Source organism: Salvia splendens, chromosome 1 (assembly GCF_004379255.2).
Source record: "Salvia splendens isolate huo1 chromosome 1, SspV2, whole genome shotgun sequence".
NCBI lineage: Eukaryota > Viridiplantae > Streptophyta > Magnoliopsida > Lamiales > Lamiaceae > Salvia > Salvia splendens.
Window position 1 is genome coordinate 3,989,485 of NC_056032.1, and position 69,638 is coordinate 4,059,122.

The window sequence follows — 69,638 nt, forward strand, 5'->3', positions numbered from 1 at the left end:
CGTTGGGGACGGCCACGCCGTGGCTTGGACCGGCTTCATTATCGTCGTTGGCCCAATCCGTCAGTTGTACACCTTCATCTTCGACAATCATGTTGTGCATGATAATACATGCGTACATTATATCAGCAATGCAGTCGACGTGCCACAAACGCGTTGGACCCCTAACCGCCGCCCATCGAGCCTGGAGCACACCAAATGCGCGCTCCACGTCCTTGCGCGCGGACTCCTGCAGTGCCGCAAAGTAGGCCTTCTTCTCATCTCCTGGGCATCGGATCGTCTTCACAAAGACAGGCCACCTAGGGTATATCCCATCCGCCAAGTAGTAGCCCATATCATGTCGGTTGCCGTTGGCGACAAAACTGATGGCCGGACCGACGCCCTGGCACTGCTCGTTGAATAGGGGCGACGAGTTGAGGACGTTTAGGTCGTTGTTTGAACCGGCTATCCCAAAATACGCATGCCAAATCCACAGTCGGTAATCAGCTACGGCCTCGAGGATCATCGTGGGATTCTTTCCCTTGTAGCCGGTCGTGTAGAACCCCTTCCAGGCAGCGGGACAGTTCCTCCACTCCCAATGCATACAATCTATGCTGCCTAACATTCCCGGGAACACATGCTGCTCCCCATGCATCCTCAGCAGATCCCGTCAATCTTCGCGGGTAGGCTTTCGGAGATACTGATCACCGAATACTTCAATCACGGCTTGACAGAAATACTTCAAACATTCCAGGGAAGTCGTCTCACCGATGTGGAGGTACTCGTCCCACATGTCTGCCGCGCCTCCGTAAGCCAACTGCCAGATTGCCGCAGTGCACTTTTGAATTGGTGTGTGGCCGGGTTTGCCAGCAGCATCGTGCCTGAAGCGGAAATACAGATATCGCTGCTCCAAGGCGTTAACAATACGCATAAACATGGCTCTGCTCATCCTAAAACGTCGCTTGAAAATGTTGGCGTTGAACCGCGGCTCCTCTGCGAAGTAGTCTTCGTATAGGCGCTGATGTGCAGCTACGTGATCACGATCAATCGCTTGTCGGCGATGGACAACTGGCCGAGGTCGAGGTACCGCCGGCTGCAAGGCTCTTTGCATCCATTGGTCTATCCCGCGGTTGGTATATGCCTCAAACGCTTCGGCCATTCGACGTTCGTACTCCTCAGCGTCCCCCCACTACCTCCACTACCATCTCCCGCGTTACTTATTTCTCGGTGTTGATCTTGTATAGAAATTAAGATAGAAAGAGTACTCGTTAATACAAGTGGTGCGAATGAAAATGAAGTGCAAATCGCGTATATATACTGTCTCGAAAATAAAAAAAAAAAAAACCGCTGGGCGATGCGCTGGGTGATCCCGACGCTGCAATGGCGCCGAGCGGATCGCCCAGTGCATCGCCCAGCGCCCGTCGACCGCCTAGCGCTAGGCGATTTTTAATTCTGAAAAACCGCTCGGCGGTTTTCGGAAGCTGCAATGGTTCGCCTAGCGACCGCCTAGCGCCGGCGCTCGGCTAGGCGGTGCGCTAGGCGCCATTGTGGATAGCCTTACTGCACTTCACTTGTAGACAGTAGTATTATTTTATTAAATAAAGTTTTTTATAGCTTTAAAGTAGGTACGCATTAATTTCGAATTTCGCTAATTAGCTTTTAGGAATTTAATGGCGAAATCTATGGCTAAGAGATAGATTGATTAATGCGTTTAATCGCAATAACGTTATTTATCATTTTGAATCGGCAATTTCTTGGTATTATGCTATGATTGAATTTGAATGTGAAAAGTAATACACTTGAAATTCAGCCGACGATATTATTTGGAAAGGATTTCCAGATTTCTACTTTAAGTAACTGAGCTTATTGCACCAAATCCCTAATTGAAAAGTAAATCCTCTGTTTGCTACTGCAGGAGTTACACTTAGCTTCATCATTGCAGGAGCATCTTGTGTTCTGAATGCTCTCTGTTATGCTGAACTAGCTTCTCGTTTGCCCGCGGTTGTTGGGGGAGCATACATGTACGCTTACTCGGCTTTCAACGAGCTCACAGCTTTTTTAGTGTTTACTCAGCTGATGCTCGACTATCATATTGGTGCTGCTAGCATAGCGCGTAGCTTAGCTGGCTATTGGGTTTCTGTATTGGAGCTCATTCCCTTTCTCAACGATAACATTCCAAGTTGGGCTGGGCATGGCGACACATTTCTTCATTTATTCTCGATTAACATCTTTGCTCCAATCATTCTAGGCCTCCTCACGGTAGTGCTGTGTCGGGGTGTAGGAGAGTCTTCCATATTGAACTCAATCATGACCGTGACAAAGGTTACCCATCCAGCATTCTTTCTCTTCTCCTAAACTTCTTCAACTTATGTTTCTGGCAAACTTTCATACATTTGGTGAGTACAATGTTTGATAGAACACGAAATCTTGTGCAGGTACTCATTGTTATCTTTGTCATAATTGTTGGATCCTTTAAGGTTGACGATGCGAATTGGTCTCCCTTTGCACCAAATGGTGCCAAGTCAATATTGACAGGAGCAACTGTGGTCTTCTTTGCATATGTAGGATTTGATGCAGTTGCTAATTCTGCGGAAGAATCCAAGAGACCACAGGTATGCGGAATGAACATACGCCTTCACATTTCACCACTGTATAAGTGTGAATGTTAAACTGATACGTAGTGTCCCGGAACTTGATCTTTCAGAGGGATTTACCATTAGGCATCATTGGCAGCCTCATGATCTGTGTCGGGTTGTATATCGCTGTTTGCTTAGTGATTACTGGAATGGTTCCGTACGAACATCTAGGAGAAGAAGCACCTTTGGCTAATGCTTTCACCTCCAAGGGCTTGAAGTATGTCTCAGTCCTAATTAGCTGCGGTGCGATTGCTGGACTTACAACAACACTCTTAGTTGGGCTCTACGTTCAGGTATATCTTGTCTGAAGTTATGTTTCAATCGGTAATTTTTCTGGTCTTGCAGTTCCTAAGTGATTCGCGTTCTGCCAGTCTCGGTTATATCTCGGACTTGGAAGAGACGGTTTACTACCAGCTATATTTGCCAAAGTCCACCCGATGCGACAAACTCCAGTTCATTCACAAGTTTGGGTTGGTCTTATTGCTAGCATTTTGGCAGGTTTTCTTAATGTTCATGTGCTCTCACACGTTCTCTCAGTTGGATCCTTGGTAAGTAGTAGTAGAAACTTATTGCTGTTTTATCCAGAATCGGAAGACCTATAATCGGGTGAATTGTTTGTCACAGACAGGGTATTCAGTTGTTTCAGCATGTGTGGTTACCCTACGCTGGAAGGACAATAAGATATCTAACTCGGATTCTACTAAGCATATTTCTAATAGGGCGGAAGGCATCTTTTGCCTCATTGCAATTGCCTGTTGCGGTTGTGCTACTGGCATCCTCTTCCGATTTGGTGCTTCATTTGTTTACCTCATAATAGCTTCTGTGATCGCAGTGTCTGCTGGTGCAACTCTCTACCTACGACAAGTAAGCTATGACACACCGGGACTTGTACATTGGTCACGAATAATCTCTTCATCCTTATACCAGTTCACTTTTCACACTACATGTTGCTTCTTCTGGCAGGCTTATACTGATCCACCGGGTTTTTCTTGTCCCGGAGTTCCAATACTTCCGTCAATCAGCATTTTCATCAATATCTTTTTATTCGCTCAGGTATTTCAGAAACATGAAATCACAGTAGTGAATGAATTTGGAGAAACATTTGAATTTGTAATTGGTTTTGCAGCTCCACTATGAAGCCTGGGTGAGATTTGTTGTCCTCAACATTGTTTCACTCAGCGTTTATGCATTTTACGGCCAGTTTCACGCCAAACCTGTAACTGTAAGTCCAACTATGTATATAAATGAATACAAGAGCATAAAACACTTTCACCTACCTCACTTTTTACTAATATTCCAAAATACTTTCTCCACTGTAAAACCACCATTGCTGGCCTGCTTCTGCTGTATTTTCGTTTTGACGTCGACATGTTTACTCTTAGGGTTCTGCTGGTGAAGTTTAGATTCGTAACTAATGACTGGGCCTTTTCAGCGATCACGGTATCGATTCCATTATATGTAACTCTTTTCTCATTGTTGTTGTATGCATTATTGTAATTGTTGTATTCTCGAGTCCATCTCCATCAGTTACACACTTATGAATCAAAATAATATATCGTCCCAACGATCTTGTAAATTGTAAATTTGATTTTGAGCACGGCATGCATTTATACTTGTGTACATAAATGATATTATTTATGATATTATTTATGATATTATTTAAAGAAATTAAGCACACTTATGTAAGCACCTTATGTGAGTTTGTTATGGTATTTATGATATTATTTAAAGAAATTAAGCACTAAACATAATTAAAAATTGTAGTATTGTGAATTGTGCACGCACCTTAGCGGTGAAATTAGTGGCGGAGCTAGCATTTTGATAATGAGGGCTTAGCAATTCTATATCAAATGAATTAATTCTACAACTGAATTACTTACTAGCTAATGAATTGCTGAGTCTTTCTCCTCAAGAACAAACAACATCAGAATAAAAGCCAATCGTCCTCCTCGTGCAATCTTGGATGCTTAGCAATTCTATATCAAAAACTTCATACTGCTTGGAGCTGAAAAAAGTGGAAGGTCCAACCTGCAAGAACACAGTGTGGCTATATGAAAAAAAACAAAAACAAAAAACAAAAACACAGTTTATACTTAATCAAAGTGAGACTTACTGGTGGACCTAGCTCTGGAGGGATGATTATCCTCCGTTTCCCTCCCGGCTTCATGTCTTTGATTCCTTCCTCGAATCCTGTCACCAAACTTTAGTTTCTCTCTCTCTCTGATAAAACCTTATATTATGAAGCTCAGCTCAGCTCAGCTCAACTACCTGGGATTAATCCATTAGTACCAAGTCGAACTTTGGCAGGAGAGCCTTGCAAGTACGTGCTGTCTATACGTCTCCCCGACTCATTATAGCCAACATAGTGAAACGTCACCTGCCATGGAGAACAACCTTGAGATAGCACCAATCAATCAACTACTACTTGAACAAAAGCAATCCAAAGTGGTAAAGAAAGTAAAGCGAAACCAAACCTGCTGGCCATCCTTAGGGCAATCACCTTGACCGGGTGCAATATCCCACAACACGAGACCTGAGTCACGCGTAACATAGTAGTCCGGTGCCACTACTCTAACCTGGAAACCTGAAGCATGAAGATGAGTTTAATACATGGAAAGGCAGAAATGTGGTGTGAAAAGAAGAAAGAAACCTTCTCTGAGAAAACTCGGGAAGTCATCAGGCACATTATTCTCCCTCTGAATCCGCTTGTTCTGCTCAAGCAGGCGCCTCTCATCGAACGGGGTCTGCTTCTTCGTCTTTCCGGAGGATGGCAATGCTGCCGACATGGCACCTGATCCAGCAAGGAAAGTGAAGAAGAGCCTCCTCCCCATTTTTTCCTGGTCTCTACCATGTAAAGGTTCTCACATAAGCTAGCAACAAGTAAATCCCAAATGGAAAACAGAGACATTTATACATACATTTGGCAGGCACAAGATGGTGCTCTGTTTTGAGGCCAAGAGGATCCATGGGATTGATAGATTACAAGAGTATTACCTGCCACAACATAATCACTTCAATACAACAACAAGAACAGGGCAATCATGTGTGTCATATTAATGTCCAATTAATAATTTCTAGAGAGAGAGAGAGGAGAGTGGGAGACTTACAAGGAAAATAATTAGGAGTGGAGGGCAATGAGGAAGAGACGAAAGTCATAGCCTTGATCTTATCCTTGATTTGTTGTGCCCAAAAATCTCAAGGTTTTTTCTCCAGCAACAATGGCCGGCTATGGCTGCTCTCCATCTTTATCTTCTCTCTCATTCTGTTATAGATATACTTCCACGATTTTTACTTTTCAACTAAAATCGCTAGAAAAACAAAACGATTTTTGCGTGGTTGCGTTTTTAAATTGCAGTTAGGTAGATATTTTTATAGGATCAAATTGCAGAAAAAAAAATAGTAATGATTTTTTTTTTCATTCTGATCAGTTCCGTAATTAAAAATATTAGCTGTAAAATAATTTTAACCCTTTTTTTCAATTTTAATTTTTATAATAGGTAAACTGCTAAAAAATCATGAATTTTGGTCGGTCCTACAATTTTTAAGATCAGATGTAGACAATATGAATTTTAAACATTTTGTACTTCACGGGCAATCTCGTTCTCACTGGATTTGCAGATGTCACCATTAAATATAATTTCACCCAAATTAGACATGTGAAAAAATAGAAAAAAATGTTTAAATTGATGATTTTTTATTTACCAAATTAGATCCCAAGGGAAAATTAAGTAAAAGGTTAAAGTTCATGATTTTATGGTCGATTTTTAAATTTGCAGGGACAAACCACAATTTGATCCAAAAAAAAATTCAGTAATTTTCCATTTCTATAATTAGAGTGTTTCATTGGGATGTTAATATGTCATAGCATGAGCCTCATTCATTGTAATCAAAATATTATCTTGGGTTCGTTTGATATACTACTCCATATTAAATTCATCGTATTGCAATGTTACTTGTTCACAAACTTAATATTTCCTTCCACGTTACACCCTCAAATTACGTTAAGCAAGTGAATTTGGTCGTTATTTGTTGTCCAAACACAATTAGCATAAATACTGCTTTGAAAACCCAAAGGCTTATACATATATATATAAATATTTTTGTAGTTGCTCAACTCCAAGTTACATGACAAAATAAAAACACCACAACCTCTGTGACTCTACACTTACCAAATCCGGTAACTCTTCTTCGGCAACTGTACTCATACATAGATCCCTCTCACCACCATCAGCAAAAAACCAACCCCATCTTTATTCCCTAACCTCTCACCCTCCATCAATAAACATGTATGTCCACCCCCACACTCCTCCTTGACCCTGTCTGGCAACGAACCCACAGGTACGACAGCCTCGATATAGCTGCTTGGCTCACAAACTGCACCTTGCAAGCAAGGTTTATTTCACTCATCATCTTCTCGCCCGCTTCCCCTGATTCATGGTTTTCTTCGTATCCATCAAGGTCTGATTCAGTGATCAACACCAATGAGTTGTCGTCAAACTCTTCCGCATCGGCTCTCTCAGTCTCAGGTAAGCTCAAAGTGGTTATTGGAGCATTTACCACACGACTCTCGGCCCCGGATTTTTTCAACCCATGGTAATAATCTTCCACACCCTGTGTTTTGCCAAGGAAAAGATAAAATGCTACATCACTTCCGATTGATTAATGTAAGTATTAAAATTAACGGAACACTTGTCGCGCATCATACAATTAATCATACCTGCCGCTGGGAGGAGGCCAACAAGACCCTTGGCCGGATGGATCTCACATACTCGAATGCAGCTCCTGGTGTCATTTCCTTGTGTTTAACCTGTTATTGAAGGTTAGATTTTGAAAGAACACAAAATCTATAAAACAAAACTGGATTTTGTAATCATGTGAAAATTCTTGGATTAGGTAACATACAAGGTAACAGAGAACAATTGTAGTGCTGCGTCCTCGGCCAGCCTTACAGTGAACATATGTAGTTTTTCCACAAAGTGCATTGGCTGAAACGGACACACGTGTATATGTGAGAGTGTGGCACAATCTAGTCGATAGTAGGAACATAAAATTAGGGTATGAAAAATGTGTTATGTGACTAACACAACTTACCATGGATAAATTCTACAGCTTGGCATATATCCCTTTGCGAGGGAGCAAAAAGGTAATCTCTTGTGGGAATCAGCAAGTGGTCAATGCCGTGATCCTTCAAAGAGAAGATGAAACACATTATTCAACATAAACAACAGCTGATGAGAAAACAACCAACTTGGATCACATGATAACATTTTATCTAATACTCCAAATTTGATACTTTAACAAGATTAGACTTCCCACTTTCATTCAAGTTCAAATCAATGGCGTCATATTATAAATATTCTCTTGTCTTTCAAAGCTTCTTCTCCAGCATGTCAGCCAAATTGGATTTAATAGCTAAATCCTTACCAAGCTGGACATGAGGTGAAAATATACTATGTTTGTGATGCGGTTGAACTTGCCTAGTTTAAAAAATTTGAGAAAAAATGTAAATTATTGGTTAAGTGAGAGTAAAACAATCTTACATGATATAGTGAACAGGGAACTAAAGTCTCATATGATTCATTTAAAGTAACAACCCCGCCTACGCCAAGAGCTTTCAAGCGTGGCACATCAGTTGGAAATGGAACAGCTCCGAGCAAAACATACTGGAAAAATAGAAAAAACAATTTAGGCCACCAACTTGCCACAAAGGCGGGAAGAAAGAATAATATGAGCGTAAATGGAAAAAAAACATGCCATTTACTTAAGAAATTTAAAAAAAAAAAAACTATGGTGTAGAAAGTTCAAATGTTTTAGCTCATGGATAGAACTCTGCATATCATGCATTTCTATTGTTTTAGCAGGTTGATATAATTTTCGCTAAAAGTTACAAGAGTCTAACAACAGTCACAAAAAAGAATAATCTAAAACGAACGGAAAATATGCAGAAATTTTTTCACACGCGTAACTCCTAAAAGGAATAGCTCAACCAACAGTGGAACACACAAACAGTAAGATCTAAAATAGAGATAAGAATCTTCAATCGTGAGGAGTTTCCTTTGTTCTTGCTTACTGCATATCCATGTTAACCTGATTTCTTTGAAGAAACTACCTAAATACACCACTAAATTTACTCAGATACCCTAAAAGGAAGTCGTATCCTTTAAATGGACTGAACCTCGAGAAACAAAACAAAGTGCATCCTCTAGAGCCATCAGTAGACAAGGCTCTGTCTTTGCTATTAAAAGTGAGACTTTGTTTCCAGACAGAAAAAAGAACAACACACTACAATTACATTTCCAACAGAGTAATACTAATATTCATACTTCCAAATCAACAAAAAATAACATAAATTCATGGAAAAACAACAATACAAACAAGGAACCAGAAATACAGCCATAAAACTATAACAAATCAGAAATGGAGTTAAATGAACACAGAATTCGAATCAAGAGTTAATATATATACCTCATCAACCCTATCCCACCACCGGAACTCGGACTGAACCTTATTCCTGACAACATTATACAACAATGTTGGATAGAAAAGAGCACGAGCACCCGCCCCGACCAACAGCCTTTTTGGGTCCCAAACGATTAAATCACCTTCACAAAGATCACCACACACTTTGATAGAGATTAGGTGAGTGATTATCAAGGGAGCACGAGAAGTACTCGATGAGATATGTGGAGGTAGAATTTCCCGATATGATGTGAAAGAGAAAGGCTCGGCTATTATTCAATAGTTATGAAAAATGAACACAAAGAGGAATCCTCGAAGAGGCCTACGATACTACGATCGTCCAATACCAAATTCCCAACGTGATTTTCACCATTGTGGAGATTCAATATATAGACTTACAATGAGAAAATTCAGCAACAACTAACAAACTAAATTCAAATTCAAATTACAACTAAAGAAGCTGCAACAAACTAACTACCAGCCGAGATATTTGCGCCTCCCTTTTGACCACGCCTACTCCTCCTCTGTTTCCTCCGAAATCGCTGGCCAAGTGACTTGGCGGTTCCCCCGTTTGTAGACCCTCCAAACCGTATCAACTGCCCCGTCGGACGAAACAGCCTTGTCCTCAAGGCGGAAGTAAGGGAACTGACCCCGCAAATCTGCCGTGTCCATCCACGTGGCCTCGTCAGGAGGGAGGTTCGACCATTTGACCAAAACCTGTTCAACCTGGACACCGTCCCGCATGACCATCCTTCGCTGCAAAATTTCCTCCGGTAAGATAGGTGGTTCAGCACCGAACAGAGCCTCAGGCAGATCTGTCTCCGGGGTGGTTCTGCCAATTGCCCGTTTTAGCAGAGAAACGTGGAATACCGGGTGAATACGGGAGCCGGCTGGAAGCTTCAAACGGTATGCCGCTGTACCCATGCGTTCCTCGACCCGGAAAGGCCCAAAGAATCGGGGAGCAAGCTTCCTATTTGCTGCTGTGAATAACGTCGACTGACGGTATGGCCGGAACTTGAGATAAACTAAGTCGCCGACAGCATATTCCACATCCCTGCGATGCTTATTGGCAGCACAAACCATCCTTTGCTGGGCGCGAAGCAGATGTTGGCGGAGGAGGCCCAGCGCTGCATCGCGAGACTGAAGGGACTCTACGACAGCCTGGGCTCGAACCTCACCCGGCAAGTGAATTGTTGGCGGTGGGCGACCGTACACTATCTCGAACGGGGTGGTCCCCGAGGCGGAATGTGTACTCGTATTGTAACAGTATTCTGCCCACGCGAGCCATTTGTGCCATTGCTTGGGGCGCTCGGAAGAGAAGCAGCGCAAGTATGTTTGGAGGCAACGGTTGAGCACCTCAGTTTGGCCGTCTGTTTCCGGATGGTAGGCGGAGCTCATGCGGAGTTTTGTGCCCGTGGCACGGAATAGTTCTCGCCAAAAGGAGCTCAAGAAAATCGGGTCCCGATCAGAAACGATGGAGCTCGGAATTCCGTGCAAACGAACCACTTCCTTGTTAAAAAGTTCGGCGACTTGCTTGGCGGAGAAGGGGTGGCGGAGGGCAATGAAATGAGCATATTTTGATAGTCGATCCACCACCACAAGCACACAATCAACGCCCCCGGATTTGGGCAACCCCGAGAGAAAATCCATACTTAGATCCTCCCAAACCCGCTCCGGGATGGGTAACGGCACAAGCAGACCCGCCGGCGCCTTAGTATCGGCTTTGCTTCTCTGACATGTTGCACAGGCAGCAACAAATTGTGTGACATGTTTCATCATCCCGGGCCAATAGACATTCGACGCCAATCGCCTATAAGTGCGGTATGCCCCAGTGTGACCGCCCGAGGGGGTAATGTGATATTCCGCCATGAGCTTTTGGATCCAAGGTGAATTTGCAGGTATTACAATGCGACCTTTGTAGAAAAGAATGTCGTGAACTAACTGAAAGTGAGGTTTGGACTGCCGCCCTTCCTCCAGATCAGCCTTGATCGCGCCGAGGTTGGGGTCGTCGGACAGCGCAGCCTGGACAGTTGACCATTCAGGCCAGGTAGGTCGGGACAGAGCCGAAAACTCGACGCACTCTTCGTCCCTCCGGGATAAAGCATCGGCTGCTTTGTTTAGCTTGCCATCTTTGTAAATGATAGAGAAATCGTAACCGAGCAATTTTGCCGCCCAATTTTGCTGTGCAGGTGTGGAAAGAGGTTGGGCCAAGAGTTGCCTCAAGCTCCGCTGATCGGTGTGCACCACAAACCGACGCCCAAGCAGATACGGTCGCCAATGGTGGATGGCGAGAACCAACGCCATTAACTCCTTCTCATATGCTGATTTGGCTAGCCACCGGGAGGACAAGGTTTTGCTAAAATAGGCCACAGGCTGCCTATCTTGCATGAGGACAGCCCCCAGACCGCGCCCCGACGCATCGCATTCGATGACAAACTCCCTGGAGAAATCAGGCATCCTTAACAAGGGAGCCGACGTGAGGGCCTCCTTCAAAGCCGTGAATGCCTGTTCCGCTTCGGCCGGCCACGCCCATCTCTGCTTCTTGCTGTCGTCTGCTGGTTTTTTAAGCAACTGAGTGAGGGGTGCCGCGATCTTGCCATAGTCGCGAATGAATCGACGGTAGTAACCCGTTAAGCCAAGGAAACCACGGACAGTTTTGAGAGACGTCGGCGTTGGCCAACGCAGCACGGCCGAGACCTTGGAGGGGTCCATGCTTACTCCTGCGCTGGACACCACGTGCCCCAGGTACTCCACCTGGCGACGAGCAAGGAGACACTTCTTCGGGTTCACGACGAGCGAGTGAGCTTCTAGGGCCCTGAAAACCTGCCGAAGATGCTCCAAATGTGCATCCCAAGAGGCACTGTAGACTAATATGTCGTCGAAAAAAACCAGGACAAACTTGCGAAGGGAGGGTCGGAATATGTCGTTCATGAGGCTTTGAAATGTGGCGGGTGCATTGGTCAACCCGAACGGCATAACGAGGAACTCGTAATGGCCAGAATGTGTGCGAAAAGCCGTTTTGTGCACATCCGGGGCTGCCACTCTGATCTGATGGTACCCGGCTTTGAGATCCAACTTGCTGAACCAAATAGAGCCATGGAGCTCATCTAGCAGCTCCTGAATTACCGGAATTGGGTATTTGTCCGGCACGGTGCGCTTATTCAGCTCGCGATAATCCACGCAAAATCGCCATGAGCCGTCTTTCTTGCGGACCAGGAGCACCGGGCTGGAGTAGGGACTAGTACTTGGCTGTATGACCCCAGAAGCGAGCATTTCCTCCACTAAACGCTCCATCTCGTCCTTCTGCATATGATTATATCGGTATGGCCGGACTGATACTGGTTGGGAGCTGGGTTTAAGTGTGATCCGGTGGTCAGTGTGGCGAGCAGGGGGCAGCGTCGTCGGCTGCTGGATGACCGAGGGGAATCCCTCCACCAACGCATGTAGCTGGGACCGTGCGGCTGGTGGCAAGGAGGGATCAAACCCGAATTCCGTGGGCGTGTCCCCACCCATCATCGAATGCAACACCCAACAAGAATCACCGTCGTCAAGTGTGTTGATGTCGTGGGAGGAACAAGCCTTGCGAGTAAGAGTAGGATCGCCCTCAATAGTCACCAAGCGATCTTGGACCGAAAATATCATGGAGGATCGCTGCCAGTTGGCTGTAACATCACCGAGGGAGGCTAGCCATGTGACCCCCAAAATGATGTCTATGTTTCGTAGGGGAAACACATAGCAAGATATGGAGAATAACTCCGAAGCGAGCTGGAGGGGCACAGCGTGACAGAGTCCCGAGGTGCGGACCCTGGATCCGTCCCCCAGCGTGACTGCATAAGAAGCGGTCGGGGTGATAGGCAGTTGGAGACGAGTGGCCAGCTGATCTGAAATAAAGCAATGGCTTGCTCCGCTATCCACCATTATGAGGACTTTTTCTTGGTCGATATTCCCGAAGAGCTTCATAGTATGGGAAGTATCAAGACCGTTGAACGATAACTCCGATAGTTTCAGCTCCAATCCTACATCCTCCATGTTGAGCGTGTCGTCCTCACTAGAGTCAGTCAGGGGCTCGTCGTTGTCGATGATGAATACGTTAAGCGTCTTTGGCGGGCAGCGGTGGGCAGGGCCGAACTTCAGGCCACACCGAAAACACGTGCCTGCCGCAATATGCTTCCTGTATTCTTCGGAGGACATGTTCCGAAAACGACGAGAGGGTGGGCGGTTTGAGCCAGTCGCCGAGAGGGAAGTAGGGGTGTACGAGGTTGGTCTCTGACTCGACTGGTGCATCTGTGGGGCAGGGCCGACTGTGGCAGCACCGGTTGGTTGAGTTCCGGCCAACTGGTCAAGCTGGAGAGCCATCTGCACTGCATCGGAGTAAGAGGTAATATTTGCTGCCTTCATATGCATTCGTACCTCTGGGCGTAAGGCTGCCAAGAAAAATCCCAGATATTGGTGATCTGAGAGGTCACCTATTTGGGCGAGCCTAGCTTCGAAAGCAGCTACAAATTCGACGAGAGAACCGTCGTGGCGCGTGGAAGCAAAGGCTTCATAACTATCCAACGCCATTTTGTCGCCGAAGCGTTTCATGAGTTCTTGCTGAAAACGGTCCCATGTCAAGGCCGGAAGGCGGCGCCGTAAAAGCTGGTACCACGGCAAGGCTGGACCTGCCAATGCCACCATCGCTACACCCAAACGTTTCTCCAATGGAATATTTGACACCAAGAAATACTGCTCCGCACGCGCAAGCCATGCGATCGCATCAGTTCCGTCGAATGTCGGAATTGTGAGTGGGGGACTGCTCCCCGAAGCTGCTTCAGTTGTTTGTGGATCGTTGTTAGTCACCGGGTCGGTGGACCTGTTCGCGAACCCCTCTGCAAGGGTCGCTCGGACCTCAAGCATAAAGGTGCCAAGTTTTGCATCAATTGCCGACAGCTGTTTTTCCAGATCTCCAGTCACCTTCTCTAATCCTTCCAACCGTGTGTCCGTATTGCGTGTATTCACCATCGTCACCGCACCAATTGATAGAGATTAGGTGAGTGATTATCAAGGGAGCACGAGAAGTACTCGATGAGATATGTGGAGGTAGAATTTCCCGATATGATGTGAAAGAGAAAGGCTCGGCTATTATTCAATAGTTATGAAAAATGAACACAAAGAGGAATCCTCGAAGAGGCCTACGATACTACGATCGTCCAATACCAAATTCCCAACGTGATTTTCACCATTGTGGAGATTCAATATATAGACTTACAATGAGAAAATTCAGCAACAACTAACAAACTAAATTCAAATTCAAATTACAACTAAAGAAGCTGCAACAAACTAACTACCAGCCGAGATATTTGCGCCTCCCTTTTGACCACGCCTACTCCTCCTCTGTTTCCTCCGAAATCGCTGGCCAAGTGACTTGGCGGTTCCCCCGTTTGTAGACCCTCCAAACCGTATCACACTTGCTGCTCACCGCACTCAGAATCCCCCTCTTTCAATTCCTCAATATACATCTCAGTTTACAAACTCAACAATCCAAATTCAACCCCAACCAAGAGACAAATCAAGAAAAGAAACACTCTGCACAATACCAATTAAACACAACAGCAACAGAACCGTCGAGAAATTCACATAAAAAATCAGACTTCTCACGAAATGATCAAAACCCCAAATAAGCCCCACACCAAAACCTAATTCGAAAATCAACAAAACCACTATAAATTATTATTTATAAAAAAGAAGAAAAACACACCAGCCCTTCACCTCGAACATCAACAACAGCAACAACAACAAAATCTCCTATTTCCCTTAATCCTACACCAACTCTGATAATCCCGAGAAATAGAATGGAAATCGGGGTAAAAAATGGGCATGTTCAAACAACTAAGACACGAAAACTAAACCCCGAAAAAGATCGAATTAGATGAAATTGCTCGAAGATGAAGAAAAGTAAATTGGGGAAGTATGCAAGGAGAGGTAATGGTTGTTGGATGTAGTTTTCTTACAAAGTGCGTGCGCCAAAACTAAACCAAATTCAGCGAAAAAAGGTTACTTCAGTTTTTCTCCATCTCACAATCTTATTCTCTTCTAATTTTAACAATTAAATTGTGATTTAAATAGCTCATTTATAAATCCGGTTTGCTGTCTGCAATTAAACCGGATATTCTTGTCAATGGAAAATATTTCGTAATCTTTTTCTCTCATAAAATTTCCTTTATTCAAATTCGAAAGATCTGCTGTCATATTTGGAGAAAGAGGAATGCTATCTTTGATCAATTTAGCACCATTTTTTAATTTCTAAATGGAATTGCAATGCCTCTTTTTTTATTTATTTTGTATAATGTTTTCAAAATAACTATATATTCTTATAGCCCTATTTCCTCTATTTTCTTCGAGGAATATTTAAAGATCTCGTATTAAATGATTATAAATGCCATATATTATTCGTGAGGGACTATTAATCACAAAAAATTGGTGTTGAATTTATTGTTTTTGAGAAATGGTTGGTGTGTCCAAAATTCATGATTCTGGTATCTTATTTACAGGGATGTCAGTGTAGCCCGCAACCCGTGGGTTGGCCCGAATAGCCCGCCAAATTTATAGGGTTAGGGCTGCAAAATTTCTAGCCCGATAAAATTAAAATCCGATTAGTCTGCACTCGATTAACCTGCAACCTGTTATGACCAGACCCGAAAACCCGATAAAATTTTTGTTATCCTATTTTTTTACTGCTAGTTCGACATTTTATTGATTAATTTTATAAATATAGATAACACTCTCAATTTTATATTAAATATATAAAATACTATATTCTATTTTCATTAATATAATAATTGATAAATAAATTAAAAACTACAAATTCACTAAAAATATATTTATATTTCTAAAACATGCATTAAAATTTCACGAAATATCTCAAATATTAGCATTTGATCATGTTTATGATTGAATTTAAGCATATATCTCAAATTTATCATAATTAAATATTTTACGTTTTATGAAAATAATTAATTTTCATCATTATTTATTGGATTGATCGCATGTTAATCATATCGGTAGCAACCCGATTAACCCGTTGGGCTAGCCCGAAACCCGAGCTTTTAGGGTTATGATTGAACGTTTATATCCCGAAAGAAATCACAACCCGATTAGTCTGCACCCGATTAACCCGTAATCCGGTAAAATTGGCCCGAAACTTGATGGGCCGACCCGATTGACATCCCTAGTTATTTCATTTAGTACTATATAGCTGAAGACATTAATATAGTAGTAGTACATTATAATTTATTGCAATTGTGACTTTTCCATGATGTCTTTTAAATGAGTTAGTCGTTTCGGGTTTGTTTAGTGTGTTCTTTTAACCCTTTGCGAATACTTTGCAGGTTATTATACAAAAATAAAGTTTACAATAGCATTGTAACATTCACATATTTTATTATATGAGCAGGAAACATTGTAAAGGAGATAGTGTAGAATCAGAGCACATCAATGATCAATCTAATAAGAAACAATGATTAATGATTTATTCTCTAATTAACAAAAATAAAACTATTATGTCATGCAACGTGAGATGAGACTGTGTCTCAATTTCCTTTTACAGTATATCGCATGATATTGGCAGGTTTGTTTGAAAATTCTATCAAAATAATTTGTTTTGTAGTATATTGTTTTTTTATTTAAAATAGGTGTAATGGAAAAGTACTCAGTGTTGGCATATTACAATTTACAACATGAGATTTTATAAATAAAATCAGATTCATTATGAAATTAAAAAAATATGGAATATTAGACCATAAGTTGATATAGCATAATCAATCTGGGTGTGTTATATTGCTAACTTTTTAAGTTGCTAACTATGTTAACTCATCAATGCAATGTATTAAAAATGTCAACATATAATATCAACATAATTTATTAAAATGTCAACAAAATTATGTGTTGACATTTTAAAGTCATTATGTTGATATTTTTAATTCACTATGTTGATGAGTTAGCAGAGTTAGCAACTTAAGAAAGTTAGCAATTGATCACACCACTCAATCTATATATATGTCACAATTAATTACTTGGCTTGGTAGGAAAGAAAAACACTTTTAACCGTTTGTGCAAATTTGGGTTTAACTCGATTTATGTAAGTAAAAAAAATAGTATCGATTAATACTACTCCTATAAGGTATCAATTCAGTTCATCTCATGTACTCAACCACAAAATATTGTTTGAATATAAATAAGTACTAAATTTTTTTCAACAAATTACTACTATTGGTTTTTATATACTCCTACCTTACAACAATCACTGAACTAGAAACAAGCATGTCCAAATATTTGGAAGTCTTAATAAACTCTCAATTCTTTTCACCATTCACAAACAATAGTAGAAGAAGTCCATGATTCTCAATTCTGCAACCTTATATCACTTGCCTGCTGCTATTCTAACAAAGCTAACAACCCGAGTGTCGTGTCCGTTGCAACTTCGTCTACATCGTCTTCAACATCATTCCTACAGCTAAAGTCGAACCATTAAAAGAAAATGCCCTCAAACAAATGGTTGGCAACTTGGCATGAAACTGATCAAAGATGAAGTTTTGTCAGTGGAGTCGAGCTATTCTGATCATCGAACACTTGCTCATAAGCACGCAATATGGGTGTCATAGGCTACATGATCATACAAGAATACAGTGAACAAAATGCAGAACAGAATCCATCATATGAAATTTATCAGCATATGCTGGCAGTTATGAGCCGTTACTCAGACAAAGAATCATCATCTACAAATAGTAAACCAGCAATAGGCACTTGGATACATAATTATAAACATAATATCTCCGTGGTATGGTGCTATGATTGATCATATAAATAAAAAATCAGTCGGATACATATTTACAGAGCGAAAAAATTAAAAAATACGATGCTGGGCTGATATAATCTCAGCTTCCAGCTACTAATCACACAAACTTACAGCTGCAAGCACAGCAGCACAAGCCTTCGAATAACCTAGACTACTTGCTACCAGCCACTGTGACCTTCCACAGATGAAGTTGAAGCCTTTTGGCACCTTATTTGCTCTCTGAACTTGGCTATAAACTCATCAGCCTTTCTATCAACTTCACTCCCAAGTTCTCCATCAGTGTCAATGCTAGGTCGAGTTTCATCCTTGGCCGAAGTCTTGTCAAACCATATCTCTCCATCTACAGACTTAGTAGAACTAAGGTCATCAACATCATGTTTCTCTTCACTCTGGACCTCAGGAAGAGTTGGTTTTGGCTTCGGCATAGAGAATATACGACCATATTCTTGGTTTTGATGGTCAGGGGGAATTTCCGGTTCTTCTCTTCCTTTAATCAAAGAATTCACTACTTCAGATTTGATGAACCTCCTCCCAACCCTGCCTTCACCTCGATTAGGGCAATGCTCCTTCTGATTTATGTCGTATCTCTTTGGTTTGATTGTCCTAACCGACTTAGCTCTCGCTGGAACCTTAGAAAGGGGTGATGACTTCACATCACTTTCCAAAGATTCAATAGCTTGTTTACCTTTTCTCACTTCCTCTTCAACACTAGAGCTTTCAAGGCTGTTTTCCAAATCCCCAACACTGTCCATGTCCGAGGAAGCACTATTGCTAAAGGGGTCAGAATCTATGGAGTCTGCTTTCGAATGTGAGGCAGCAAACACCCTTTCCCTCTCCAAATTTTCGACTTTCGAGCTTCTCAACTCAGGAGTACTCGAAAACTTCCAACCACGAAGTGGCCTCCTAGACTTGAGATGCTCAAACTCAAATTCCCCAACAGAGTGAGGCCTACTATGTGCAGGTAGCTTGGAAACATCCTCCTCATCTTCCACCCTCCCCGATCTCGAGCACCAAGGGATTGGGCTCGTTGATCGCCCAGCAACTTCCTCAAACCTCTTGTCCAAATTCACAGGAACCATACCCCTAATCTTAACAACAGCCCTAGCAGCATCATCATCATCATCATTAATATCATCATTTCCCTTAGCCTCATATTTGTTACAACTAAACTCATTCCCATTTTTGAATTCTTTCTCATCACTATCAGTACTATCCATAGCTCTTGACCTCAAACTCCTAATGGGCAAATTCAATGGCTTAAAATCAGAGCTTCCACCAACAAAACACTTAGCATTAGAGACAACTACCAAAGATTCACCTTTCGTATAACGCGAGTGCCACGCTCGATCCCCACCCCCCTCATCCTCACCATCCCGCACTAAAGATCTAATCTTTACACCACTAGGCACTGCTACACATTCATCATTTCCTAAAAACTGATAATCACCACAATTAGCATAATTATCAGGCAACATATCATTTTCATACCCATGGTCGAAAATTGAAGTAATGTGAGAAATCCCAGATAAATAGGAGTCGGTTGCAGATTTATCGGGGACGAATTGAAAAGCTCGTCTGGCGAAGAGGCCGTAGGAGACGGCGATTCCGATGAAGAGGAGGTGGATAATCTCCCAGAAACCGGCGAAGACGGTTGGAGGGATGAAGGCGGGGGCTTGGGAAGGAAATAGCGGAATGGCGAGAAGGAGAAAGACGATAATGAGGGATTTGAAGAGGGCGTTTGAATCGGACTTACTTGGTGGAGGTGTGAAGGGAGAGAAATTGGGCGGTGGCGCTGCTGCTGCTGCTGCTGCTGCCATTGTTGAAATGCGGATTGGGTGAAGACGAAGTAAAGGAGACTTACTTGCAAAGGTAAAAGGGGAAAAGCAGAAGCTTGTGCTAGAGAGAGGAGAGGAGAGAGAGGAGAGGAGAGGAGAGGGAAGGTGGAGTGAGTGGGTTACCAATTTTTTGAAAAAAGGTGAAACAACAATTAGAGCATCGTTAACGCTGCTGGCCGGGCCGCAAATCGCGAGTCCCGGCCCGTCCTACGCGTTAGACGGGAGAGAGTCACGGCCTGGGCAGGTCCCGGGGCCGCATTCCCAGCCTGGTGACCGTCCCGCGGCCCGGCCCATGTGCGCATTAATTGGTGCTGTCCGCAACGGATTTTTTTTTAATTCGATTTTTTTTAAATACTACTCTATCCATTTTCATACACATTCAACTTCATTTCAACTTCAAATCTCTTCCTAAAATTCGAAAAAATGTCTCCTCGTCAAAGATTATCCGAATCTCAAATGTCCCGGTTGTTAGCAGAGGCGGTACATGTAATCCAAGAAGAAATCAACAAAGAAGTAGAACGCTACCAAGCTGCTATTCAAGCTTGGAACGAACAACAAATCCGGGTACCACGTACTCGGATGTATATTCACCGAGACCGTGAACAAGCTGTCTTGCGCTTTTTCACGGATTATTTCTCTAGAGATCCGCGATGGAGTGATCAGATGTTCCGTCGCCGGTTCCGGATGCGGAGGCCTTTGTTCCTACGCATTGTCAACGCAGTTGTAGCTCGTGACACGTATTTCTGCCAAACCACTGATGCTGTGGGCCGACAAAGTATATCGACGTTGCAGAAATGCACGTCTGCCATTCGTCAACTTGCTTACGGAACTACATCAGATATGTTCGATGAGTATCTCCATGTAAGCGAGCATACTGGATGGGAGTGCCTAGCTAAATTCTGTTGGGCAGTCGTCGAAACATTCAAGGATACATACTTGAGAAAGCCAACGACCGACGACGTTAGGAAGTTGGTCGACATGCACGAGCGGGCCCACGGCTTCTCGGGGATGCTTGGAAGCATCGACTGTATGCACTGGCAGTGGAAGAATTGTCCAACGGCTTGGAGAGGACAATGCACTAGCGGGCACAAGGGCACACATCCCACGATTGTGTTGGAGGCCGTTGCCGACAAACGATTGTGGATCTGGCATGCCTACTTTGGTGTCGCGGGGTCCAACAACGACCTCAATGTGTTGAACGAGTCTCCATTATTCAACGACTTGTGTGCGGGGCGAGCACCGAATGTAGAGTTCACGGTCAACCACCGAGCATTGTTTGCCCAAAGGCAAGAGGCGGCTCGGAAAGATGCCGAGCGTGCATTCGGAGTCCTCCAAGCACGGTGGGCTATTGTGAAGGGAGCGGCCCATGATTGGCAGCGGTCACTAGTCGCAGACATCATGTATGCATGTATCATAATGCATAATATGATCGTTGTGGACGAGGAAGATAATGTCACTTTGTGGAGCGACGATCCGCTCGCCAGCACTGGGAGTGACTACGTTGTCACCGACCTGCCCGTGCAGGGCCTTCCTTCCGACATCCGCAATGTCATGGCCCGTTCAGCTGCGATGCGCCAAGAGGAACAACACACTCGCCTCCAAGCCGATCTAATCGAAGTAATTTGGACTCGCACCAACGTTTTCCAGCATTGACGTTATGTTTTTATGTTTTTTATTTTGTGTTTTAAAATTTCTATGTTGTAATTTTCAATCTTCGATCGAAATTAACTTGTCCGTGTTATAAATTTCCGACGTTTTTTATTTTACGTTTAAAATAAGTTGAAATTGTGAATAGTGTCATTTATTAGTTGCGGCCCGGGTAGTGGCCTGCAGGGTTAGAGCAGTTGGGGCCTGAGCCGCAACTGTAGAGGAATGATAACGTGGAAGGGACTTGGGGCCTGAAACCCAGCCGGGGTTAATAATGCCCTTATGACCGTTTTGTTTTCATTGCCGGAATTGCCCCTCTTCAATCATTTGATTTTTAGGGAGTTTTGCCCTTAGTTGGACAGAGGTCTGTCATATCAAAATCAATAGCAGAGGAGTACTACATTTTTGGCTATATTTTTCTAATAAATATAAGTGACCAAATTTTTGTTCAATAAAAAACTAGTTTATTTAAAAAAATAGGTTTATTTATATATTTAATTAAAATATAAGGATGCATATACATGGAAAGTGCATAATATTGTGGTCATATATTTATGATTTGTGTATAATTTTTTTACTTTTTTGAAACCATAAATGTAATTAGTGCATACTTTAATTCAAATTTTAAAAACAATAGAAATGAGTTAAGGCATTTTTCACGAAGATTAAGAAAAAAATGTATAATTAGTTAAGTGGAGTGAAAATAAAGTAATAAATGAAAAAAAACATAAAGTAGGAGATGTGATAAAATAAATAAATTATAAAGAGAGTAAAGTGGGAAAAAGAATAAGTAAGATAGATTAAATGTGTTAATTTTGTCATAAAAGTAAATATTTGACAACTAAAAAGGTTTACAACTTAACTATAGTAAAATATGAGAGTATTTTTAATTTTCAAATTATGATTCCATATGTCCCGACTTAGACCATGCATTTGTTTTTGGCACTAGTTTAGAAAAGAATATTTAGTTAATCAAGTTGAGAGATTGAGTAGCAAATTAAGAGAAAAAAACAATAAAGCATGAAAGATAATTAAACTGCAAATATAGTATTAAGAGTTAATTTTTGACTAAAAGAGAAATTATTACATTTAGGTAGGAAATAGCCATTAGTTATTTTGGGACAAAGGAGGTAGTAGTATTTTTTTTATGTACTTATTGTTTGATGAAAACCTTAATTTGCTTTTTGGAAATGATTTATTCTACTATGCCAAAATAACCATTTTTATTCTTATATTCGGTTAACATATAATCATTTTAGTTAGTGAATCCAAAATCAAATTGGAACCAATGAAGCATTTCATCAAGAATAATAAGTGAAGAAATCTACCTTCTTTTAGAGGGTGTTTGGTTGGGTACTGGAAATGACATTTTGAAGTTAATGCAAAGATGTGTTTGGTTTGCAAAAATTTATCCTCTTTGCTTAGGGCATTAGCAATGGGGCGCCCTAAGGCGCGCCCTATGACGCGCCACGTCAGCAGTTTTATCCTCCTACCTCCTCACCTGCAGTGGGGCGCTCTAAGGCGCGCCACGTCATCATTTTTTTAATATTTACAAAATCCATACGAATTTAAAAAAAATAATACATTAAAATACGAATTTCATAAACTTCATTTCATTTAATAAAAATTAATACATTACAATGCGAATTAAAAAAATGCAAACTCAGCGACGGCGGTTACGAGCCCACACTTTTTCAATCATGTCACTCATGAGCTGTGCATGCTCCTGTTGGTTGCGCATTGAGGCCTGTCTAGATAGAACCTCTTCGAAGCCTAACGGTAACCCTCTATCGGGTGTGTCGGTCGATGTGCCGGAAGAGCTAGATGCACGGTCGTCTTCATTCCAGTCGGTGATGCTTCCGCCTTCACTCTCGACTATCATGTTGTGCATGATTATGCACGCATATATGACATCGGCAATGACTTCCTTGTACCAGAAACGAGCCGGCCCTTTCACAATTGCCCACCGTGATTGGAGCACCCTAAATGCCCGCTCGACATCCTTCCGCGCCGCCTCCTGCTTTTGCGCAAATAAAACCCTCTTCTCACCAATTGGGCAGCTGACCGTCTTTAGGAAAACTGGCCACCGTGGGTAGATGTCATCGGCCAAGTAGTACCCCATATGGTATTGGCGTCTGTTGGCAGTGAACTCGATGGCCGGGCCGTTGCCGTTACATTGGTCGGTGAAGAGGGTGGACGAGTTGAGGACGTTGATGTCGTTGTTCGACCCGGCTACGCCGAAGTAAGCTTGCCAGATCCAGAGCCGATGGTCAGCGACGGCTTCGAGGATCATCGTCGGGTGGCTGCCCTTGTATCCACTTGTGAATTTGCCTCTCCACGCCGTCGGACAATTCTTCCACTCCCAGTGCATACAGTCGATGCTCCCGAGCATCCCGGGAAACTCGTGCGCCCTCTCGTGCATCTGCATCAGACCCTTGCAATCAGTGGTTGTCGGCTTGCGCAAATATGTGTCGCCATAGGCCTCTACTATCCCCCGATAAAAGCTCTTCAGACACTCGCGGCCTGTAGTCTCTCCACAGTGGAGGTACTCGTCAAAAAGGTCCGCCGTGGTGCCGTATGCGTACTGACGAATAGCAGTCGTGCACTTTTGCAATGGTGTAAGTCCAGGTTTCCCGATACCGTCCTCCCGAAACGTGAAGTATTCATCACTGAAGACAATGTACGAACAATGCTGAGAAAAAGGTACCTCGACATTCTAAACCGGCGGCGGAAAACAGTCGGGCCCCATCGCGGTTGATCGGCAAAATAGGCTTCAACCAGACGTCTGTGAGCTTCCTGGTGGTCGCGTCGGACATACGACCTATGTCGAATAGGCCAATGGACTTGCTCAGCCGCCGCCTCCTTCTCGCGCTGCATTTGGTCATAGCATGCCGCTATGGTCTCTTCAACGGCTGCATCTAATGCTTCGTCAAGCGAACCACCGGATTCAGACGAACTAGAACTATTGGTGTCGTCGCCGAGATTCATTTTGCTTGGATGTAGAGAGAGAAAATGTAAAGAGATAGTCGATATGTTCGTATGCACAACTAAATGGAAACGAGATTTAAATAGAAAATCAAAATCGCGTGCCATCGTCCGAGTCGATCGTCCGCAACCTCCACAATGGGGCGGACGATGGCGCTGACGATGACCATCGTCTGCGGCCATCGTCCGCGACAGCCGCAATGGGCGGACGATGGCCATCGTCCGCGCTATCCTCCGCTACAGAAGTATAGGGCGCGACTATCGTCCGCGCCCTATGGCACGCACCCGCAATGGGTGCGGACGATGCATGGCGCGGACGATGCGCGCCATCGGGCATGCCATTGTCCGCCCATTGCGGATGCTCTTAGAAAAAGTTATTGAGAGGTGAATCTTTGTAGTGTAACTAAACGATAAAGAAGCACAGGCAACTATCCATCTTTGTAAACCAAATCCTCCGTCTCAGTGTGCTGGAATAAACTGAATTAGTAGCTCTGACATAAATACCAAGAAGAGATTTATGTGTATGTTCATATCACAAGAATTCACTGTCCTATTCTGCTTCTTTGTTGTTTGAGTATCATAAATAACTCATCATACAACATTTGGTAGTAGTTGACAAATTAACTGGGGATGACAACTTGTACTGAATCTGGTGAAGTAAATAGTCCTCCTATACCAGAATGAGTAATCCAGTAAGATGATTATGCTGTTGTGATGAGGTATTTTATCTTCTCAATTATTTTTCTATAAATGGTACACTTGAAATTATTTGTGAACAGAATTTGTCCATGGTAAGAAGTAAACACAACAAACAGAGACAACAGAGATGAGAATAATAAATGCAGTAAGAAAGCTAAGCTACCAAAAATTTCATATTACTATTACAGTCCCTATAATTTACCCTACTCAAAGAGAGAAACAACATTGAAGAACACTTTTGCTTATTCATTCATATAGTTGTTGGTGTTCTCTTCAAAATTAAAGAAGAAACTAAAAATTGGATATATCCCAAAAGCACATTCATCATTAGACAAAATTTGAGCCAATGATTCATGTTGAGTTGGTACACTAGTCAACTTTTTCTAACACCATATGTCAAATTTCTAACATCATAATCCTATTTTCTTGACAAATTTATCTCGGCGGCGGCCTCTGGGCGGCGGAGGTGACGGCGACGCGCTCGCACTGGGGGCACATGGTGAGGGTGGTGGGAGGGCTCATGTTCATGTAGAATTGAGGGGAAAGCTTCAACGCCCTCAGCTCACTCACCTCCTTCTGCAGCCGTCTGTTCTCCTCCGTCAGATTCTCACAGCACCGCCGCAGATACTCACAGTCGACCTCCGTTTGTTTGAGCTTTGTCCTCGCCCTTCTGTTCTGGAACCACACCTCCACCTGCCTCGGCCTCAGATTCAGCTGCTTCGCCAAAGCCGTTTTCTGCTTCTGCACAAATTTAGAGAAAATGGAACAAGGTGAGTTGAAATTGACCAAAAAATTGAGAAACCGGAGTTTTGAAATGCGATTTGAACTTACCGGATTGAGAGTGTTGTGCTCCATGAAGGTCTCTTCAAGGACGGCGGCCTGCTCCTTGGAGAGGCGGAGCTTCTTTCTGCCGGCGGCGTCGGCGCCGTCATCGTCGATCTCGAGGGAGCTGGTGGCCCTCTCGCCGTCGTTCTCCTCTCTCTCGCTCCTCTTCCCGCTGAGGCTCGACACCGTGCTGTTGGGAGACGAAACCATCACCTCCTCGTCGCAGTCGATCACTGTTATCGCTCTGTTCACATCGATTCCTCGGAATATGGACCTCGCCTCCATATTCCCATCTGCAATTTCAAAATTCAACCATCAAGATTCCACCTTTATCGGATTAAAGTGTGTAATTTAACAAAGCATGCATGGATCTCGGTATACAAATGGAAAAAAATCAAATCTTTACCAGTAGAATGGTGAAAAGCATCAGGTGGTGAGGGTTTATGCTGCTGCATAAAGGGCAAAGGAGACCTAAACAGATTCAACGGAAAAGGGGCGGCGGCGGGGGGCGGAGGAGGAGGAGGAGGAGAATCATGACTGTGATTCTCCGGGCATCTCAGGCTCAAGCTCAAACCTAACCCATCATCTCTGGAGCTTGACATATCTCTCTCTTTCTCTCTCTCACACACACAGAGACACACACTAGTGTTTATTTATCTCACTAGCTGAAAATGAAGAGTGTCTTGACAAGCTTTAGTTGACGTGGGTTGGAGTTATATATACAGAGAGACAAAGGGAGAAAAGGAGGGATGAAAGAAAACAAGAAGGGGGGGACAGAATGAGGAGAAATGGGGTGGTCTTTATCTTTGGCAGAGGAGTTACAGCTTTTTTATCAGGCCTATTGTAAGAAAAGATAATATAGCTGTGGACCTACTTGTGTGTGTTCTGTGTGTATACATACACAATACTTATATATATAAGTATAAAATGTGTGACGATGATGATATAGTAGATACAATGCAGATGTTCAATGATGACTTGTGTCAGAGGTCGCTACTGCCTCAATCATAATGATGGGATTTGGCTTTGGAGACCTCTTTGATTTTTGAGTCGCCTTTTCACTAACCATGGTTAACTAAACCCCCTCTCTCTTTTTAACTTTTTCCTTTGGAGATTTGGGAAAACAAACATAACCCTTTCCTTACAGTTGACTGCCGTAGCCCTTCTGCTACCCTAATCCTTTTCTAGAGACTCTCTAATTTCTCTCTTAGGTTACAATCTGGTCAAACACGAAAAAAAATTGGCATAGCAAAAGAAATTAAAGACAATAAATATTGGAGCCTTGAATATCAAAGAAAAACAAATTTTAGGGATGACTTTTTTCCTTCTTTTTTCTTGGTTGCAAGTTTCAACAGTAACTCCTGAGTACTTTTCAAAGCGTTGACCATTGACCCTTGGGTTTCTGTGGTTTTTCCCGAAACCCACGCGCCCAGTCGACGCACGCGCCAGCCTCGTGAAATGGCGAAAGGCGCACCCTGGGGTTGGGCCCACGCTTCACGGAACAGCCGTGTGGTGCACGTGGATTTGCGTTGCTGTCTTTGTCTTTTTCTATTTACGGAGTATTTATTATTATTAATTAGGTCATTAATCCTAGGTTTAAGTCCTACTACTACTATTTAATTAGTGTGGATTAAGTAAGGCACAAATTGAAACGTACTCGACTGTCGACGGCAAACGGAATTCGCTGTGTTTATTATGAACGAGGTAATTTAATTAACAAAATTTTAAAGGAGCGTTGACTAATAAATAAGAAGGGGTGTTTCGAGTGAGACATTTAATTAACATTACCATTTTAGTATTTGTTTAATTTACTTTGTTAGGTTCATTATCTATTTACATCATGTTGTTTGTATCGTTTAATTGAATACTCTTTTATTGTTAATAAAGAGGGAAATGTAATAGGTAGCTCATATAATGTGATATTCCAACTATATTAAAGTAGCTGAAAATTGGGGCCAAAAAGTTAAGAAACTCATCTACAAAGTTAGGAAAGTCATAACCACTTTATGACGGAATAAAAAAGCGGTGACCGACTTCTAACATTAAATCAATTAGGAAAATTTTAAAAAGTTAGCATTGACATGTAAAATCAAATTTCCATTTATTCCATTCCATTGAAGAAGTCATCAATCACCCTTGCCAATTTCATTTTTGTGCAATATACTTTTTTTATAACACCACTCATGAGTGAATTAGACTATGTGTTTATATTTCACATGGAAAAGACTTACAAAAGTAAATATTTGTTAAAATAAGTTAAGACCAACCATGTGAAGTGAATTGACGACCTCATATTTAACAAATTTGCAAGTTTTGAATCACTATCATCTAATGTCGTTGAATATGATGAGTCTATATTTCTTACGTGTTTATTTAAAATTCAATATAAATTTATATAAATTTTATGCAAATTGTAGATTCCTGCACCATTTTAGCCAAGGCAAAGAAGTATGAATGCTAACTCTTTTGACTTGAAGTTTGAAATGACGAGACATAACTAATTTTGTTTGGGATTCAAAACTAACGTGCATGTAATAAGGAAAAGTTAGACCCAAATTTAGTATTCTTTGACTATATTCATGAATATAAGGTATTCTAACATATTGGTGGGCTAAAACTTCTTGTTTTTTTGACCTAATCGTCATTCAAAATATCTGACTTTTTCCGAATAGATCAAGATCAAATAATGTTAAAGGTGCAATTGTCATTATTTTTTATTTTGATCATCATAGGATAGCTGCAAATAATTGAAAATTTATAGGTGTGGAACTAATAAAAGTCAATGAACCTTAATTTTCGATTTCGACAAAAGTTACAATAAAAATTACTGATTTTTAGAACGTGATCTATCATTTATTTCAATTATTTGTCATATTACTATGTGATAGGGAGGAATTTGTTGTAAAATATGAGTGGTGTTTTTAAGGGGAAAATGATATATTGTTCATAAATATCATTTAATAACAACAATATCCCATATAATTAATTTGAGCAATTTTCAGTCTTACGGATGGAAGGGTATTTAATACTCCATTATTAATATATTCTCTCACCTAACAACTGCCTTTTATCCCATAAGCAAACCAGTGAATTAATTTGACGAAATCGAAACAATTAAACTTGTTAAATATAAACTGGTACACTATTTATCACCAATTTGCATATACGGTGTATTATTTACGGCATATTGGAGCATATATGGTAACAATAACCGTATACATTATTTACCTAACATGCGTTTTGTTGCAGGGACGATATTAATGACCTTTAATGTAACATTAATTCACTTGGAATTTCTTTTTTGGATTATTTGTCCTTAAATACACAAATTCCTAGCATTTCCTTATTTTTCCAATTAATCAGAATAACAAACTTATTCCTATTTCAACCCCAGCTAGCACTTTTGGCCTAAATATATCGTTTTCTGATCCATCCATTAATAATCTCAAATTCTATTTTTTTCAACTTTGTAACTTTGTGTCTTACTATATTTCATCAATTACTCCACGTAATAAAAATTGGCGTCTTCCACAGCATCAACATTTTTTCGAAGACGAAGAGAGTATATAGAATTGATACATTAGAATCGCATAGGTAGTAATATATCATTTGTAATGACTATGTAAATATTAATTTATTCAGAATTGCTAATTTAGAGAAAAATAAGAAGAATAGTATGCACTCCGTCCCATAAAAATAGTTTTCCTTTCAATTTCGGGATATCCTACAAAATTAGTCACCTTTTACATTTGACAAGTTTTTTCTCTCATTAGGTGGGTCTCATTTTCATACTGACAATACTCTAATTATTATTCTTTTTCTATCTCTCTTGTACTTTATCAATTTTTATATTAAAAATGTGTTATCCTCAAAACCCTTATTTTTATTGGAATGAGTAAGTACTAAGTTTGTGTATTTACATTTTTAAAAAATCAAGAAAAAACCAAAAATTAGAATTACTAGTGCTATAAAAAAACAAGATCTTTATACTACATTCGTCCCAAGTTACTTGAGTCGTATTCCTTTTTGGGTTGTCACAAGTTACTTGAGTCATTTCTCTTTTTGGCTAAAAACAAAACATTTAATCACACCTACTTTATTATTTATTTACTTTACTTTCTCTTATCTCTTTTAATTTATTATCTCTTCTACTTTATTTAACTCATTAAACACAACTTTTTTAAATCTCGTGCTGAAAAGAAACATCTCAAGTAACGTGGAACACGGAGGGAGTACAAGGCAAGAGGAAGGGCAAGTGGATGCGAATGGAACAATTTGAAAGGGAGATCACGTGGGAAGGCAACGTGAGTTCACGTGGAGTGTGGGCTCCCACGTGAGAGCAAGTGGGGCCCAATGGTAGCGCTCGTGCGTGACACCTTTGTCGCTCCTCAATCCGACACCCACTTGCCTACAATTGTTTTACTGCTCCACTTTATACTTGCTAAATTACTGTTTCATTTTTTCCTTTTGAATCCAATTAAATAAAAATACTTTTTCGGTCCATAAAAAACACCCAATTATTACTTTTTTCGTTCCATAACTGATATGAAAGGCACAATTCCAAAATCAATTTTTTTCATTATTACGAAACAGTAGGGTAAGTGTAACTACATTTATAAATTTACCGCTTTCATTTTCAGTAATGAATAATGAATTAAATTTTAACGTATAAACCTGGGTTCTTACATAGATAGAAAGTGACAACATTCAAAGAATTTAAACAACATATCAAATGATATGGACAAATGCCGTATAGTAAAACAAAAGTTAAGCAATACTTAGACCATCCACTATAGGCGGATGCTTTCAATCGCCCCGTCCCATTTTTTTCCACAGCCCCACTTTTTTATCCATAGCCCCAATTTTTTCCTCCACTGCCTCACTATAGGCGGACACTTCCAATAGCCCAAAATTTTATAACCAATTTTTATTTTACTTTTTTCGTTGAAGTTTTTAAATCAGCTTAATTGAAATATTTACAAAACGAGGTAATTGAGACCGAATATTCGTTGTATTGGCAAAGGTAAAATTATACAACGAACGTAAAAAAAAATTACAAATAAAAACGCCGCCACCGTCTAATCGGTGGAGTCGTCCGATTCCTCTTCCTCATCTCCGTCGCCTTCTCCATCGCCTTCAACGTCTCCCTCGTTGCCGCCGGCATCCGCTGCCCCAGGACCCTTATCAGCCAAGCAATGTTGTGTCTTGTCCGCTTCGTCGCCGGACTCTGCTCTTGGGCACAGATGGCCTTGAATTTTGGGCAGTCCTGGAGAACTAGAAACTCCTCCCACATTGTGAACTTCGAATTGTCGAGCGTGCGGTATTGCTCCATCGAAAGTTCTTTCACGTCAGCCTCGCTGCGGCCACTCTCCGCATGGAGCAGGTTGTTCTGGTATATGCCCGCGAACCGCCGGGTCGCCGGCAGAATCCTAGACCACTTCTTGCGGAGCTGTTCCCCGTCACGCGGGTGGGAGTCGCGAGGTTTGAACTCGTTGTACGCCCGCATGACGCGCTTCCAAAAGCTAAACTCGGTCTGATCGGTGCCCAATATGGAGTCTGATGTGGCGACATCCCACGCCCTCGCCACAGCAACGGACTCCGCTTTGGTGTGGTGGATGGGCTTTTTTTTCCGACTTGAACTGAGCCGCTTTGCGAACCACCACCGGAGCCGACGCCGCTGCCCGATCCGCCGGCTCCGCTGACATTGCCCGATCCTCCACCGCCACCGCCACCGCCACCGCCACCGTCACCGCCACCGAGTTGGGACCCTCCGACTCTCGTCGTAACGGGCGTATCCCATACGCCGGAACTGAGCAGATCCATCATCGTATCCAATGCGTCTTGATCTGCATCGGTGAAAGGAGATTGACTGGATTGGAAAGGGGTCTCCGGACGGGGATGGTTAAGCGAGTCGAGGTTGGGTCTGTAATCTCCAAACGCCGAGCGGCTCAGATTCCTCGGCAAAGGTTGGGTGGGAGAAGACCTCCAAGGCTGAGATGGTGGCGGAGTTGGACTCGATGCCCATGTCGGGGAGGTTGATTCCAACTCCATGGCTGAGACGGAAAGCCGCCATATCCCGACGGTACGCCACCATATCCCGACGGTTCGCCGCCATATCCCGACGGCTGGGAAGGATTGCCACCATATCCCGCTTCGTGTAAGCCGGGGGATTCGTCGTCTCCACCGTGCATTTTTTTAGAGTGAAAGTGTAGATAGTGATGTGTGAAAATGAAGTGTGTGAAAGTGTGTAAAAATGGATGGTGGAGGAGGAGTATTTATATATGTAATTTTCGAAAAAATTTAAAAAAAAATTAATCAAAGGGGGCGGACGTGCATAGCCCGTCGCCCCACTATAGACTGCTCCACCCATCGCCCCATTTCACCCCGCGGCCCCCACCATCGCCCCGCGATCGCCCCGTAGGAGGCGATGCCTCTACCGCCCCACCCTCGCCCCATTTTTCTTGTCCGCCACGGGGCGGACGTTTGCTGCACTATAGACCGCCCCACAATAGCCCCAAATTTTCGTCCGCCCCATTCTCTCCTATAGTGGATGCTCTTACAAAAATAAATAAACTGTGAAATAATAGAAAACGTTAAATATATACATACCCTATACATTTATATGTAATTTGAAAAGATATAAGCCTAATTTAACTAACACTTCAGCATGACCTAATCTCAATATAATAGGTAGAGGTAGATTTTACTTTGTGGGCATATTTGCTTTTCATCCCTCTAAATAATAGGATAATAAAGTCAAATAAAAAAGTTATACTCCCTCCGTCCCTATGTAGCTGAGTTGTATTCATTTTTAGGTTGTCCCATTATACCTGAGTCATTTTCTTTTTTGACAAAAAGCAACAACTTTTCTTCTCTCATACTTGATTCTCTCTTCATCTCTCTACTTTTTTTCTTTTCTACTACTTTATTATTCATTTTACTTACCTCACTTAGCACAACTTTCTTAAATCCCGTGCCAAAAAGAAACGCATTTACTATAGAGGGACGGAGGGAGTACATACTTAAATGAATATTTAGTTTTTTTATGTATTTTTTGAATGATAAAAGTTGGTATAAGGTTATAGAGTGAATATATCCTTAGCATTCCAATTATGGTTTGCAATTATAAGATCAACGAACTCCGTATAATATATATTTTCAAATATATGCAATTACAAAGTAAACTTAACCAATTTAAAATACCAAAAATCATAGTGCATGTTGGATCATACCACTCTCGGAATAAAAAGTAAAGTTTAACTCATTAAATAATCATATATATGAGCTATATGAATAAGAAGTTTTTGCCACATATACACATGTATGGAACATAGTATAATAGTCGAGAAATAGATTGATGAAGATGGATAGAAACAAGAGAAGAGAGTGGGGTTATAGGGAAGTGGTGTTCACGTGGCCAACTCTATTTTATTAACCAAAGCCAAAAAAGTAGAGAATTCACGTGCGCTGGGACTTTTATTTTATTTCTTTTTTTATTATCATTTAAAGAGAATATATATATTACGTGACATTTTTATTTGGCAGCAGCCAATAATTGTTAATAATCAAAATATGGTCCCAATTATTTTGTAGTGGTTTTGTCTCCCCCTACACCCACAAATCCAATCTGTTTGCAATCATTGGATAATACGATATCAGCAAGTTGACCATTTATTATTTTTTGGGATTTAATTAAATAGGTAATTCTAATTTTTTTATATATGTAAATGGACTAAATTAACTCTTTATGACCGGCCACGTTATGGCCATTTAGCATCACACATTAAGAATAAACTTATATGTGTGTGAATGGACTTGTAAGTTGATACTTATCTTTGAATTTCATTACGTAAAACACATTAATATCACGAATTACTGTATACGTTGAGCAACAATCAAGAAATGACAGTAGTAATAAGTTGAGCAAAAACTACGAAAGAGCAACGCTAACATGTTGAGCAACATATAATGGAGATGATATAAAAGTAAAATCAAGTAGTATTAAACCAAAAATTTGAAAAAAAATCATTTTTTTTTTGTTATTTAATTAATTTATAGCTGGCCATAACATGGCCGCATAGCTTTATTCTTAATTAAATTGTTTTATTTCGTATAGGATCTATGCACAAATGACAATCGTACAAACATATAGTATACATTTGCGTATACAAATGAACAGTAACTTTTCAATCGATATATTAAATGCTAGTAGTAAAATTTATAAGTTGCATTATTAGATCAAATATTTGAAGTCCAAAGTATTCAAATTATGATTCTAAGAGGTTCTGCCATTTACAATCAATAAAGTAAAATGCTACTCCTACTATACTACAATTGCATAATATTCCTGGTCTAACAAATTAAATATTCCTCTAAAACTTAAATTGGTGAGGAATATTTGTATATGCACACAAGGTTTTGATCTATGCAAAACTAGAGTTAAATACAGAAACACAGAACAATATCATGCGTAGGGCATGTTTAGGTCATTATTAGTTTATGTTTAGGTCATTCTAACAAAGCATGACCTAAAATGATCTTAACATGACATTGAACACGAATTTTATAATATAATCTAAAATTGTTTAATTATGACCCTCCGTGTTTTTAGTTAATTATTGACCATTAGATCACTTAATCGTAGGGCCAAAATTTGGGTTGCATTTCTGAATTTAAATGCATACTTATTTTGATCATCTCCCTGTGCACACATTTGTTGCAACATGATATATTTTGCAGCATGATAAAGTCACTAATAAAGATAAATATACATAAATTGTAGTACTACATATACATGATACCCTTATTTTGCAGATTTAACTGAATCAAATTATGAATTAGTTTTGTTATTTGTTACTAAAAAAGAAATAATTTTGAAAACTTTATTATCAAATTTTAACATGATTTTGAGTGTGATTCAATTTAATTATATTAATATTTAGAAAAAAATAATACTCCCTCCGTCCCGCACTACTCGCACTTATTTCCTTTTTGGGCGTCCCAAGTTACTTGCACTCTTTCCATTTTTAGTAAAAAATTTCACCTACAGCCGTCATTTTTGACTTTCCTATACACTCATTCCTTAATCTCTGAGCCAAAAAGGAAATGAGCGAGTAGCCCGGGACGGAGGGAGTATAATTTTTTTAATCTCAAATATGCAAATATTTACGTTAAGATTTCAATTTTTTCTAAATTGTTGCAAAATGATTAGTATGTAATTTATTTTAAATCAATCAATATTTATAAATTAATTTTTAATATTAAATATTTGAAAAGGTTCAATTATATATTTACTACTCCAATTTAATTCCTTCTTTCATTATATTATTATGCTATTATTAATAAATAATTTTACGGCAAACCGTCAGGGTTAAGAAATACTAGTAAATTCATATACTCCATCTGTCCCACTTTAGGAGTCTCAGTTGAGTTCGACACGAGTTTTAAGAAATGTAAAGAAAAGTTGGTGAAAAAAGATGGTGGAATGTGAGTCTTACTTTTTTATATTAGTTTTATAATAAAATGTGAGTGAAAAAAATGTTAGTGGAATGTGTGGCCTAATACCATTTATGAAATATTCCAATCGGGACTCTTAAAGTGGGACACCTAAAAATGGTAAACCGGGACTTCTAAAGTGGGACGGATGGAGTATATTGAAAGAAAGACAACGATGTCACGTTTTGCGCATGAGACATGAGAAATTATGTTTAGTGGGCCAATATTTATTAAATATTTTGCTGCCACAAATTTGTAAACTGACATATTGTAAAAAGCAAATTATTTTTTTGCCACATTTGAAAATTGCACGGACCATAATAAATGAGATTACAATTACATATACCATGCTCAATATCTTAGTAATCTTTTCCTCTTCGAATAAAGGTCCCTACTCCCTAATTAAAAGTTTATATGACGAACAAACGAACAATTTAAACTCATTTTATATTATGATTATAATATGAAAAACTAAGCAGGTCCAGATTTTACGTTGATGACAATGATGATGTATGTGCATTTGTGAATTACTACTACTAATAGTACTATTATTTTAATTGTTGGAAATAAATCTGGCATGTAGATCTTGATGACGAATAAATAAATGTTATGGCATCACGAGTGAAGGTGTGGAAAATTATTTATAGAAAGAGATGGGTCAAAATGGGAAATAAATAAAGATGAAATAATGGACATTGAGAAATGATAGTAGGGTTGAATTGAATCTCAAGTGTGTAATCATAATATCTGAAACATACAACTGATATGTATAATGATTGCAATATTTTTGTGGGTCCCATATCTGAATTCGATAGTCAATTTCGAATTATCTACATTCACCTGTCGCTTTAGTACAGCACTATTCTGCTTTTACACCTAACTTATTTGGAGCAATTCTCTCCACAATTTTGTTCTTTTCAATTAAGTAATTTTGATAAGGTAATAGTACTCTTGTTCCATGATTACACGTCCTGCATTTAATTTAACTCTAATTTTAAAAAAATTGTTTAATTTTATAAAATAATAGATAGTAAAATCAGTGAAGTGTGAATCCAATTTTATATATTAATTTTAAAATAAAATGCGAGTAGAATGTGATCAAAAGGATAGTGATAACATACATAAATTGTACATATACATAATTAAACTTTTTTGAGATTTTACATTAAAAATAATTTATAAATTTTATTTAATATAAAATAAAACACATACTAATCATTCTACAACAATGAAGAAAAGTATTCAAATTTTAAATTAAATATCAATATATTTAAGAAAATTTTTTTATTGAATATTATTCCCTCCGTCCCAGAAGAATATGCACTCTTTCCTTTTTAATCAATCCCACAAGAATATGCACTTTCTAATTTTGGAAAGTCTTTTCAATCGAATGAGGTGAGACTCATTCTCCACTACCAATACTTTAATGACTCTTTCTCTCTAAATCTCTCTTACTTTAACAATTTTACATTAAAACTCGTGTTAAATCCAAAGTGTATATTCTTTGGGGACGTTGGAGTATAGTATAATTATTTCAAATCTAGCTCTCTCTTACTTTAACAATTTTACATTAAAACCCATGCTAAACCAAAAGTGCATATTCTTTGGGTACGTGGAAGTATAGTAGAATTATTTCAAATCAAGCTCAAAATAACGTGAAAATTTGTGACAAATTATTCACATGATTTCCTCTTTATTGCTATAGAATAACATAACTAATAACAAAATTAATTTACAATTTAATTCAATTAAATTTAAAATTATAGGATATCATGTACATGTACAATTTATGCACAACTATCTTTATTCTTATCGAAAATAATAAGAGTGGAAAATAATATTTATTAGCTAACGGATGGAAAAGGAAAAATAAAATATTTAATGACGGATGAATAAAATAATATTTGGCTGCACCGACAAAGAAATTGATAAGGTAAACACGTAATACTATTATATTACTTTGAAAGAACTGTTAGTACTTTTATTACTTTGAAAGATAATAGTAGTAGGTCGATCCAAGGTGTACTAATAATAGATACACTCTTCCAAGGTGTACTAATAATAGGTCGATCGAAGGTCCCAATAGATATATTTTGAGTACAGAATGATTATCACTATTAAAACAATGTTAATAATAATTTAAATTATATGAATGATGAAATACGTAAATCATGCGATAGAAAAGTTAAATAAGTTAATAGGAGTACTATTGAGAAGATATGTGGTGGGTTATTAATTATAAATTGAAATAAATATTGTGGTGAAGTCGGTTCAATTTTATAATCATAAGTATTACTAATAATTTGGTTTTCATTTTTCATTTTGTTACTTTTAATTATGTATTTTCATTTTTAAAAAATCAAATATATATTCCCTCCCACCTTAAACAATACTTTCTTCGTCCTCCATTATTTGTCACTAGTTTCTTTTATGGTCCGTCCACAAATATTTTTTACTAGTACAACTTTTGTTAATAGACCCTACATTCTACTAATTCATTCCGACACCCGGTTCGTGTCCGGGCAAAGAAACACTCACATTTTTTTTATAAAACTAATAAATAAAAGAAGGTTGCACATTTTACTAACTTTTTCAGTCCACTGTCCATTATCTTTCTTAAAACCTATGCCGAGTCAAAATGTAACAATTAATGGCGAACCTAAGGAATATTTATCTTTTTCTATTTTGGTACATCTCACAAAATTATTCCCCTTCCATTTTTTGCAAGTTTTTTCTCTCTTATAAGAGCATTAGCAGTGGGGCGCCCTAAAACCCGCCCTATGTACTGCCACGTCAGCATTTTATCCTCATTCCCTTCCACTTGCAGTGGGGCGGCCTATAAGCCGCCCTAAAGGCCAACTATATGTTTCACTATTGTTTTGTTAATTAATTTAAATGTTTTCAAATATGTCAATGCTAAATAATTAAAAAATATCACGATTAATTAAAAATGGCAAATCCTACATTGACTACTCTACAAAAGATGACTCATTAATTAATTAATTTTTCGGAATTAAAAAAAATGCGTTGCATCGTCCGCGTCGCCCACAGTGGGAGGACGATGCCCTATCGTCCGCAGACGATGGCGCGGCCGAGGCATCGGGCGGTTTATCGTCCACCCCATTGCGAATGCTCTAAGGTAGATCATATTCTTTATAAACAATATTTTAATTATTTTTTAATTATATCTCATATTTACAAATTTTACATTAAACTACGTAACGTTCTTAAAGTCTATATTGGAGGAAAGTAGGAAATCATATCTTTTGAATTTTGAATGACATTTTGTTAGTTAATGAAAAAGAAATTATTTTTTAACAATAGATTTCTTGAAGTGAAAATAGTGGTAGAAATTACTCCATTTGTCCATGATTAGGTCATCCGCAACGCTGTCTCTTATTCGTCTCTTAACCGTCTCATCTCTTAACTATTCATGGGCTCCACTGTACTTTTTACTCTATCTCTTAACTAAGAGACAGCACCTGCAACCCTCCATCTCTTATCCGTCTCTTAACCATCTCATCCCTTAACTATTCATTTAATTTCATTTTTTTATTTTTATTTCCAACAAATTAAATTAATAAAAAACACACTTCATTAAATAAAATAAATATACAACTTAAAATTAAAAAAAAACATAATTAAAATCCTAAAAAAATAAAAATTACATAATTTAAAATATAATTTTATAGAAATTAAAAAAGCTACGCCGTCGGTGAATCATCCCCCGAAGGCGGTGGCGGTGCACTCAAGCTACCTGGAGGCGGAATACCAATTTGTCGTGCCATATACTTAATTCCGGCAAGATGTGCTTGATATTGTGGAGGCGTCATGCGGGAAGTGTATGCCATCGTGGCAGTCAAGTACATGGACAATAGAGTGTTCGAGCCTGAGCCCGCCTGGCTTGATTCGCCTCGGCCCCTCCTCCCTCTAGCAGCCTTCGCCGCCTTGGTCCCTTGCGGCCGACGGCGCCCACTGGAGGAGCCCCTGCATCGGTAGTCGTGTCCTCAACCTCTTGTGAAGCAACCTTTTGTGAGGCGCTGCCTGACCCGCCCTTACTAGACGAGTATTGGCCACCCACCGTGTGCTTCGTGCGTTTCGAGCTCGAGCCCTGGCTGGACTGGACACCGCCGGCCCACCATTCAACGTCTTTGACGGTCTCCCAAACATCGACAGGTTTGAATTCTTTGCCGTTGTCGTCAAAGAAGACTCGCAAAGCCGCTCTCATAATGTCGGCTCCAGTGGCTCCGCTTTGGTAATGAGCCGCTTCATTCTTGTAGATACCGCAGAATTTTTTGACATCTTTGTCGACTCGGTCAAAGTGACTTCGGAGCATCTTCATGGTGCGGCGACGGGACCCCTTTGGCTTGGTCTCGTTGTAGGCGTCAGTGACCTTTTCCCAAAAACACTTTCGGGTTTGTTGATTCCCGACGATGGGATCGAACGAGACGCTTACCCAAGCGTTGAACAGAGCCATCGTGTCCTTGCAGCTGTATGGATGGCGACCTACATCCTCCTCGGCCTCCTCCTCCTCTTCCTCCACGACGTCGAATGCGCGACCACTGGAGCTTCGACCGCTTCATCCTCCTTCCGGATTGGGTTCATCCGGATAATCCTCCATAATTTGGGATAATCCCTGCGAATACTTCGGAGCTGAGGGACGGGCGTATGCATCCACATCAAAATGGGGTGGTTGGTACGCTGTAAGCGTCGACGAGCCTTGGGTGCCCAGCGTTGACGAACCGGAACCAGAATCACCCAAGACATTGTACATGCCCCCCAGTCGCTGGACATTTTTTGATGAAAATTAGAGATGTGGGATGAAAATTTGAGAGGAAATGGAGATGATTTGAGAAGAATAGATGTGTGTTTGTGTGTATAATGAGGATGAAAGAGGAGTATTTATAGAGTAAAAAATTTAAAAAAACTAAAAAAAATTACCGTTGAACGGTCATATGACCGTTTCTTAATTTTTAATTTTAAATTTTATTAAAATCAATTTTTTTTAAAAATGATTTATTGCGTCAGTGTGACAACGCCCACTCGCGGGCCGGCGAGTGGGCGTCACGCCTAGCGCCTGCGCGCGCCACGTGGCGCGCCAGCGCCAACCGTCTCGCTGGGACAAGACGCTCGCCAAGACCAGGACAATACGTGGGGCTGCAACGCCGTCTCGTCTCGCCGAGACGAGATAGAGATGGCAACGAGGCGCGTTGCGGATGGCCTTAGGAGTCTCTTTATCTATTTTGGTCTATCCGCGAATAGGAGTCCTAATTCATAATTACCATAAATGGCAAAAAGGTCTCACATTCCATCAACTCGTTTCACTCATATATTATTTAAAACTAATACTCCCCCGTCCCACTATAAGTGAGACGTTTCTTTTCGGCTGTTCGAAAATGATTTTAAATAATTAGAGTGCAGAGAAAGTAAATTAAATAGGAGAAATGTAGATACGACTCTCTTCTATACTCCCTCCTCTCAGAAGAATATGCACTCTTTCTTTTTTAGTCCGTCCCACAAGAATATGCACTTTTCAATTTTGGAAATTCTCTTCTCTCTAATAAGATGTGACTCATTCTGCACTAGCAATACTGTAATTACTTTTTCTTTCTATGTCTATCTTACTTTACCAATTTTGCATTAAAACTTGTGTCGAGACTAAAATGCATATTCTTTAAAGACAGATGTAGTATTATTCTCTCTCTTACTTTACTTTCTTTTTACTTTATTATTTATTATCATCTTCACAAAAGAGTGACCGGAAAAGAGCGTTGCACTTGTAATAGGACAAAAGCAGCATATACATATGAGATTCATATAGAAGGGACTTTTTTCGATCCACTTTTATTAAAACTTCTTAAAATCAATAAAGATAACATCTATTCGCGGACATAGGGATTAGAATCTATATTGGAGTAAAAAAATACTCACAGGAGATGTATTATGGGGTCCCGCATTGGGGGGCCCACAATGATATGCAGTGGTCCAAATCCAACTTAAATTGTTATGAATAGAACCCAAATAATAAAAAAAGAAATAAAATGGATTTGGTATTTACAAAAAAAACAGTCCCATCGTTGCGCCCTACCTTAATCGTACCAAAACCCCAAATCTTTGCTGTCTTCACGTGATCCTGCCCCCCACCACTACCCTCATCCCACACACTATATTCTGCTGATTATTACACCACTATTTATTACTCCCTCCGTCCCATTAAATATGCAACAGTCACGAGATTTTATGTAGTGTTGTTTTATGAGTTAATGAAGAGAGAGTAAAATAAAAGAGAAGGAAATATAGAGAGAGTATTGTTTCCATTTTTAGAAACATTTCATTTTTAATGGGATAAACTAAAAAAAAACGTTTCATTTATAATGAAACAGATGGAGTACTAAACAACTACACCCCTATACAATACTAGTACTACTACTTCCCTTTTAACTTGATATAAATACTTACTCCTTTCCTCAATTCCATATTAATTCATTTTACTATTTTAAAAGGTTTAAAAATAATTGAATCATTTATATTTTTAATAAAAAGTAATCATCTCTCTTACTTTATTCACCGTCTACTTAACACACTATTTTTAATCTCCGTATCGAAAAGAAGGCCTCAATTAACAAGGAACGAAGGAGTACCTTTATTCCATTAAAAACTAATCCTTTTTCATTACTCCACAATTTTTTTAAATTCTGTTCCGTTTCATACAAATAGGAACATTTTAAATGACACTAGTTTCAAATACAATTAGTAAAATATGAGAGAAATTGAAAAAAATACTTATAGAATTATTAGTGGAGAATGAGATCTACTTATCAGATAAAACAATTACCCAAAATAAAAAAGTTATTCTTATGAAACAGCCCAAACTGAAAAAAAATTCATATTTTTATGAACAGATTTAATATTGTTAAAATTTTTGTTTATTGTAGTGTCATTTTGTACTAATTTACATTGAACAAAATAAAGTATGCGATGTATATAGAAAGTAGTACTACTATACTCAGTATGTCACTGTGAAAAATAAATTTTGAAAAGTAAATACTAGAATATTTTTTTAAATTTTGATGAAAAAAGTAGTAGTATTACATTTACTATCGAGTCTAATTTTTTGTTTCTGTCTGTGAACCAATATAAAATTGCATTTTTATTCTTTTAATTTTTTCAACTCACAAATTTAATTTTATACTCCATTTATTAAAATTCATGTTTAGAGTGGGGACTCTAAACATCCAAATAAATCATCAATTTTGATTTATTTTAAAATTACAATATCACATTGAAAAATTGAGCATTAAAAACATAGTTTTGTTGTTAATTGGGCTTAAATTTTCATATGCATAGATTGCAAAAACAAAACATTCAGGAATTTATTTAATTCCACTAGAAACGATAGAAATTTATTTGTTTCTATTAAATTAATTTATGTTTCATCCATATTTTCACGATCTAGGACAACATTATCTTACAAAAACAAGAAAAAAGTTTTTAAAATGGAGAAAAAGTGTTAGAAAGAGATTGATGCATGGAATCTCTTAGCAGGTGGGAGTGCAGTGCTACATGCCTACAACTGCTGTTAATTATTTGGATCAGATTCGCATCCGATATTTTCCTACTTTTTCTTTATTTTATTTTTTCATAAAAAATGAAAATCAAGATACTAATTCGTTAATTAGTTGCAGCAAATCAACGTTAATTATTTAGTTGAAATGTTGAAGTAAACTTTCTTCTGTCAAGAAACCAATTTGTAAAAATAGCTAAATTAGTGTTTGGACGATATAGCACAAAATATATGTTATTTATGTGTCGAAAAAATACTTAAAGATCGTCCAATTCATAAAATGCAATATCCATTAATTCCACTCGAAAACATGAAATAATACCTATGTCTTATTGACTTCATTCTTTCACCAAAATAGCCTTCCATACTTTATCATTTTACAATTAATCCTCATAATTTTTTGGCATTTCCTCTTACCCAATGCCAACTCTGTTGTCCCCTTTGACCTTTCTACAAATTTTGCTTCCTTTCCTATCATATTACTTATGCAAATGAATCATACACTCATTTTTACACATTTCCTACTATCATTATTTTCCACAAGTTCACTTTCATTTCATATTTTCATTGTATAATACCTAGCATGTTCGTAGATTAATTGATCTAGAACCACTACATGTAAAAATATGTTAGAAAATAAACGACCAAGTAATCACGAATATAAACAACCTGATACAAGGATTGTTTATCTAGTTCGATGCGACAATGTATCCACGTTTGATGGCGATGTCAAACTAGATATTTTAATATTATTTCGGATACCACTTAAAATGAGTGGAACAATATATATTGACAATATAACGAGCCATAATCCTACACTAATATGAGTAGTATCGAGGCAAGATGAATGATTAGTGTTGAATATTGGTGGACTCTCATTTGGGCTGGTTTTATATTTTGCCAATGTGTTACTGATTTGGGCTTGGCCCAATACTTATGCCTTCCACTCCAGATGCAGCCACGTGTACTCCCTTTCCGATCATGGCTCTCAGCCGTTGGATGGTAGAGTGTGCTTGTTATGGGTGTGAGTCTTCTGATTCTCAATATTATTCTACACTCTTCACTCTCTCTCCGGATATTTTTTTCTCTCTCAGAGTTCTTCACTCCTCTTCTTCTTCTTCCCTTCTTCTCCGACGTTTCTCTGGTGATTCTGTGTGGTCTTGCACGGTTAAAAGTGCTTCAGATCTTGCTACAGTAATAGAGGAGGTAACCACTTTGGTTGCTGGTGTTGGGTGGGAACTAGGGTTTCCTGTTTGGAGTGTTTCTGTGCGAGGTTGTTCTCAAACGGTGTAGATCTGGGGTGTAGGAGTCAGTTAGGCTAGGAATCTGGAGTGTGAGGTTAATCACCGGTAGATTCAACTGTGCTCCTTTGCAGTGGCGGATCCAGGATCTGGAAACGGAGGGGGCGGAATATATAGTATTAGCTTGATTTAGTGCGGACATGGCTATTTCTTTTGTTGTTCGGGGCGACGCCGGAGGCAAATGGAGGGGGCGAACATGGTAATTTTACATCCCGATAAGGGAAAAATAGTCGCACGGAGGGGGCGACCGCCCCCTCCTGCCCCCCCTAGATCCGCCACTGCTCCTTTGGATCTGTGTTCTGGAGAATAGGCTTGTATCATCGGCGGGAGGCTGAGCCGTTGATTGTTGTCTTCTTTGTGTTTCTTTCGGTATTCCTTAATTGTTTGCACCGGATCCGAGTGGATCTGTTATCTTGTGTTTCTAACGATTTGAGTGTGCAGGGTTATTGAAGCTTATCTTGGAGTGGTTAAGCTCGAAGACTTAGTCTGTAATAACTATTGTGTATCTTGACTGTAATAGCTAGATTCGTTGTATATATCAGTCGCTTGGTTAATGGTTTGACTGAGCCATCTTGTAACAAGACCAAAGAGGTCTCGGTAAATAGTGAATCTGGAATTCATCATATCCCTACAATTAGTTTAGAAGATAAATTAAGGGAAGAATATGTCGAACTAAACAAGGCGATCCCAGCTGGAAAACAGCAGGATCTGCACGTTTAATGTTTGCTGTAGTGGTCAAACAATGCAGACATACATATCAAAACCTCAATCATTGCTTACAAACAACTCTATTTTTATTCTCAAGAGATAGAGAATGGATAGTCCGTACAGTGGTAAAGCGTGTGGCCAGCCTCGCAAAATCCCTTTGTTTAGAGGTGTGCACGTGCGGGCTGTGTAATCAAGATATATTTTCAGTTAATTAAGAAATAATTAATTAGAAAGTGCTTTGGAAATGGGATTAATACTGTATTAGATGGAGTAATATTATTATTCAAAAGATTTAATTGCACGAGTGGTGTTTCTTGCTTCATCATTGCTTAAATATAAACTACTACTACTATTAAGACATTATTACTGCCACATCATGTTTTCTAATTAACAATATTAATCACTGTCGTATTAACATGCTTAATTTCTTGGCTTTCGCCGATTGCCACTCTCACTTTATCCCATGCACATTAGTTTATATATTATGTATTTATAGATATATATATATATATATGGACATGATGTTGCTGTTTGTGCTTATGTAATGAATAAGATCCAGATACTTTATAAAATAATTCAGTATTTTACAATAATTATGCCTATAAAAGTGAGGGCATGCTTGCCATTTTAAAAATTTCACACAACTAATGATTCTCAGTACTTTATTTAAATATTTGAAGCATTATTTAGTACTAGTGAATTGTAAAACTAATTGTTATGATTTCTGTCACTGATATAAAGCTTAAGCTTATGAATTTGATCAAAAAATTTATGTTTTAGAGTGTTGGATTTGATTAACCTTATTTGAGTTTGTCGCTAAAGTGATGGAAAGATGAATATTGATTATTGAGTAGGATAATGAAATGAAACCATGTAATTAAGGCAATAATCACACAGGAGTATTTGATATATATAAGGGTTAATATATCCAATAAAAATGAGGTTTTAAAATTGCAAGCGTGCTAAACAGTAAAGCATGACTTCCTATTCTAGGGCTTGGCCCCTGAATTAGCATGATAAGACCATCCACAATAGGAATAGCCCAGCAATAGCTCAGCCATAGTCTAGCCACTACCACATCATCAGCACTAAAAATCCTCCTGCCACATCATCAAAACAAGCAAATAGCCCAGCAATAGCCTAGCCACATAATATTCACATCACTATTAACAAATATATACAAAATGAAATAATTAACAATCACACAATATACGGAATTAAATTTACGACACAAAAACAAGAAAATTCACTAATATTAATAAAATTTTAAAAGTACATTAATTAAAATATAGGCGTCCATTGGTTTATCGCGTTGGTCGTATAGGCGTCCAACGCTTCGGCCATTCGACGTTCGTACTCCTCAGCATCCCCTCCGCTACCACCACTACCACCACCAGCGTTACTCATTTCGCGTTGTTGCTCTTGTACAGAAATTAAGATAGAGAGAGTACTCGTTAAAACAAGTGGTGCGAATGAAAATGACGAGCAAAGCGCGTATACATAGTGTTTCGAAAAAAAAAAATTTAAATTTCGCGCTAGGCGGTGCGCTGGGCGATCCGGGCGCTGCAATAGCGCCGAGCGGATCGCCCAGCGCACCGCCCAGCGCTGCGCGGTTTCTCTCTCCATTCGCCCGCTGGGCGACTGCAATAGACCGCCCAGCGAACCGCCCAGCGCCGGCGCTCGGCTGGGCGGCATTGTGGATGGTCTAAATGCCAATCTAGTAATAGCAAAAAACAAGCAATGAAAACGAATAGTAAAACAAACAAAAATTACAACTAATTTAAGTTGGGTTTCACTCCAAATATAAACTTTGTAGAGCTGGCATTTGGAGTTTATATCGATTTTTTGTATAATTTGAACGGATATGAAAGTTTGTATTTTGAAAGAAGATAAATTTGAACCAATCCGAATTTTTGGTAACTAAATCCGGAATAATAAAAAATTATGGATATTTGTGGAGTCACAGTCACAGAATTCTTAGTACCCAAAAACTGTTAATGGACCACACACAATGGGCTCAAATTTTGGATCAAGTTTTTTAGCCCAACTCAAACAAAATTAGAAAGCGCCAACAACTTTAAAGAATAGTTACAACTGTGCATATGCACATAATTAATTTTAATAAATGTTAATCTACTACTGTGTAATACCCCGACTTTTTCTACCGTTTTATTTATTCTTGAAAGGGCGTCGTTTGTACACCTGAAAAATTTTCGACCTTTTTTTTTTTTTTTATCGAGAGAAGAATTTTACTTTTGGGCTTAAACCATTATTCTTTCCTAAACCAATTCTCTTTCTTACTTAAAAGAGGAACTTCAGTTTTAGCCCAAATCATCTTTTTATTTCTTCTTCATGAGCCCACTTTGAATCTACAGCCCAATCACTATTTGAACGTCACTTTTCACTCACCCAATTTCTGTTCCACAAAATCCGGTTTCTAGCTCCCATGATTCCATGATATCGGCTATCCACATATACATAGCAGCCCACAACTCCACGATTTCATATGATTCACACAAAAAAATAATAATTCGGCGTTGGACGGTGTGAGGAACATGCATTATTCAACAAATTCAGAGCACTCCTCCCACAAATCGGAGCATAAATCAAAGGCGAAAGAAGTCGATGCGGCTGGAATCAAGAGATCGAAAGTCTTAATCAAAATTCCTTGCAAAACCAGCAAAACGGAGGACGAAAATCTGCAAGAAGAGCCGCTGAAGGCGGAGGAAAATAAAACGACGAGCACGATTGCAGCGGCGAAGCGCAAGATGAGGAGAGAGATACGAGCGAGCAGAGAGAGAGAGATTGGGAACAGGGGCGAAGGACAGCCGCCGTGCAGCAACAGCGACCAATCAGCAGCCTCGCAACCGGCGGCCAGCAGCAGCGTACTGATGAAACTTCGAGAAGGCAGCGGCGTCGAACGATTTCGGAGATGACACACCGAGCATAAGGAGAGAAACCGACGACCGGTCATGGTAGACGAGGGAGGCAATGTTGTTCAGTCCGGAGGAATGGCGATGGATTTACGGTGGCTGATAGTGGCGGACGGCAGCTGTGTGAGCGACGGTGCTGCAGGCAAACTGAATCAGCGGCGACGGAGAACCCATTGTGCTTTCCAGAAACAAGACGGATCCACCAGAGAGAAGTGTGTTGAACTGAATTTATGAGAGCGAATTAGATGGAGAGGAATAGTTGCGGATGATCCAGAGCGCGTGAGACAAAAGAGGAATTTGAGTTCTCTGATTTTGGGAGTTTGCTGAACGAGAGAGAAAGATGAGAGTTGATTTAGTGTTTTTGGGAACACTCGAATTGAGAAGGGGTTGCTGTGTATAAAAGTAAATTGGGGCTGCATTGTAGGGGAAGAATAAAAGGAATTGAGAAGAGAGATGGGAGATAGAGACGTTGCTGTACAAATTGTTTGTAGAAGAAGAAGAATGATGTTAGGAGTGGAATTGGAGTTCACTGTGATTTTGGAATTTGGGGAACACACATTTTTTTTGGGTTAGTAAATCTAATGGGAAATTGCTGATCTTGGCAGAGGGTTTTGATAAAGGATTTGGAATGAAGTAATTAATGTTTGGGCTTTTGATAATAAAAAGGAGAAAATAGTTCTGGGAGTGTTGGGTCGATGGAGTTGGGAACGCGATGGTCGAAAATAAATGAAAGAGAAGAGAAGCATGGACTCGAGGAGGGATTTCTCCGCGGACAAAATCCAAGTCGAAGTCAGGAATTCAAATTCATAAAATTACACGAACGAGGTGGGCTTTCTAACTAGGTATTTTGTGGGCTTTCGAACTAAAGTGTTTTCAAGAGCTTTCAATTTAATATATCGGTTCGAGCATCATGTTATGTGTGATTGATTTATTATATTTATTGAAATGATGAGGCGAGATATGTGATCAAAGTGAAAGTGTTGTTGCGCATGTTATGTGGTGCTATGTGTTGATTTATTGGGTGATATTATAAATTGCTTGACTTTGTTGATGTGATGTGAATTAATGCTCGACCTTGACAGAAAAATGATTTATGTTTCAAATATGTTTTTGAGGAAAATAAAGTTTGCAAAGGGAATATCATGCCATGTTTTTGTTTTGAGAAATGCCTATCTGTTTGTTTAGCAAGGGAGTTGTCCCTACTAGACCTATTGAAATCGAATTCGGGTCTGACTAGGGAGTGAGTCTCTACTCAGGCTAGTGTACACCAAAGGGGATCGTGAGCCGTCTTTTGGGTCGGCCGGTCTAGTGATCGAGTTTGCGGCCACATTCTCGTTCACAGGATGTTAATGTTGATGAGATTGATGTTGATATTGATGTTGATGTTGATGATGTTGAGGTTGATGTTGATGTTGATGTTGATGTTGATGATTGCTTGGTGGGGAGTGAGTCCCTACTATGAGTTTAATCGAATTCGGGTCCTAGCAAGGGTGCGTCCCTACTCGGACTAGTGCACACGATGAGGACCGTGAGTCATCGAACGGGTTGGCCGGTTTTCGTGCTCGTGGGAAGTGGCCCCCTTACACGGCACCATAAAGAACATATATGGTAGTTTCTTAAATAATTCAAGGAGAAGTGGTTGTGTTTTGAAATGATGAGGAAAAAAGGATTTGAAGTTGAGTTGAAAGTTTGTGTTTGAGATATTTTAGTGTCTCGGGCCTTTTCAAGTTAAAACCTCGAGGTCGCTCAATGGTGGCATGATATAACTGTTTTTTTTAAATTGCGTTGGCATTTGTTCACTGAGTACATCAAGTACTCAGCCCTGCATGTGTTTTCCCTATGTGCAGGTTGAGCGGTGACGAGCGCGGTGGGTGTTGAGCATAAAAGTGAAGAATGTCTATCAAATGTCTAGAATATGTTGTGTCTTCATACATAGCATTATTCTACTCTCGAAATGCTTCCGCTAAATATTGTTTCTTTTGAGCTCGTGTATTGTTGAGATATTTTCATTTGGAGTTGTTGATTGTCGAAATGATACTCCGATTTTTATTCGAGCTATTCCCATTTGTTTCGAGCTATGGTCGATTTGTGTTGTTTTTCCCCTTTCTTCCCCGCTTCTTTAATCTTCCCCTAGTCGCGATCAACCGTGTTTTCTATCCTTAGAAAATGCCGGCGTGACGTACTGTCTCTCTTTGTAAAAATTATAATTATATTAGATTTTCAGAATTTTATTTGATACATATAATAAAATATTAATGCTAAATTTATCTACTGTTGTTTCTTATAACCGTTGCGGATTACATTTCTCATATACATACATAGTACTGCAAAACAATTTTGCTATTTTTCTATGGAGACTCAATATAGGATAAACCGAGAGTTACTATGCTACAAGGAGTATCTTATTTAAGCATTACTATTTAGCACCATTTTTGGTTTATTTCATATTAATAAATTTTTTATTATATATCATATATTTACTTTGATTAGTTATTAGATTACGAACACTTTGCTTGCTAGATTAGGGTGGGGTGGATTATTGAAAATTTGGATTCACTGTCACTGAATTCTTAGTGGACAAAACTGCTCAACTAATTGTATTATGCCATTCATGAATATTATTTATAAGAGTTTTTTTGGATAGGATCTTTTGTATTTTATTGGACTGGACAATTTTTAAGTAGCAAAAAAAAAGATAGGCTCTAAGCCTCTGATCCTGGCGCATATTAATATAATGGGCTGGAAAATTGTTTGAATTTGGGTCAAGTTTTTCAGCCCAGCCCAAACAAAATTTAATCTCACATTAATAGAAGAATAAAACCAGGTATTCAACCACCTAAAATTAGAGTTTCAACTTTCAAATGTACATATGCACATAAATTCAATAAATTAAATCAACTTTCAACCACCTATATGAATAGTTGCAAATGTGCATATGCACTTAATTTCAATAAATGATACTATATAGTCCACGATGTTTCTCTCTATTTAATATATAATATTCTAGATTCTCCATAATGTATTATCTCCACACGTCATTAGATGTTTTATTTTGCTACCATCATTACAAGCTTCATTTGACTTATTTATTTATTTATTTATTTTGTAAGTAGTTTACACACATTCTATTAATCTATTTTACTAAAAATTTATTATAAAACTATATATATATACTAGTAAAAAAGACTCATAATTAATTAACTTTTTATACTCATATTCAATCAATTTCCTAAAACTTAAAACCTGGATCCCAAATGTGATAATTAATCGCCAAAAGGAGTGATAATGAAATTCAATGCTAAAATGTAGTACTCTAACTCATATAGTGATATATATGTCTTATAAGCGTTATGGATTATATTTTTAATATATAAAACAATATTTTAATATTCTTTTATTCATTTATTTGAAGTTACTCAAAAAAATCATCTTTCATTGTGATTTGTTAAATGAAATACATCAATAATAACTTCAATTTGAAAAATACTACTTATAAATAACTTTTTACATAAAAAACTACACTCATATAAAGCCTGATGCTATAGTCTATGACGATATAAATATAATAGTGATTTCTTACAAAAGAAAAGTAATAAGAGTAACCTACCAAACGATTTGATTGGGCATGTAGAATTTTAACCAAATGTTGAAAATAAGAGTATAAAATAAAGATAAATAGAAAAGAATTTATTATTACAACCCAGCATTTGGCTAGCAAGTAAGAAAATCAAAAAATAATTGTCTACAAAAACTAATTGGTATTATTACATTTGGGTTCTTTCTCTCTTCTTTTTCCCTATCTTTTTAATTTGAACTTTTCCACCGCGTTTTATCTCTAGCTACTTGATGCTCGGAAAGTTTCATAGACAAAGCTCTAATATTAAGAATTTTTTAAGAAATTATTATTTGTAATTCTAACAAAATTGCTCATTAAATTAATACGATCTCAATTTAATTTTCTCACTTGTAATAGTTTTTTTTAATGATGATAGTTTCTCAGCCACCCCTTTTATAACTCGAACCTCCGATTGTTTTACCAACTGAGTTGCTCTATATCATCATCTTGCAATAGTTATGTTCACACGCACCCCTAACAATTGTGCAGGGAAAAATGTAAAATATGGCAGAAAAAATGAAGTTAATAAGGATTTCAATCTTTACATAAGCAAAGAGTTTATATAGACAATCTATTTAACGTTTTCTTTTAATTATAAAAAATGTCAATAGTCTTCCTATAAAAATGAATACTAAAAATGAAATGATATTTTAAATATACTTGATGACAATCTTGTAGATATTCGAAAAATATTGAAACAAAATATTTAATTGGGTAAATATGTATGACATATATGTTGAACATGGATAATCAATTTCAGTAATACGACTACTATTACCTATCATGTAATAACTAAATTTTATTTTATTTGATGATAAAGTGGTCCGACCAATTTAATCAAGAGGAGATTAGTAATATGTGAAGATATGTGACACAATAGTACTAGTAAAATTACTTGTTCAATTACTAGGCTTATTTACACCAATTAGGGCAGTAAAAGGTGATATTTGTCGCGATGTATATATAAAAAATCCCGATCACACCTATTAGGGCTGTAAAAGGTGATATTTGTCGCGACGTATACATAAAAAATCCCGATCACACCAATTAGGGCCGTAAAAGGTGATATTTGTCGCTACGTCTATATAAATAATCTCGATTTTTGTCATTAACGTGTCCGTGCATCAGTAACTTATTATTTTGTCCAATTTTAGGAAAGTAAATGGGTCAACTTACGCGAACCAATCGTTAGCTAGATCATCGGGCAAAAACTTCGATCAGTATATCGACACGTAAACGACAAAATTCAAGATTGCGGTGTTTCAACTGGCATATAGACACGTAAACGGCAAAAATCAAGCTTATTATATACACGCCGCGACAAATACTCTAATTAGTTACATTGTTTCATGCAATAATGCACACAAGAAACCCTAATTTCCAAGACATTGAGACATAAACCGATAGTAAATGGACATTGTTCTAGTGAAGAAAAGATAGATAAACAATGGAGTCAAGTGCAAGAATGAGGAGCTGAGAAATGTAGTAGTACTAAAAAAGATAGGAGTATTGCATATAAGTTATAACTAAACAAAATCACACATAATTTAATCCTCCAACCTATAAAATTTGACCATCTAATGAATCCAAAATTTTTCATCGACACCATTAAAATAATAGTATTAATGTAAGTTGAAACCGTCTCCCTCACTCCCAAATTTCAACACTCCTTCACTCTACAAATTCAAATATCAGTGTCGTATGTGTTAAATTTCAACTGCTTTTCTCTCTATAAAACCCTTCAACTCTTACATTGCAATTGCATCTTCACCATCAATCAAATACTTACTAATCATTTCACACATCCATGGCGTCTTCATCCTCTTCCCCCCATTCCTCTCAGCCCCTGCACAATTTCGAGCTCCCGCCGCTTCTCAAATGGCACAGCAAGGGCGGCAAATCCGCCGGGACACCGAAACGCTACCGCACCATGAAAACCGCCTCCGCCACCTCAGCCCGAGCCTCCGCTGCTCCATTTGGTGGCGCGGCGGCCCTGTTTGAGGCTGATCCGCCGCCACCGCGTGAGCCTGTTGGGAGCGAGGCGAAAGAGGCGGCGGCGCTGGACGATGAGTTTGAGCGGTTGTCGCTGCTCCGGGAGGAGTCTCGGAGGAGCTACCGCGGCTGCGAGGCGGATCAACCACCTGTGATCTCTTATAGTAGAAATCATCAGAAGAAATCCGCCGCGAAGAACCGCCACTCGTTCAATAAAACATCATCAATCTCTCATTCTCCGGATCCCCGGAGAAGTCCGCCTGCATTTCCGGTTCCTCCGGGGCCTAAGGTTACACTGTTAAACTACTTCGACTCAGGAAATAGGAGAAGATCAACGAATGCAGCTGCAATAGAATCCGAATCATACAATTGGAGCTCCATTTCTCAAGAGAAGAGATCTGATGCAAAATGGAAGAAGCGTGATTGGTTCAGCAAATCATCTCCGCCCGAGGATGCCGATGCATTTCAGAAAAGCCCTTTCTACAAGAAATTCGAATTTGTTTCCAAATCAAAGCAGGATTATTTACCCTTCAATTCAGAGTTTAAGGTCAAAATCGAGGTACCAGAAGAAGACCACTCCAACAAAATTGAGAAACTCTCCATGGTAGCTGCTGCTGCACCAAACCCTACCCTCCACCATTTGAAGAAATCTGCACAGGCGAAATCAAATGATAAGATGAAATCCAAGGTGGTAGAAGATTCTCATTTACCTCCTAAGAAGAAACCCTCATTTGCATTTGCTTCTCCAATCAACCCTAAAACTCCTTTGCTGAAGCCCAAGCTCGAACAACCTGATGCAGCAGAGAAGAAATCCAAGCCAGCTGAATCTGATGCACTGAAGATCAAAATCTAACCGAAAGAGGTCGTCAAGGAAGAAGTGGAAAACCCTAAGAAGGATACCGATCTGACCCGCGACGACGCAGAAGCAACCAGGGTGTGGAATCTGCGGCCAGGGCAAGGGCAAGGCCGTTGCTCAGCCACAGAAGAAGAGCGGCGGCGCATCTAAATCTGGAGTTGAGAAGAGTAAGAAGCTGAGCATTGCGATTTCGCTGACCAAGGAGGAGATTGAGGAGGACATCTTCGCTCTCACCGGACGAAAGCCAGTGTGCCGCCCCAAGAAGCGGCCGAGGAATGTGCAGAAGAATTTGGATGTGAGGATTTTTTGTTTAATTTTTTAACCTAATTATAGTATTTAATTTTTTTTATTAACCTATGTTTAAATTAATTGCAGGCTGTGTTTCCTGGATTATGGCTGATGTCCATCTCTAAAGACACGTACAAGGTGTCTGAAAAGGTATGTGATTAAATTAGTTTCAATTAATTAATTGATTACTAATGAATGGCTGTGTTGAATTGGATTGCAGAAGTAGATGGTGCGAGGAAGGAGATGATTATGCCATTCAAAACTGGTGCTTGATTTAATTTTTAAAGGATTATGATGGTGTAAATTAATCTGCATGATGGGAGATGAAGAATTAATCCGTAGCTAATTTAATTTATGTATTTTCAAGTTCAATTAATCTCGGATTTCACTACTGAGATCCGATCGAGTTGCTGTTTAATTAGTAGCGTCTTTGTGTTTTGCATTTTAATGAATCAAATCTCAGCTCTATGGCTGATCTGATGTAGTAGTTACGGATCTTCGTCTTTAATATAATTTTCATTTTATTCACATCTCACATCTCAGTCATTTTAATTTGTTGAAGTTTTGTTACTTGTATGAACATAAAATATGATTAAAAATCATGAATTTTGATGTTGTCAATTCCATACGAATTAGATATTCTCTCAAATAAAAAAATACTACTGTGGTAAAAGTAAACTGAAGTAACACTAAATCTATCAAACGATATCAAATTTAATATTTAACTTATTAAGTAGTACATGAAGAGTTGGACAATAATATAAAATCAAGCATAGTTGCTAATATTGTTCGGGTAGTTTTACTTCTACATTCAATCCAAGCACATGAAGAATTATTATTTTTTCAATATAAGAACATTAAACTGATTTAAACAATGATTGAATTAGCGCTAGCTGAACACTTATATATAACAAAAGATCTTAATTATTAAACCATAATTCCTACAAAAGCATAAAGATATATAGCTTAATTAATAGTCGATGCTAACTTAATTAAAACAAGATTCAGCTTTCAAGTTCCAAGTCCAAGTTTTGTTCAACATTGAGTAGAAGTTCGTGTCCGAAGTGATGAAAAATTGGTGCCTAAATTGCCTCCTCTTAATGATATTGATGTTTGTATTAGTGTACTCGAGAATGTGGAATAGCTGCCATTTTTCTCCTAATTTTCGCGACAATTGATCGATGCCATCCGGCCACGTGGAACGCCGCAACAATTTCACCCGATCGCGGAATTAAATACATGCACTTTGCCAATCAACATAAAAATTATTACTATAAGAAGTTATATGTTATTCCCGCTAACGAGAGTGTGTCTGTGTGTGCATGTGCAACATTATGGAGAACGAATGGAGTAGGGCGGGTGGGTACGATACCTTACCAAATATATGTTATATCATACATATTTTACCGAAGATGCCTGTATGAGTAAATATCATAGCTTTATCTTACCATTTTTTTGGTATATTGAATTTTCGGTATGCCAATTTTCAATAATATTACCATTATCATAACGATTTTTAGTATGCCATACCAAAGTTTTGGATACCGTACTTTTAGAATATACCAGTATTTAGTTTATCGTACTCACATCTGGTATAGTGTACTTTTATAGTATACCGAAATTTGTTCGACACCATCCGGCCACGTGGAATGCCGCAACAATTTCCCCGGATTGCGTAAATACATGCATATGGCCAATTAACATGAAAATTATTATTTATAATTATGCGTCACCTCTGCTTACGAGAGTGTGTCTGTCTGTGCATGCGCAACATTATGGAGAACAAATGAAGTTAGGGGCGGGTCAGTACGGTATACCTTACCAAATCTGTCATACCGTATAACTTACCAAATATGCCATACCAAATCTGACATACCGTATAACTTACCGAAGATGATGATATGAGTAACTATCATAACTATCTTATCAATTTTTTCGGTACATTGAATTTTCGGTATGCCAGTTTTCAATAATATAATCATTATCATACCAATTTTTTAGTATGCCATACAAAAATTCGGTATAGTGTATTTTTATAATACACCGGCATTTAGTTTATCGTACCGATATCCAGTATACTGTCATTTTAAGGTATATCGAATTTTAGTACCGACGTAGCGAAATTTTCATGTTATTTTGATTTAATAAGTGCAGTATACACCTGTATGTGGGTATATTTTAATAATTTAAATGGAAACAATTTCGATACATTTAATTGTCATTTCAAGTTTAATTTGTCACATTATTTTCAATTTGGGGACAATCCTTAATAGTAGAAAATTAACAATACAAAAGTTCACATATTTGGAAGTTGGAACCACCTTTTAGTTCATGCAATTAAGGATCGGTGGTAGTACTAGACTTCGCCAATATTCGCAATTTTAGCAAACAGTATTCCTATTGTTAATAAATTTTTAACACCTAAACAACTTCGAATTCTATTAGTAAAGAAAATATAAAACTACAATAAAAATAATTAATGACGTTGTGATTTTAATTTGTAACGAAAGATACTATAATATACTACTTATATAATAGTGGTGCTTGCTCGAAAATGACATAATTTCTGACTATTTGTCTTAATTCTTTTGAGTATAGAATAGTTGGAGTCATGAATTACTCACGACTATCACTTTTGCACCTAAAATTACGTCACGTACATGATTTCTGTAAGAATTTGTGTACATACACTGTATATATCCATTTTTTCAATTTCTTGTTTGAATTTACTACTACTCTAATTTGTGAATTACTATGATTGATCTTTAATTATGACGTATATGCACCGGAGTGTGTCTCTATTATTTATTTTGAGGGACAAGAATCCTTAACACGATTGTATTTTCATATAGGAGCTAGTACTATATATAGCATGATTAAATTTCTTGTTATTCAAATATAGAAAAACTACGATCGTTTTAATAAAATAGTGTTACACAATTTTTTTTGTCATGAATTGAACTAATATGGAGGAACTAAGGACTTAAGTCTCTTCTAATTTTTAACTTAAAATTTTATATAAATTATGAAAAATATCTTTAATTAGCCTTTATCAATATCTAAAAAACTATAGAAATATTTAATTCATACCAACAATTTTATTTGTTTACAGCTGTTAACTATGATATTCTAAATTCTAAATTTAAATTTTTAATTACGTACGACAAAAATCTCAAAAGTTTTATTTAATGTCACAATATTCAAACCCTCAAAACTGAAAGTCTACGGAGTGGACAAACTTGTTGACATAATAAGAAAAAGAAAGACTGCATTTATTTATCACTCGTATTATCTATAACTATATCTGTAAAAAGGTGCTTTTCTTTTGTTGAATTTTCAAAAAGCCATTTTCTACATTTCAAATTAGCAAGAAAAATTATTTTAACCATACTAGCCTACATATCGAAAATCTTTTGTAATTAGCAAATATGTATAGTATTGTAATTCATGACCAGATACAGGATTTACGCGTATATCTGTAACAAAGATAATTGTACAATTAATAAATAAAAAATTTATATAATGAAGAGACCGATATATATAGAATATGAAATTGTTAATTATCACAACATAAAATTTCTCAAATCATAACAATACTAGTTTTTATTTTGGCAAAAAATCATAAATGTAGTTGGTTATACCAGATACCCAAAACTTATCTACAGCACATCTAATGGCATTTCTCTTTGTATTTTTCCTTCTTCTTTTCTGTCCTCTTAATACCACATTTTTCTCGTGAATACATCTCAAATACGAACGGCATTTATGAATAATTTCATATATTTTTTGTAAGCAAAAATCATATATAGTACTTTCCTAGTCTGCAATCAACAGCATCTTTTTTTCTATTTTAAATCATTCATAAAAATAATTATCTTTGATAAATTTCTCTAATCTAATTAATTGAATCTCATTATTCATTAACATAATTCAACTACTTTTCTCACTATGCATCTTTCATGCCTTACTAAATTTGCAGAAGGATAATGAGAAAGATAGTTGAATTATGTTAATGGATTCACTTCATTAGATGGAGAAACTAATTAATAAAAATAGAGGATGACTAATTTGTTTGAACAATTCAAAAGAATATATAAGTATTAGTTGTGGACGGACGTAGTATTATATACTTTTCGCTTTCGAAAATTATATATTTAATTGTCTTGAGCATGTATTGTTATAACGAAACTCGTAGCATCCAATACCAAAACTATTGATAGTGAATTGAGGGAGTATGATGCCCTAGCTAGGAGAAGAAGGCATACTTGGTGGATGATACAACATTTTAGGAGATGTTTTTAGTGTGTCAAGTTAAGAAAGAAATACAATTGAATAGATTAAAATTGAGAGAAAAAAATAAGATAATTAAAATATGGGTAGTGATAAATGTACATAAATTGTAGTACATACATAATCGAATTTTTTCGACATTTTACATTGAAAACCAATTATGAATTAACTTAAATAAATTACATGCTAATCATTCCACAATAATTTCAAAAAATATTATAAATTTTAAATCGAATACCAACAAATTTATGAAAAAAATATTATTTTAACTAAATAAGTATATTTATTTCGAATCAAACTTGAAATCATGTGAAAATTTGTTATAAAAGTTTCATATCACTTCTTTGGTATAACTATATAATAATATAGTAGTACTAATAACAAAAATAATTTGTAATATAATTCAACTAAATTTAAAATTATGAGTATTATGTATGTATACAATTTATGTACAGTTTAAAAATTTTAGTTATTGTTTAATGATTATATATTATTAATATGAAAGTATTGATTTTCTTAGGGAGTGTTCGGTTTGCAAGATTGTGTCCCTGGATTAAATATGTAGTGTGTATGGTTCATGAGATTCAATCACATAATTCAATCATAGATGGATAATCATGTGATAATTAGTCATAGCTAACCCTCTATGATAAAATAATCTCACAACTCAATCCTATATTATATCTTGGTATTATTTTATTTAGAAAAGCGAACACTATCTTAGAGTATGAAGAAAAGAGAGAAAATGTAGTTTCTTGTGTATAATAATGATTTTTTAAAATAAAAAAATATGGCATCTTTTGTTGAAAAGCATAAGAGTATCCCATCGGTGCTCATCAGTAAGGACGGCGTCCGTGCCATCGGCGCGGCATGCAGGTGTCCGCCGCTGTGCTCTTGCCGACGGCACGACCCTGCTCGATGCATAGAGCACGTCCGTGCCAACGGCAAGAGCGCGAGCAGCCGACGTGGCATGCTCTGGTTGGCCGTTGGTTTATCATTTTTTATTATTTTTTTTGAAAAATTCAAAAAAATCTGAAAAATTCAGATTTAATAAAAAAAAATATTTTCACACTTCCTAATAAAATATATCCATTTTTTCCACAATTTTAATTTATTTTTCATTATTTTTACCCTAAAATTCATACTTTCATCTATAAATACTCTCATTTAAAAAAAATGACACTATACCAAACAACTCTCTCAATCTCAATCTTTAGGATTTTAATTATGTAATTTTAATTTTTTAGTAATTTGTAATGGTACCGGGTATTTTTAATGCATTTTAATATTGTGGAAATATTTTTAGTAATTGAAGTATTTAAATTGAATAATAGAATGGTGGGACCCTTGAGCATGCTCCTGCGGAAGAGCATGAGTGTGAGTGTTGTGCTCTTGCAGAAGAGTAGAGAGTAAAAAATTAATAAATGTGGGTCCGGACCCACATCCATGCTCTTTGGCAAGAGCACGGATGTGGGCCTGGACCCACTTTTATTAGTTTTTTACTCCCTGCTCTTCCCCAAGAGCACAACACCCACACTCATGCTCTTCCGCAAGGACATGCTCAAGGGTCCCACCATTCCATTATTTAATTTAAATACTTCAATTACTAAAAACATTTCCACAATATTAAAATGCATTAAAAATACCGGTACCATTACAAATTACTAAAAAATTAAAAATTACACAATTAAAATCCTAAAAATTAAAAATTACATAATTAAATTCATAATATTAAAAAAACACACTACTCGTGGCTGAATTTCGCCCAAATGTGTTTGATTAGGTCTTCTTGTAGCTCAGTGTGAGTTCTGGTATTGTGCATTGTGTGTCTTGTTTCGATCCTCTCGCCCACCGTCGTATGCACACCTCGGCGTGGGAGAGACCTCGCGGTTGAGCTTCCGGCTTCATCCTCATCGTAAAAGTTAGCTGCCCTCGGTCTTTCGTCAGCTATAATCATGTTGTGCAAGATAATACACGTTTACATGATGTCTTTGCGCAAAAGCTCTTTCGACGTCTTTCCGAGTTGACTCTTGTCGCTCCTCAAAAAGAACTCGTCTCGAGTCTTGCGGATTGCTGAACGTCTTCACGAAAGTAGACCACCTTGGGTAGATACTATCGGCGAGATAGTAACCCATGTGGTATGCATTTCCGTTGACGGTGAAGTCGATCGCCGATGCTACTCCATTCAAAACATCATTGAAGAGTGGTGAAGAATAGAGCACGTTCAAGTCGTTGTTGGATCCGGTAACACCGAAATATGCATGTCAAATCCATATGCGGTAGTCGGCGACCGCTTCAAGGATAAGCATTGGGCCTCCGCCTTTGTGGCCGCTTAAGTATTGCCCCCTCCAAGCAGTCGGGCAATTCTTCCACTTCCAATGCATGTTTTCAATGCTGCCAAGCATACCGAGGAAACCGTGGGCAGTTTCGTGAAGATGAAGCAGTCATTGACAATCTTCGGTGGTGGGTGCTCGAAGGAATTCGTCATCGAAAGCAGAACTAATACCGTAGCAGAAATTTTTGAGGCATAGGATTCCAGTTGACTCACCCACATGCAAATACTCGTCGAAGAGGTCAGCCGTTTGCCCAGTAGCAAGTTGTCGGATGGCACAAGTACACTTCTGCAACGCCGAGAGACTTTGCCGACCGGTTGCCTCTCTACTTGATTGAAAGTATTTAACACGGGCGCACAATGTGTTGACAATACGCATAAACAACCATTTTGACATGCGAAAACGGCGCCAGAAGTAATCTTTCGGAAACCGCGGCTGGTCGGAAAAATAGTCGGCAACGAGCCTTTCGTTGGATCCCTCCCGGTCACGAGGTATGTAGCGGCGAATTGATCTAGTTGGTCGAGGAGGAGGGGCGGGGGCGGCGGCGGCGACATAGGCTTCATAAGCGGCACGATATTGTTCATAGTATTCTTGTTCTTCGCGCTCCGCTTCAGCCATGATATCGGTGAAATCCATTTTTAGAGAAGGTTTAAGTGAGAGAGGAAGATGTAGAGTAAGATGTAGATGAGTTGTATGAAAAAGGATGAATGCGAGATAAATTTGATGTGAAAAATGGATGATTAATGTGTATATTTATAGATGATTTTGGAGTTTTAAAAAATTATAAAAAAAATCAAAAAATTCCAAAAAATACGGTAAAAACGGCAATATTTTTGGGAATTTGAATTTTTTTAAAATTTTTTGGTATTATTTTTGGTATTATTTTCAATTTTAAAAAAAATTCCAACGGAAAATCCGTTGGCGAATAGAAACGCGCCACGTCGCCTGCTCAGCGGCACGGACGAGCTCGATGCATCGAGCAGCGGTGAGCCGTGCCAGCGGCACGGGCGCCATCCGTCCCAGCAAGTACCTCTGCGGATGCTCTAATAATTGAGTATTACATTTTCGGTGTCTTTTAAGCCCAAAAAGACCGAGTATAATTTTTTTAGTAATTCTAACATATTATCATATGGCGTATGGTCGATCATAATTGTAGAAAAAAGAAAATTAGTACTCATAATGATTTTCGTACGAGATTCATTGCATGGTCCAAGTTTTTGATATATTCTTTTTTCCCCCTTGATTTTGATCTTATTGTGCTTTTGTTGAATTTTGTAGTTTTTTTCAAGAGTTTATTGGACTAAATTATGGTATAAATGATTATTAGTTGATAAATTAAAAATAAGGTATGGTATAATTTATTAAACTTCATTTTTTCCCAAATAGTTTATATCATATATGAAAAAATTTACTAGTTTATAATGAATATTATTAATTATTAATTAATTTAAAAGGCCTGTCACCGATTAATGATTATGATTGAATACCAATAGTAAGTGGCAGAATTTCATACCTATAATTTTAGGATAAATAAACAATAAAAAGTATCGGTACATACTATAAATAAGTTGCACTGTTAATGTGGCAATACTATGTGTAGTCAATATTAATTAATTACATGCTAATTAAAGAGACTTTAGTTACTAAAATGTTGTTTAGAAATACAATTTGCCAGTTGCCACAGATGCAAAAATCCATTAAAGTAATTCGCCATAGTGATAAAACAAAAAAAATGTTAAAAAATAATTCAGCTGATATGGTTTCTTTACTTCAGTATTCTAACAATAAAATTATTAGATTTTGAATTGAAATGAAGTGTTTTATTTTTATTTAGATTAATGATATTATTAATTATATTATTCCTTTATTTGTTTTCCCATTTTCGAATGTATCCATTGAAAGAGGTTATTTGATTTTGTTTTCCCATTTATACGAAGTGCGATTAATTACCAGATGGATATACTATAAAGAAATCTCTAAATTATCTACTCCTATTTCGGAACGAGAAAAATATTTTCCTTAAAATTATAAACTTTGACCAAATTTTGGTATTTTTACAAACTTTAAAATTGGTTTAAAATATCGCAAACTTTACATTCGTTTGTTATTTTCTTATGGCTGGTCAATCATCATATCCGACTAACTCACGTAGTTTTTTTTCTATCCTAGGCATTACTAAATCAACGTGATTTTCTACATGACTTTTTATCCTACTGCCATGAATTTAAAAAGTGGTCTAAAATATCATAAACATTTTCCGATACCCACATATAATAAGTTTTTAGCTAAGATATCTTATTTGGATTGAGTTGGGAAATAACAAACAAAATGTAAAGTTTGTGATATTTTAAATCAATTTTATAGTTAGTGGAAAATACCAAAATTTTCCAAAGTTCATGATTTTAGGGACCAATATTCCTAATATATTTGAATGAGTTTGTCTATAATACGAAAATATCAGAAAATTATGGATATTTATATATTGAAATCACAGAGACACAACAAACATTCTAATTAATCAACGTAAGAAAAACTATCAATATTTAAAACTTCAAAATAATATATAATCATCAAATGAAAACTAAAAATTAAAATGAGAAAACAGAAAGAAAAAAACTTTAATTCAAAACACAAAAGCAAAGAGAAGAAGAAAATAAAGAAGAAAATTTAAAAACATAAATTGGTCTGACAAAATATAAATTATTAAATTTGTAAAAAACTAATTTAAATGTTTATTTGAAAACCAACTAGTAGTATATTTTAACTAAGAATAAATCAATTTAAACCTTTTATCGTGTTTTTATTTTGATATGAATAGTCATCTGACCATAGATTATTAGTATATCATTTTTATTTCAAAAATAGAAAAATAAGGAAGAAAGAAATATTTTTTGAAAATGATCATTTTCTTGTTTCACTCACGGAATGAATCTTATAAGATTGTGGATATTTTTTCAATAGTTTTTATAAATGTAAGTTTTAAACTTTTAACATACATCAAGTATAACTATGTAAAATGCAAATTTACTTAAAATATGTTAAATCCTTAATCATATATCAAAATATCAAAAATATATGCACACTATTACGTTAATTTATGACTGCCCAAATTAAATAATGCTGCAAAACGAATTAATTGGACCTTGCTATATCTTTTTGCAATATTTCCAATTATATTATCAATGAATTACATGAAATTTAAACAACTACCAAATCTTTCTTGTAAGTGTATATTCAAAATTATTGCCTGCAAGAGATGCCTCTAAATATAATTTATTTGAAAGTAAATCCCTTTTCTCACAATCGGCTTGGGTCATTTGGGCCCACCCTGCTTATTAGATTGCATTTTAAATTAAAATGTTTGCTGCACGTTTTTATTATACTGTGAAAATACTTCATCCTCTTTTTATGTGCATTTTCAATTTTTATCCATTCTATGAAAATATAAGTTCCATTTCTAGAAAAGTATTCCAATTTATTACACCATATACAACTATTAAAATACTACTATCATTATCTACTAAGACTATTTTCATTACTCTTTTTTTTTCTCTTATTTGACTAATTTTGTTTTAATTCTCGTTTCAATTCCAAAAGAGAGTATATATATTTGCATTATAATATTAAATATTGTGGAGTAATATTTGAAGTATTTTAAATGAGTTCATAGGATCAACATATGAGTTTCAGTAGAGTGAGAACCTCCCAAAATCTATATGTATATATATGTGTGCTGTAACCGTCTCTCATCCACCTCACTTCCTTTGCAAACTCCATTCTCAATTCTCTCTCCCCCTCTCTCTCAAACATCACAAATCCCCTCTCTTCAATCAAATTTCTACTGACTTTCTCTCGTTAAGCAGCACCACAATTCATACACACATACATTGCACCGTCTCCGTTCATTCCGGAGGTGAAACTGCTCCGTCGATCACGCAGGTTGTGTTAGGGTTTATAACATTTTGATTGCTTCTCTATGTGAATGTGTGCAAATTAGTAATCCAATTTTCGAGTTTCTGTGTAGAATTGAAGATCATTTTGCGAGAAGATTATCCATCAATCCATGGCGTCTTCTGCTCCATCCAAGTCTCAGCCGCTGCACAATTTTGAATTGCCGCCACTGCTGAAATGGAGCAAGGACGGGAAATCGAGCGGCAGCCAGAAACGGCGCCGCTCACTGATGTCGCCTCCGCAGCGGTCGAGTGCAGCTTCCGGCTCCCCAATCCACCGCGATTATGCTGCGGCGGCATCGCCTAGGGACCGGTCCCCGCCGCCGCCATCGCCTGAGTATCCGGTGGTTGCCGGAGGTGATTCGGTGAAGCATACGTCGGTTTGCGATAGGATACAACACCTCGCGATCGGCGCCGATTCGGAGAAGTTGCGTTCTCGCGGCGGCGATTGGTCGACGGAGCCGGAAGCTTCTCGAAAGGGCAAAGGTACTGTAATTGAGAATTCAATTTCGTAATGTTATTGAAATCTAATACTCCGTGAAATCAATTTAAAAAATGTGCAATTCTGTTGGTTGATTTCAGAATTGGGGAAAAAATCGAATGCATCCGCAATCAGGAAATGCAACTTGCAGATTAAAATTGGGAGCAAGAGCAGCAAAGAGGAGGAAGATCTCCCCAAGGCGAACAATAAGGAAGAAGGTGAAATCGATAATGCGGGGAAAGCTAACCAGAAGGCGGATGACGAAGCTAGGCCGTGGAATCTGAGGCCGCGAAACGCCAAAACCAAAATCGACAAGGAAGTATATGGTGGAGAGAGGAGCAAAGCGGAGAGTTTGAGGAGAGGCGGAAAGGAAGGGAAGGGGGAGGAGAGGGAGAAAGGTGAAAAGAAGAAGAACAAAATGAGCATAAACATTTCGTTAACAAAAGAGGAGATTGAGGAGGACATTTTCGCTATGACTGGAGCAAAGCCATCGCGCCGCCCACAGAGGCGGCCTAAGAACGTGCAGAAACAACTCGATGTACATTTTTACCTTTGATTATACAACTCATTTACTTAATTTTTTGTGTTAATTAACTTCTTTAATTTGTTAATTGCAGTTGACGTTTCCTGGATTGCATTTGCGATCCATCACTCCGGATTCGTACTGAGTTATCTGAATATCCATGGTGAGCGATGAAGATGAAGATGAAGATGAAGGTGGCAATGGCGGAAGGGGAATAATTTAGTGTTGTTGTTGTTTTTCTTTTCTTTAGTTTTTTATTTATGAGTTGAGGATTATGTAAGTCGGGATTTGTGCATTTAATCTTGATAGCTCTTCATACCATGGCTTGCAATTTTTTTTTATAAAAAAATTGGTCTGATTTATGGGATGAGATTTTCTACTGTTCTCAAACACACAGCAAAATTTATTGAATGAAACGCAGATGGACTTCTTTTCCTATGACATTTCGATTATTGTTTTGAAATATTTTGTCTATGGACTTCTCTCTAAACACTAATAAATAATATTGCAAAACTTAGCTAGATTTATAAATTAAATTTCTTACAAATTAAGTATATACTTTTATTTAATATTTTTTATTTTAGTTTGACACTTTCTTTTTCAAAAAATAAAAGTACTAAACAAACAAGTGTAAAACAAAAAAATATTAAACAAAAAAACAAAACATGCATATAATATCTAATACTATGATAATTAGAATTAATTTATAAGTGTATTAATTTATGAATTTAATTGAAATTTGCAGGATATTTTTGTGTTAGATGGAAAAAGAGCATAATAAAAAAACAAGATTTTTCCATGTTTCATTCAATAAATTTTGAGTTTTAAGCAGAGTCCGTTGTGCTGTGTATTTGAGAAGAGTATAGGATCCCTACATCCCTTGATGTAGTTTAGCCTGTTTATAGCTGCTCAGTTAAAAAATGGTGTGATTTAGTTCAATAGTAGCTTGTTTGTATAGCCACTAAGTTATTTTGGGAGGAGTTTTTGTTGAAATAAAATATGTTCAACTTAGGTCATTTATAGTAGCGAACAACCCATTTTTAATTTGCCCATCTCAATTTCCACATCACTATCTCCATAATTTGTTTTAGGTGTTGATGTTTATCAAATAGGAGTATAAAATAACAAAATGAAATAAATGAAACGCAAAAAATATAGAGGAATGGGGTGTATATATAGGGGTGGGAGAATTAATTTTTTTAAAAGAATTATGTCATGATCGGCGGTCCGATCGGCGTGCAATAAGCGCCGGTCTGACCGCCGATCGTGCTCGGCCGCGCCCATTGGGTCAGCGGTCCCCGATCGCCACTGATCAAAGATTTTCTTGCAATAGGTGCTGATCAGACCGTCGATCGATCTGGCGGCCGATCGGCGCCCTATTGCAAATGCCCTTATAATTTAAAAAATTTAATAAAAATATAAAAAATAATTTTATAATTAATTGTATGTAAATATATGAAGTATGTCAAATTTCATTGTCCAATATCAATTTTCAAAATTTGAGGTGAAATTCAAACTATGATGTTATATGAATCAAAGGCACTGTGAGTTATTGGCAAACGAAAATTGGATTACACAAATTTTAAAAAATTAAATGAAAATTCATTTATTTATTTATTTTATCAAAACAATAACATCAGTTAAACATCAATATTTAAAAATAACTATATAAACAAATTTTAATTAATTTTTTTTTGTAAGAGATAAATTTTAAAATTTTCAAATATAAATGATTGAAGATTAATATCTAAAAAATTTACTGTATAAGTAAAAGTTATTGAAATTTCCTTAAAAATTTTAAAATTGTTAGGGAGCAGTGGGCACGTAGATCCAGGGTCAGCACAATTCTGTCATATTAATCTGCTGATCCGGACCATCACTCTTATTGTCCTTTCTGTTTTCATTAAATTGAATCTTAGCCGCACCGAGCCACCTATAACCGATTTCTCACCTTTCATTTTGGTCTTATATTCACTACTTTTTCTCCCTTCACATTCCTTTTGTGTATTCATGCGTATGCATATAGGATTGTTCTTTTTCTTGGTAAAGATTCAACTATATCTCTTAGTGACGACTTTGAACCTTATATAGAAAGTTACGTTGAATATAAAAATATTATGTACTCCCTACATCCCACTGAATATGACTCACTTTACTTTTTAGTTTTACTTATTCAAGATGACTCAGTTTTTTTTTTACTTTGTCCCTCTCAAGATGAATCATTACTAAGAATCTTTTTATTTCTACTTTATTTCCCTCTTTTTTACTTTATTCTCTACCACCTAACAACAAAATAAAACTGCATAAAATCTCATGCCGTCTAAGGAAGGGGTAGTCTTATTTGGGACAGAGGGGTATAAAATTTCATTGTCCAATATCAATTTTCAAAATTTAATGTGAAATTCGAATTATGATATTATATGAGTCGAACAACATGAATTATTGGCAAATGAAAAATTGATTTATGCAATTTTTTAAAATTTTAAAAAAAGTATTTACTCTATAATTTTTTTATCAAAACAATAACATCAGTTAAACATCAATACTACTTATTTAAAAATAATAGTATATAAAATTATTTAATTAATTTTTTTTTATCATAGTAAGGGACATATTTTCAAATTCCCAATTATAGGTGATTGAAAAATAATATTTTAAAATCAATTAATGTATAATAAGTACAAATTATTGAAATTTCCTTAAATATTTCAAAATTGCTAAAGAGTAGTGGGCCCGTGGATCCGAGGTCAGCATCACTCTGTCATATTAATCTGCTGATTTCATTAAATCGAATCCTAGCTGCATCGAACCACCTTCAACGGATTTCTGACCTTTCATTTTGGTCTTATATTCGCTACTTTTTCTTCTTTCTATGTCTTTTTGTGTATTTAGTTCTCATGCGTATGAATATAGTGATATATTTTTTTTCTTGGTAGAGATTCGACTATACCTCTTGGTGATGACTTTGAAACTCATATCGACAGTTGCGTTGAATATAAAAATATTAGGTGCATATATTACATTTCATTGTCCAATATCAATATTCAAAATTTGATGTGAAATTCGAATTATGATATTATATAAATCGAACACACATGAATTATTGGCAAACGAAAAAATGGTTCGTGCAAATTTTAAAAAATTAAATAAAAAATCATTTACTTTGAATTTTTTTATTAAAACAATACATCAGTTAAACATCAATACTTATTTAAAAATAAAGTATATATAAAATTATTTAATTTTTTTCTCATAGTAAGGGACAAATTTTCAAATTCCCAAAGAGAGGTGATTGAAAAGTAATATTTTATTGAATTAATGTATAATACTCACTTCATCTCAACTAAGTTGGGTTGTATTCCTTTTTGAGATTTTCCAATTAAATTGAGTCATTTACTCTATTCCATCACCTA

General features: G+C 37.7%; 6 protein-coding genes and 1 long non-coding RNA gene across 10 annotated transcripts; 3 read left to right on the forward strand and 4 right to left on the reverse strand.

Moving 5' to 3' along the window:
* The first annotated feature begins 1,729 nt into the window (after positions 1 to 1,729).
* Positions 1,730 to 4,275, forward strand: LOC121794139 (cationic amino acid transporter 9, chloroplastic-like). Of its 3 annotated transcripts, none has more exons than XM_042192194.1 (8): positions 1,733 to 2,298; positions 2,412 to 2,588; positions 2,681 to 2,905; positions 2,984 to 3,160; positions 3,237 to 3,476; positions 3,576 to 3,665; positions 3,739 to 3,828; positions 3,995 to 4,275. In XM_042192194.1, the coding sequence occupies exons 1-8, from the start codon at positions 1,996 to 1,998 to the stop codon at positions 4,013 to 4,015; spliced, it is 1,323 nt and encodes a 440-aa protein (XP_042048128.1). In that variant the 5' UTR covers positions 1,733 to 1,995; the 3' UTR covers positions 4,016 to 4,275. The 3 variants fall into 3 exon arrangements, with proteins under 3 accessions (XP_042048110.1, XP_042048128.1, XP_042048119.1); XM_042192185.1 differs by having other exon boundaries at positions 1,734 to 2,298; positions 3,739 to 3,834; XM_042192176.1 differs by having other exon boundaries at positions 1,730 to 2,298; positions 3,739 to 4,275.
* Positions 4,276 to 4,398: 123 nt separating this feature from the next.
* Positions 4,399 to 5,876, reverse strand: LOC121794157 (peptidyl-prolyl cis-trans isomerase FKBP20-2, chloroplastic-like). Of its 2 annotated transcripts, none has more exons than XM_042192204.1 (7): positions 5,720 to 5,876; positions 5,531 to 5,606; positions 5,263 to 5,456; positions 5,087 to 5,196; positions 4,881 to 4,989; positions 4,726 to 4,802; positions 4,399 to 4,640 (listed from the first exon to the last, which is right to left on the reverse strand). In XM_042192204.1, exons 1-7 carry the CDS (start codon positions 5,766 to 5,768, stop codon positions 4,521 to 4,523), a joined length of 735 nt encoding a protein of 244 aa, XP_042048138.1. In that variant the 5' UTR covers positions 5,769 to 5,876; the 3' UTR covers positions 4,399 to 4,520. The 2 variants fall into 2 exon arrangements, with proteins under 2 accessions (XP_042048138.1, XP_042048143.1); XM_042192209.1 differs by having other exon boundaries at positions 5,263 to 5,449; positions 5,720 to 5,783.
* A 779-nt stretch (positions 5,877 to 6,655) lies between these two features.
* On the reverse strand, positions 6,656 to 15,131 carry LOC121809017 (phosphatidylglycerophosphate phosphatase PTPMT2-like). The gene is made up of 7 exons (XM_042209571.1): positions 14,519 to 15,131; positions 9,078 to 9,236; positions 8,153 to 8,275; positions 7,704 to 7,797; positions 7,515 to 7,597; positions 7,330 to 7,419; positions 6,656 to 7,223 (listed from the first exon to the last, which is right to left on the reverse strand). Exons 1-7 carry the CDS (start codon positions 14,567 to 14,569, stop codon positions 6,888 to 6,890), a joined length of 936 nt encoding a protein of 311 aa, XP_042065505.1. The 5' UTR covers positions 14,570 to 15,131; the 3' UTR covers positions 6,656 to 6,887.
* Positions 9,170 to 15,006, forward strand: LOC121809025. Its single transcript, XR_006052237.1, has 2 exons — positions 9,170 to 9,251; positions 14,101 to 15,006. It is a non-coding gene; the product is annotated as an uncharacterized LOC121809025 (long non-coding RNA).
* A 2,730-nt stretch (positions 15,132 to 17,861) lies between the features above and the next one.
* On the reverse strand, positions 17,862 to 19,842 carry LOC121794172. The gene has a single exon (XM_042192222.1). The coding sequence runs from the start codon at positions 19,719 to 19,721 to the stop codon at positions 18,063 to 18,065; it is 1,659 nt and encodes a 552-aa protein (XP_042048156.1). The 5' UTR covers positions 19,722 to 19,842; the 3' UTR covers positions 17,862 to 18,062.
* A 5,453-nt stretch (positions 19,843 to 25,295) lies between these two features.
* LOC121794179 (homeobox-leucine zipper protein HAT3-like) lies at positions 25,296 to 26,775 on the reverse strand. Its single transcript, XM_042192235.1, has 3 exons — positions 26,302 to 26,775; positions 25,902 to 26,188; positions 25,296 to 25,811 (listed from the first exon to the last, which is right to left on the reverse strand). The coding sequence occupies exons 1-3, from the start codon at positions 26,495 to 26,497 to the stop codon at positions 25,506 to 25,508; spliced, it is 789 nt and encodes a 262-aa protein (XP_042048169.1). The 5' UTR covers positions 26,498 to 26,775; the 3' UTR covers positions 25,296 to 25,505.
* A 38,559-nt stretch (positions 26,776 to 65,334) lies between these two features.
* On the forward strand, positions 65,335 to 66,541 carry LOC121757724. The gene is made up of 3 exons (XM_042153227.1): positions 65,335 to 65,707; positions 65,804 to 66,240; positions 66,320 to 66,541. The coding sequence occupies exons 1-3, from the start codon at positions 65,335 to 65,337 to the stop codon at positions 66,368 to 66,370; spliced, it is 861 nt and encodes a 286-aa protein (XP_042009161.1). The 3' UTR covers positions 66,371 to 66,541.
* The last annotated feature ends 3,097 nt before the right edge of the window (positions 66,542 to 69,638 follow it).

Bases quoted from the DNA above. Each gene is read 5' to 3' on its own strand.
- LOC121794139 (XM_042192176.1), top strand. From the start codon at position 1,996: ATGTACGCTTACTCGGCTTTCAACGAGCTCACAGCTTTTTTAGTGTTT. The intron at 2,906-2,983 runs GTATATCTTGTC...GCGTTCTGCCAG, and splicing joins TAGTTGGGCTCTACGTTCAG to TCTCGGTTATATCTCGGACT. The intron at 3,161-3,236 runs GTAAGTAGTAGT...TGTTTGTCACAG, and splicing joins TTCTCTCAGTTGGATCCTTG to ACAGGGTATTCAGTTGTTTC.
- LOC121794179 (XM_042192235.1), bottom strand. From the start codon at position 26,497: ATGTCAAGCTCCAGAGATGATGGGTTAGGTTTGAGCTTGAGCCTGAGA. The intron at 26,189-26,301 runs GTAAAGATTTGA...TTGAAATTGCAG, and splicing joins TGCTTTTCACCATTCTACTG to ATGGGAATATGGAGGCGAGG. The intron at 25,812-25,901 runs GTAAGTTCAAAT...AAATTTGTGCAG, and splicing joins AGCACAACACTCTCAATCCG to AAGCAGAAAACGGCTTTGGC.
- LOC121757724 (XM_042153227.1), top strand. From the start codon at position 65,335: ATGGCGTCTTCTGCTCCATCCAAGTCTCAGCCGCTGCACAATTTTGAA. The intron at 65,708-65,803 runs GTACTGTAATTG...GGTTGATTTCAG, and splicing joins AGCTTCTCGAAAGGGCAAAG to AATTGGGGAAAAAATCGAAT. The intron at 66,241-66,319 runs GTACATTTTTAC...TGTTAATTGCAG, and splicing joins ACGTGCAGAAACAACTCGAT to TTGACGTTTCCTGGATTGCA.
- LOC121794172 (XM_042192222.1), bottom strand. From the start codon at position 19,721: ATGGCAGCAGCAGCAGCAGCAGCAGCGCCACCGCCCAATTTCTCTCCC.
- LOC121794157 (XM_042192204.1), bottom strand. From the start codon at position 5,768: ATGACTTTCGTCTCTTCCTCATTGCCCTCCACTCCTAATTATTTTCCT. The intron at 4,990-5,086 runs GTTTGGTTTCGC...TCTCCATGGCAG, and splicing joins GCCCTAAGGATGGCCAGCAG to GTGACGTTTCACTATGTTGG. The intron at 4,803-4,880 runs GTAGTTGAGCTG...GTTTGGTGACAG, and splicing joins TACTAATGGATTAATCCCAG to GATTCGAGGAAGGAATCAAA.
- LOC121809017 (XM_042209571.1), bottom strand. From the start codon at position 14,569: ATGTATATTGAGGAATTGAAAGAGGGGGATTCTGAGTGCGGTGAGCAG. The intron at 9,237-14,518 runs GTGTGATACGGT...ATCTCTATCAAA, and splicing joins CTGAGTGCGGTGAGCAGCAA to GTGTGTGGTGATCTTTGTGA. The intron at 7,420-7,514 runs GTATGTTACCTA...CTTCAATAACAG, and splicing joins CAATTGTTCTCTGTTACCTT to GTTAAACACAAGGAAATGAC.